The following is a 60,948-nucleotide window of genomic DNA, read 5'->3' on the forward strand; positions in this document are numbered from 1 at the left end:
ACTCTCTGCACTATATATACCTCCTTCTGTAAGTCAAATATGATTTCAAAATAATTTTAAAATCATATTTTGGTGCAAAACAAAAACCAACAAAAAGACACAAGCACATTAGCTTGGTTTCAGGAGATGGGGTGGGCAAGTAGGAAAAGAAAAGCAGGAAAGCTTTCATAAACTATCCACCATTCCAAACCCAGGTGCACCTGCTTCAGTTAAACACAGTTAGCTCTGGGGACTCTCATCCATTTTTGCCTTTGAAATCATGCTACTCATTATCCAGGAACATTTTAAGTGTCAGTAACCACTTCTTCAGAGAGAGGTGCCTATTCCTCATATATCCCAGGATGCCCCATTTTCAGACATTGTCTGGCAGTTTATTCACATAATTCCACTAAAGCCTTTCTGGAAAAAATAACTGCTGGACATTAGAAGCCGATATTGCAAAATGTCAGTGACAGGAAACACAAATTGTATTTCTCCAATCAGGAGAGTGTTTTATTTCCCTTGGTACAGGGATTTGTTCTTCAACTGATTATCAGATCACTGTGATACTTTCTATTTCTCTCATAATGAATTATTTGGGACCATATATTCTTTTGATCTTCATATCTTGGAATTATATTGTCCATTTCCAAGGTCAAAGACCACAGAATAAATCTTATCATGGCAGCACGTGAGTAGGGCACACAAACAATGCTTCTAAATATGGTGGTTGATGACAATGCTTGCTTACTAAGACCTCAATATGAATCTGTAGACAACTGGTTTTTGCCAGGTGAAGTCATGTGAGTGATTCAGTATATGCTGTGTATGGATGGCTGGAAAAGCTCAGTAAATACAAGAAAAAGCAGTATGTAACAGATCTCCCCCCACCATGCAGTGATCTAAGAGATGGACCCAGGCTAAATGGTGACTCTGCACATGTTCTGGCTAAACAAGGAATCTCACAGCAGGAAGAACTGTCCAGCTCTCCCCCACATAGGTCCCTGTTCATAGTTGACAGCACTCTGTGGTGTTAGCACCAGGGTTGTGCCAAAGAACCATGCCTACACAGCCTACCAAGCCGTGAGTCTGCATGCTGCACTCACACAGACATAGACAAAGCCGAGACTATTGCCTTTATGATGGTCCATAAACATGGGGCATATTCTCTATAGCACATTGATAGCTTATATGAGAAAATGAGATCTTGCAGCCTGGAGACCTAGAGCGAGAGATATGACTGACCTCGACATTTTTCACTTCTGATATCAGCACAGAAGTGATTTAGGTGCTGTTATTTGAGTATCTATACTTTAAGAAACCTTCCAAGTCTTCCAAGTTCCATGTACTTTACTCTTTAAGACAAGACTCCTCTTTTAAACTTGACATCTTAAAGGAGGTTTATTCCATTTTTTTAAATTTTAACTGAAGATACTATAGTACAATACTTAAATGACAGATCTTCTGTTTGTCTTTATTTTAATGCATACTTTTTGATCTATTATGATGCATACTGTGAATATTCTGCCCACCAATAAATGACCCAAAAATGGCCAGAGCAACAGACATGAGCCACAGTTACACCTGGACATGAGTTATGAGGACTACCACATGGTGGTCACAATAATTGAGCTCTGAGTTCTCAAGTTTAAAGGAAAACAGGCAATATACACAAAACACTACTGCCATATTGTCATGGACACAAAGGCAGAGTGCTGAGCACTGAGTGCCCAAACAAGTGCTTTAATAGCATGGAAGGTATGATTTCCCACAATATACTAAGCCACTAAATTCACACAGGCCACCACAATTCTAAAAAAAGATGTCATTGCAAACAAACCCCAGTGTTAGACCACAATATAAGACAAACGCTCCAACATGCTGTCTCCACACTCTAGCCTGATTAGGAGTTCTAGTTTAGTGGATGAATGGCTCATATATTTAACATCATTAGTTCATGTTCATGCAATTCAACATTCCTGGAGTCTAAAACTATAGGTGAAATTTCAGTCAAAGTCCTAAATTATGAATTGTATGAGTTTCTTCTTCACTTAATATTTTCCCAAGGAAACAGGAAAACTAATTTCAATATCCAAGTGTCCAAAAGTAGAGTTTGCCAGAGTAGCAAGGGGGCAGAACAAAGCATTTTATGAAGATCACAATGCATCTGCTTCTACACTGACTATGTGTTATCACCATTTGTGTGATTAAAAGGGTGAATGAGAATGAAGAAAAACAGAGATCAAGAATGTTATAGATTAAACAATTTGTAATATAGGTTGCAGGGACCATTGCTTATATTTCTAACTTTAGGACACAATTTTTTTAATATGGATTTTCCTTAGTGTTTAGAAAACTAACACTTCAGGAAAAATTTCAAGTGTCTCTCTACAATTTATATCTTCCTCATCAATAGATTTCTTGAACCATAGTTTATAAAACAATTACAGCACTTCACTAATAAGTTTAAAATTTCTAATAACTAAGTAGAATGTAAATAGAATTGGTAAATTAATGTGAAAATATATACAACAATGTTTACTTAATAACAGACTAAAATATAGCACATTAGCCACCATGATTTTTTTTTTTTTTTCTGAGACGGAGTTCGCTCTTTCGCCCCGGCTGGAGTGAAGTGGCGCGATCTCGGCTCACTGCAACCTCCGCCCCTGGGGTTCAAGCGATTCTCCTGCCTCAGCCACCATGATTTAACACTGAGAAGTAGGCAGTCACAGAGAAAAAGTGTGTAAACAATTCTTTGCTGAACATTTTAACATTTTTTAAAGAGAGATGCATCTTCTATTTGAAAGGGTTTCAACATTATTGCCAGAAAGCAGTCATGATGTGGTTGTCCTTCGGCACACACCCATGAACTTGATCTAAACCTCCCCAAAGACATCTTTGGGTAATTACATCAAGCATCAAAACTTACAGAAGGGTGTCAGGAGACTGGAAAGATAAACTTACATAGAGTAGCATAGGAGTCCCATGAGAAATGCAGCACCATCAGTGCTTATGATTAGCACAGATGATGATATTGTGGGGAAAATCATGGACAAGATGAGTTGAAAGTGATTCAGAGAGTTTGTTCTGAATGAAATAAGTGTTAGCAATACCTTTGTAAATGTACTTTGCATATATGTTCTGTTTCATGTAATGACAGGAATGATATAAGACAAATATAAACGTGTTAGTCGAGAAAAGTTTTTAAAGTAATTATAAAACTCTAATTAGAAATATTTGCTCCATTATTTATTAGTGGTTTTATTATTTTATTCTGATATATAAATCTAAAATATAAATCTCACCATTTATTATAAAAATTAGTCTTAATGATATGTATAGAAGTGATATTATACTACATGCTTTATATATTATTTTATACAAACGCACCTGACACCTCAAGAGGTGAGCACTGTTACCACTGCCACAGGCCAGTTCTGAATCTGACACTAAGCACTACATGAAAGGATTAAAAGTGCTTTGAGTTTCATTCAGTCTGTCTCCAAAGTCGTTCCTCAAGTCAACGGCGTAGAATATGTAGAATATTTTCTTATATAATTAGTGCTTTCTAGGTCTAGTTTCAGGTATCTTACCCTACCACATAGTCCCAAAGGTATTTTCTTATGTGTTCTATATACTGTACTAAATATATATATATAAATTTATAGATATATAAATATATAAATATATTTATAAATATATAAGTAGATATAAAATATTTATAAATATATATAATAAATATATTTTATATGTACAATAATATATATTTTATATATATTATATATACATTTATATATTATTTATATATTTGTATATTATTTATATATATATTAATATATGTATTTATATATATTTATATATGTATTTATATATTTATATATTTATATATTTATATATTCATATATTTATATATTTATATTTTATATATATTTTTATATATTTATATATTTATAGATTTATATATTTTTATATATTTGTATATTTATATATGTATATATATTTTATATTTATATATATTTATATATATTTATATATATTTATATATTGACAGATATATTTATATTTATTGACAGATATATTTATATATATTTATATATTTATATATAAATATATTTATATATTTATTTATATATTTATATAGAAATATATTTTTATATATTCATTTATATATTTATATATAAATATATTTATTTATATATATAAATTTATTTATATATTTATAGATATTTATTTATACATTTATAGATATTTATTTATACATTTATATATAAATATATTTATACATTTATATATAAATATATTTATTTATATATTTATATATAAATATATATATGTGTCTGTTACCCACCTGGTTTTGTGTGTAAAATGAAGTTAAAGGTCATATTTTAATTCCCTTGTGAATATTCAGTTTTTTGAATAGTTTTAGAAAAATTGATCTGTCCCCATTTATTGACTTACAAATGATTTGTTCATATATACATGTCTGTATTTATGCTGTTTTCTTTTTTCATTGTTTTATTCTTCTGTCTCTGTGCAAACGCATCACTTTCTTAGTTGCTAACAGACTTCATTTAATACAATAATTTTGTGACCGTTCTCTTAATGACTGTGCTTTTCCATAATGAAGTGAAAGAAGATTAAAAATCTCCATGCCTTTCACCTACACTAATACTCTCAGCTGGACTTTGAATCAATCAGTGGCTTTAGAGTTTCAGAATATCGTTGTCTCTTATGTCTGTAATGTCTTTGTTAATCTTATAAGATCCGTGAACACCACTCTTCAGTTTATGTATTTCATACCTTCAACAACAGCAAGTGGTGGGAAAACCTGAGGATGCAGCCCCAGGTGCCTCCTGCCTTGCTGTAGATGATGCTGTGGACATGGGTCTCCTCCTCCAGAGGATGCACATCAAAGGCAGGACCAGCAGGGAGCCTCTGAGCTCAGAACCTCTCTGTGGGGTCTGCATGCACAAGGGGAGGAGCTCCCTGTTGGGTGGGGTGGGGAATTCAGTTATTTTGTATGAGCATGAATTTGTTAAATAATCATTCTTCTTTCTGTCCAATGGCACATTTCCCCTTCAGTCCTGGCACTGTAATGTTACATCTTGGTTTTTGTTTTTGTATACAAGTGTGTTTCCCACTTGTGTATTAAACACACAAAAAAACACTTTTCTTGGTCACATAGCCTTCATGTACAACCAAATGTATACTTTTGTATTTTTACAAAACAAACATCCCTGGGTGCTTCCTGCACAGACACAGACAACCCACTAGACAAGGTTTACCTCCTCCAGACCACCCCTGTCCAAGACAGTGCCTGAGTAGATGCAGGAGAGTTGAGCCTGTCTCTGTGGTGTCTTCATGGGAAACACTAACATTTTCTTGCTCTGATTCTGGTGTTGGTTAGGGAATTCGGTTATTTCTTGGAAAGATTGAGTGTGTCAAAGAATCATTCTGTTTGCAGTCTGAAAACAAATGACACAGTATTTGTTTTGAACAAATGAAACAGTGTTTGTTTTGGTGTGCAAAGGCCTTTGATGCTTTCCATGTAAACGTACTTTTTTATCATCACATAAACATCGTGTATGACCAAATTTAAATTTTTGTATTTTGTATTAATGCTTTTTATTTTGTTTAATTATTCATAATCATTTTCCAAAATATCTTTCATTTTTATATTTTATCACTCATTATTAAATTAATGGAAATATAACCCATTGTCTATAATTGTTTTCCACAAATTTCCTCAGAAATACTTCTAGTTGAAGAGGTGCAGAAAGTTTGCTAGGAAACACAAGACAAAATTTGCTAGAGACTCATACTTAAAAAGGGTTTTGTATGTGGCTTAGTTTGTTCTGATTTGCAAGGTTCAAAAGCATTAATTTGAACAGATGGAACAAGGCTCCCTTACAGCACACAGACCAGTTATTTTGTTAATATGCATGAATAAACTTCAGCATATTGTTTTTTTTTACCTGAAATTTGTAGATACTGGCTTGAATTTCTGATTCCTTCTACATAGTATTTGTAAACGTCTGCAAGACATTTCCTTATCCTTATGGCTCATAATATAGGTGTGTATTATTCTCTTACTCTTTGATGAGTAAATACCAAAATGGCTTCTTCAGTTAAAAAAAAAAAAAAGCCACTCGGAAAATTTGTGCATACAACTCCACACAGTAAATGTTTTCCAATTCTCGTCTGTAGAAAAGAAGTGGGAACTTCAATGTATTTTCTTTTATCAGATAATAATCTTTTAAAAGTGATTTATACTTTTATAGATTACCAGAGAATTTTCAGAGTTGCTTTTTGTCCAGTACATGTGTAGGGCTCAGAGACACCATAGACAAAGTTGCCATGTTCTGTGATGCTTCTGTCCAATAGGGTTTCAGAAAACTTGATAAAAATTAAACTATAAGGTGGAAGAGCTGCCCTTGGGAACGGAGAGGACAGGTTTCAGGCCTGGGATGGGATGGACAGGGGAAGCCTCCAGGAGGAGGACCATTAGAGGAGATGCTGGAGAGTGAGGCGCAGTGAGTCCAGGAGACAGGGGAGGGAAAGCGAGGGGGAAAACGTGTGTGCCCCGCACAGGCCAGGCCATGAGAAGAGGGCAGTGGATTGGAAGGACCGCTGGGATGAGTAATTGGTGAGGACGCAGGAGCAGGAAGGGCAGACCACGGAGGGACTGGGCGGGGGGGGGCAGGGAGGGCCGCTCCCTGAGGACTGAGCCCTGTGGGGAGGGATTCGAATGTCTGGGTTTGGTTCCCTGAGATGTTACCCCAGCCCATGAGCTCAGCCTATGGGAAAGACGTTGAGGAGTGAGTGGGCCCTGTCCCCCGGGGAGACTCCTGGGCTTGGCCAGCGTGGCGTGGGTCTGGGAGAAAGGAGGGTGGAGAAGAGCAAAGAGGACCCCTGGCTGTCTGACTGCAGGGCTCATGGGGCAGCCCTTGTTCACCGCCTTTTCTCCATCGCTCAGACCCTCACTTCCCCGCCAGTGCAGGTTTCTGCCCCCTCAGTCCTGTTGCAGGTGTAGGTGGGATCCATGGACGAGAAAACTCAGATCTGCCGGCTCCTCTCCACCTGGCGCCCACACAGGTGAGGCTGGGAGCAGCCTGAAGGGAAGTGCGGGCGCGGGGGTCGCAGCTGCGCAGTGAGGGGACCCGAGGCTGCCGCTCAGGCTGGGCTTGGGGGCGGGAGCCAGGCCCACGTGGGGCGTGAGGGCCGCGGGTGGAGGGCGAGGCTGACAGGGAGTGAGGGAGGAGGGTGGAGAGCGGCGATGGGAGGGCGAGGCTGACAGGGGGAGAGGGCGGTGAGATCTACAGGGGAACTAAGGGCGGATGTCTGTGGGGTCCTCGTTGGGCTTTCCCGGTGGCTTCTCCAGGAACGCGCGTTTGTTCCTGCGGCGGTGCCTGCCTGTGTCGTCGTCCCTGTTTGTTCTTCAGACCTCAGGATTTCTCCGTGTTTCCGAGACCGTAACGTACATTTAAAAAGTTTTCTTTCTGTCACATACGCCCTTTTATATTATGGACGTAACAATGGTTACTTACCCACGTTTCCTATTTGTGAATTATTCATAGATAAAGAATTTACCAAAACTTTTATTTTTAGTTGACACATTGCGTATGTTTATGGATAACAGTGTTTTATTTCGATTCTTGTATTCATTGGGGAAGATTCAGTCAAGCTAACTAACATGTACATCAACTCACCAGCTAATACTTTATGGTGAGAACACTAAAAATCTATAATTTAGCTATTCTAAAATGTACAGCATGACTTCGGAGGAAAGGATACTGCCCGGCCTCAGTAGCCCGAGACTGATCATTTCTGAAGCGTGGGGTCCCCAATTCTGAGGGGTCATGGCTGCATGCCCGTAAGCAAGGGGGGTGTTGGGGGTGCTTTGTTTGCCCTGTTAATTTTGGATGCCTCTGTGTTCTGAGAACTATTAAGATAATATGTGTTTGAAAAATCCAGTTGCTTTAACTTTTCCTTTGTTTTAGTCTGTTAACAACGTTATCGCTTTTCTTTTACTGACTTTAGATTTCATATATTCTTCCCTTTCTAGGTTCCAAAGGTGGCAACACAGGTGACAGATTTTTGGTCTTTTCATTGTTTCCTATGTATGTGTTCAATGGTATTTATTTGCCTATATGTTCTGCTTTCCTTTCATCCTACAAATTTTGATAAATTGTGTTTTTATTTTCATTTAGTTAATTTAAAAAAATTTCTCTGGAGATATCTTCTTTGACCCATATATTATATGGAAGTGTGTTGTTTAATCTCAATGCATTTTGGGATATTACAGTTATCATTCCAGTCATCCTTTGATTTCTATTTTAATTCCACTGTGGTCTTAGAGCTGACATTGTATGATTTACTTTTTAAAAATTGTTAGGGTATTTTTTGTCCCGGAATGTGGCACATTTTGCTGAATATTCCATGTGAGCTTAAGAAGAATGTGTCATCTGGAGTAGTTGAGGGAAGGAGACTGTAGGTGTCAGTTACGTCCAGTTGCTTGTTGGTGCTCTTGAGTTCAGCTTTTCCCTCCTGAATTACTGCCTGCTAGATCTGTCTGTATTTGATATAGGGTGTGAATGTTTCCAACTATAATACTGAATTCATCTTTTTCCTTGTGGTTCTGTTGATTTCTGTCTCATAGTTTACGCTCTGTTATCAATCAGGCTCATAGGCTTTAAGAATTATGACATCTTATTGAAAGAATGGCTCTTCATCTCTACGTATTGCCCTTCTTTGTTCCTGATAACTTTTCTTGCTTTGAAGTCTGCTCTGCCTGTAATTAATTTAGCTCCTGTTGTTTACTTTGATTAGAGTTATCATCGTATATTTTGTTCCATTCATTTACTTTTATTTGTCTTTATATTTAGGTTGGGCTTATAAATAACAGTTGCATCTTGTTTTTTGATTCATTTTGTAAATCTGTGTCTTTTACTTGGTGCAGTTAGACCTTTGACATTCAAAGTGGTAAGTGATACAGTTGGATTAATATTTATCATATTTGTCAATGTTTTTGATTTGTTGTCCTTGTTCGTTCTTCCTATTTTCATCTTCCATTCATTTTCTGCCTTTTGTGGTTCTCATTGAGCATTTTATATTTTTCCATCTCTCAGATTTCTAAAAATATCAGTTATATATAATTTTACCTTTTTATTGGTTTAACATTTTTATATTCTTAGTTTATTATAAGAGAAAACAATTTCTTGAAAATAATAGAAAAATTGTTAAATAAGATAAGCTTGTGCATATAATGTATAAGTATATATGTGTACAGATATATGCACATGTGCATGTGTGTATATGTTTGTGTATATGTATATATATACACACATATATATGAAGTGGATATCAGCAGTAATGCAAAGGACATGAGAAAGGAATTAGGGTTATTTGTTATTATAAGATACAGTAACTGTGAAGCAATATAACTTTATTTGAAAAGTAGCTCCGTTTAGTATTTTTTTGTTTTTTATAGCTTTTATATGATTTTGATTTTTTTTAACTTTATATCTTTAAATTTAGGTTTGTGGTTACATGTATAGTTTTCTATATAGGTAATCTTGTGTAATGGAGGTTTATTGTACAGATCATTTTATCACCCAGGTACTAAGCCTACTAGCCAATATTTACTTTTTCTGCTCCTCTCCCTCCTTCTACCCTTCACTTACAAGTAGGCCCCAGTGTCCTTTGTTCCGTTCTTTGTGTTCATGAGTACTCATCATTTAGCTCCCACTTAAAAGTGAGAATATGTGATAATTTGGTATTCTGCTCCTGTGTCAGTTTGCTAAGGATAATAGCTTCTAGTTCCATTCATGTTCCTGTAAAAGACATGATCTCATCCTTTTTTTCAGCTACATAGTATTCCATGATATATATGTAGCACATTTTCTTTATCCATCCTGTCATTGATGGGCATTGAAGTTGATTCCATGTCTTTTTTCTTGTAAGTAGTGCTCCAATGAACATTCATGTGGATGTGTCTTTTTGGAAGAATGATTTCTATTCCTCTGGGTGTATACCCTGTAATGGGATTGCTGAGTTGAATGATAGTTCTGATTTTAGCTCTTTGAGGAATTGACATATTGCTTTGCACAATGGTTGAATGAACTTACACTCCTACCAACAGTGTGTAAGTGATCCTTTTTATCTGCGACTTCACCAGCATGTGTTATGTTGACTTTTTAATAATAGCCATTCTGACTGGTGTGAGATGGTATCTCATTGTGGTTTTGATTTGCATTTCTCTAATGATCAGTGATATTGAGCTTTTATTCATATGCTTGTTGGCCGCATGAGTGTCCTGTTTTGAAAATTGTCTGTTCTTATCCTTTGCTACTATTTTTTTTTCTTTTCTGAGACCAGGTCTCACTCTGTCACCCACGCTGGAGTGCAATGGCGTGATCTTGGCTCACTGCAACCTCCGCCTCCCGGGTTCAAGCAATTCTCCTGTCTCCCCCTCCCAAGTAGCTGGGACTACAGGTGCATGTCACCACACCTGGCTGATTTTCTGTATTTTTAGTAGAGACAGGGTTTCACCATGTTAGCCAGGATGGTCTCAATCTCCTGACCTCATGATCCGCCCACCTTGGCCTCCCAAAGTGCTGGGATTATGTGCGTGAGCCACCGCGCCCGATACTTTGCCTACTTTTTAATGGGGTTGTTTGTTGTTCTCTCTTAAATTTGTTTAAGTACTTTCTAGATGCTGGATATTATACTTTCATCAGATGCATGGTCTGCAAATATTTTCTCCCATTCTATAGTTTGTCTGTTAACTCTGATGATAATTTCTTTTGCTGTGCAAAGCTCTTAAGTTTAATTGGATCACATTTGCCAATTTTTGTTTTGTTGCCATTGCTTTCAGAGTTTTTATTATGAAATCTTTGCTATTCCTATATCCAGGATGGTATTGCCTAGGTTGTCTTCCAGGGTTTTTATAATTTAGGGTTTTACATTTAAGTCGTTAATCCATCTTGAGTTAATTTGTGTATATTGTGTAAGGAAGGGGTCCAGTTTCAGTCTTCTGCATATGGCTAGCCAGTTCTCCCAGCACCGTTTATTGAATAGAGAGTCTTTTCCCCATTGCTTGTTTTTGTCAGCTTTGTCAAAGATCAGATGGGCATAGGTGTGCGGCCTTATTTCTAGGCTCTCTATTCTGTTCAAGTGGTCTATGTGCCTGCTGTTGTACCAGCATCATGCTGTTTGGTTACTTTATCCCTGTAGTATAATTTGAAGTCAGGTAACATGATGCCTCCAGCTTTGTTCTTTTTGTTTATGATTGCCTCGGCTATTGGGGCTCTTTTTTGGTTCCATATGAGTTTTAACAGTTTTTTTCTAGTTCTGTGAAGAATGTCATTAGTAGTTTGGTAGGAACGGCATTTAATCTGTAAACTTCTTTGGGCAGTATGGTTAGTTTTAAATATAATATTTCCAACTGTAGAACAGCCTATTGCACAAAAAGCCTCTACCTACCTGGCTGTTGGCCATTGGCTAAATAAAGCGCCTTGCCAAGGGGGCTTCTCTGACATGGCTTCATAAAATCCATCGAGAGAGACATTTCTAGCAAGACCAAAATCATCATCATATATAAGAATCCAAGTGACACTTCTATACCTTTACACTATTCTATTGTTTCAAAGCAAGTCTCAATTCCTGCTTAGACTCACTTGGATGGGATTACAGTAGAAGGTTGTGTATATGAGAAGGTGGGGATAAATGGGCAGAGACTTAGAGTCTACGTGACACATGAGGTGTTCTCGTATATGAAACAGTTTCCTGGCCTTCACTTCTTTTTCATGACCTTGACCCTTTTGAAAAGTGCCCGTCAGGTATTTAATAGGATGTCCCACGATGTGGTTTCAGCTGATGTCTTCTCATGATTAAACTAGGAATATTAATGAATTAAACACCTTCACTTAAATCTGAAGACGAAAAGGACCTAAAGAATATAGTATTCAGAAATACTCAAAGAGGAAAAACTTTTTAAAGTATGGAATGACAATTCACAATATAGTTAAGTTTAGTGCTTAAGGAAAACTGAGAAATTAAGGAGATGCACAAAGGAGGTATCAACAATATTGCTAATGATTGTTTTTTTTTAAGCTTGGGAGTGACATTAATAACAGCAACAACAAAAATCAAGTTTTAAAGAAAGGTTTTCCAAGGCCGGGCACAGTGGCTCACGCCTGTAATCCCAGTACTTTAGGAGACTGAGGCAGGCAGATCACCTGAGGTCAGGAGTTTGAGACCAACATGGCAAAACCCTGTCTCTAGTAAAAATACAAAAAATTAGCCTGGCATGATGGTGGACGATTGTAATCCCAACTACTCGGGAGGCTGAGACAGGAGAATCGCTTGACCCCAGGAGGTGGAGGTTGCAGTAAGCCGAGATCACTCCACTGCACTCCAGCCTGGGCAACAGAGGGAGACTCTGTCTCAAAAACACAAAAGCAAAAAACAGAAACAACAACAAAAAACGGTTCTATGGTTTTACATTTACAGAATAGTTGCAAATCTAGTAGAGAGTTTCCATATACTCCATGCACAGTGTCTATTATTAATCTCATAGCGTGCAACATTTGTCAAAATTAACCAACCAATATCATGTATTGTCATTGAGTACTGTACATACTTTATTCTGATTTTTTAGTTTTTGCTTAATGTTAAGTTTATGTTTTAGGATCTCTTCTAGGATATGTCATCGCATTTAGATATTATGGCTTTATAGGCTCCATTGAATGTGATATTTTCTCAGAGTTTCCTTGTTTTTGATGCCATTGACGTTTCTAAATTGGGATTTCTCTGATGTTTCTCTCATGATGAGACTGGACTTCTGGGCTTAAGGGAGGAAGAATATAGATGAAAAGTACCATCACTATCACATAATATCCAGGGCACAAGCTGTCAACAGGCTTTATCACTGCTGATGTTAATTTGATCACCTGGATAAAAATCTTTTAGTTCTAAAAATCTCTTCTGTAAAATTATTCTTTTTCTCCCTTTTCATGTTGTGTTCATAAAAAAAAGTCACTATATACAACACACACTCAATACTGGGAGAATCATACACCACTGCTTTTCCTTTGAAATAAATTTATTAAAATTTCAATAACTTTGGGATTACATGTAGTTTTTGGTTACATGCATGAATTGTATGGTGGTGAAGTCTGGGGCTTTTAGTGTACCTGTCACCCGAATAGTGTACATTTTACCTCACAGATAATTTTTTATCCATCACTCGCCTCCAACCCTCCTCCTTTCTGAATCTTTAATGTCCATGATCCCCCTCTGCATGCTCCTGCATATCCATTGCTTACCCCAAACTTATAAGTGAGAACATGCAGTATTTGGTTTTCTGCTCCTGAGTTACTTCAATTGTGATAATGGCCAAATTGCTTAGAAAAACATTATTTTGTTCTTTTCTATGGCTGAGTAGCATTCTGTAATATACATACATACACACACACACATACACACACACATTTTCTTTATCCGCTAATTGGCTGATGGGCACTTAGATTGATTACATATTTTTGCAATTGTGAATTGTGCTGTGATAAACCTAGAAGTGTAAGTGCCTTTTTGATAGAATGACTGTGTGTGTGTGTGTGTGTGTGTGAGAGAGAGAGAGAGAAAGAGAGGGGGTCTCACTTTGTCCTACAGGCTGGAGTGCACTGGACCAATCTCGTCTCACTGCAACCTCTGCCTCCTGGGTTCAAGGAATTCTTGTGCCTCAGTCCCTGGAAGAGCTGGGACTGCAGGCGTGACACACTTGGCTAATTTTTGTATTTTTAGTAGAGATGGAGTTTTGCCTTGTTGGCCAGGCTGATCTGGAACTCCTGGCCTCAAGTGATCCACCTGCCTCTGCCTCCCAAAATACTGGAATTACAAGTGTGAGCCTCTGCACCTGGCTGCCTAACAGACTGCGTCTTGTTTCTAACCTTTTAAGCAGCTCTAGTTCCTTCCTGGGCATAAGCTAAACTAACTTTGGGAGGAACTTACTTTACAGTTTATAGTTTAAAACAAAGACAATAACAGCCCTTTCTCAACACAAACCTCTTTCTTACCTGGAGACTAGACTGCCTTTGTAGGACTAACAAATTAGCCACATGATTAGAAATTATGGCTTAGGAGTCATGCAGCTGGAGGCTACAAGATTCTGACCCTCCCTAAACTGCTCCAAAGATCAGTGCTTGAGATATTTTGCAGACCCTGCACTTGATGGATCAGCTGGCACAACCCTGGTGGATAAACTGCCTGATCTGATCTTGTGGCCTCCACCCAGGAACTGACTCAGCATAAGAGGACAGCTTGGACTCCCTGTGATTCCACCTCTGATCTGACCAATCAGAACTCCCAACTCACTGGCCTTCCCCCACCCACCAAATTATCCTTAAAAACACTGATACCTGAATGTCCTGGGAGACTTATTTGAGTAATAATAAAACTCTTCCATTTATTAAATAGGGAATCCTTTCCCCATTTCTTGTTTTTGCCAGGTTTGTCAAAGATCAGATAGTTGTAGATATGTGGCATTATTTCTGACGGCTCTGTTCTATTCCATTGATCTATATCTCTGTTTTGGTACCAGTACCATGCTGTTTTGGTTACTGTAGCCTTGTAGTATAGTTTGAAGTCAGGTATTGTGATGCCTTCAGCTTTGTTCTTTTGGCTTAGGATTGACTTGGCGATGCGGGCTCTTTTTTGGTTCCATATGAACTTTAAAGTAGTTTTTTCCAATTCTGTGAAGAAAGTCATTGGTAACTTGATGGGGATGGCATTGAATCTGTAAATTACCTTGGGAAGGATGGCCATTTTCATGATATTGATTCTTCCTACCCATGAACATGGAATGTTCTTCCATTTGTTTGTATCCTCTCTTATTTCCTTGAGCAGTGGTTTGTAGTTCTCCTTGAAGAGGTCCTTCACATCCCTTGTAAGTTGGATTCCTAGGTATTTTATTCCCTTTGAAGCAATTGTGAATGGGAGTTCACTCATGATTTGGCTCTCTGTTTGTCTGTTATTGATGTATAAGTATGCTTGTGATTTTTGTACGTTGATTTTGTATCCTGAGACTTTGCTGAAGTTGCTTATGAGCTTAAGGAGATTTTGGGCTGAGACAATGGGGTTTTCTAGATATAGAGGATGTGGAGAAATAGGAACACTTTTACACTGTTGGTGGGACTGTAAACTAGTTCAACCCTTGTGGAAGTCAGTGTGGCGATTCCTCAGGGATCTAGAACTAGAAATTCCATTTGACCCAGCCATCCCATTACTGGGTATATACCCAAAGGACTATAAATCATGCTGCTATAAAGACACATGCACACGTATGTTTATTGCAGCATTATTCGCAATAGCAAAGACTTGGAACCAACCCAAATGTCCAACAATGATAGACTGGATTAAGAAAATGTGGCACATATACACCATGGAATACTATGCAGCCATAAAAAATGATGAGTTCATGTCCTTTGTAGGGACATGGATGAAACTGGAAATCATCATTCTCAGTAAACTATCGCAAGAACAAAAAACCAAACACCGCATATTCTCACTCATAGGTGGGAATTGAACAATGAGAACACATGGACACAGGAAGGAGAACATCACACTTCGGGGACTGTTGTGGGGTGGGGGGAGAGGGGAGGTATAGCATTGGGAGATATACCTAATGCTAGATGACGAGTTGGTGGGTGCAGCGCACCAGCATGGCACATGTATACATATGTAACTTACCTGCACGTTGCGCACATGTACCATAGAGCCTAAAGTATAATAATAATAATAATAAAAAGAAAAAAAAAAGAAAAAGAAAAAAAAAAAAACTCTTCCAGTGTCCTCCACAGCTGGCTCTCCGTGAATTACTCTTTTTCTATTGCAATTCTCCTGTCTTGATAAATCAACTCTTTTAGGCAGCAGGCAAGGTGAACCCATTTTCAGCATAGACTGTCTTCTTGAGCATACGTTGATTTTGTCCCACCCCAACCCGCAAAGGATGTGGCTAGGAAAAGAAAAAAAAAAGGTCCCAACATCTTTTCTTTTTCCTTCTGGATCTCCTTCCCAGAAGCAGGGCGTCAGTGTCAGGAACATTTTGACCCCAGCTCTTAGTCCCTCTTAGGTCTGTGGAAGCCTCAGAAGGCGTGGCCAGGCCAGGGCATCCTGGCTGAGCACAGGGGGTTGGCACCTCTTCCCTCCCTGGCACTATGGAGACAACTCTGAGTACTGAAAGATGAAACTAACACACCTCAAGGAAGGATACGTACCTCGATGCATGTCACACAGACACACTTCCAGGATCTTTTTAAGATATTACCCATGTTTTGCAAGGAAAATCAACACAGAACTGAAGTGCCATCGGTTATTTTAGGTGGGGCTATCTTATACACGGCAGTCTGGGAGAGAGACTGGAAGGTAAGGGGAGGGGACAGCCAGTCCTTCCAGTTAGCAAAGTTCAGGCTCACCCACTGCTTCTAACTCACTGCTCACTCACTGCTTCTTAGATTAGGATACCCTGGGAATCAGCTACAATAACCTCAGACTAGGAACCATAAAACCCTGAAATGCACATTGGGTGCCAGCGAACAACGAAGCTTGGCTGCCAAGACAAAAAGTTGCTCTTTCTCCTCCTGCTACCTTGGGTGTGCCAGGTTGTAATTTGCACATGTATTGTCTGGCCCTTAGGGGTTGGCAGCTAACGATTGGTTGCAGAAGGAGCCTAGCCTAGGAGTGAGAGAGATGCCAGCACAAGAGAAACCCGCTGACTATGAGCCAGGAAGTGGGCTGTCTCCAGACACCAAACCTGCTATCGCCTTGATGTGGGATCTCCCAGTCTCCAGACTCTTCAGGGCCACTGTCATCTCCAGAAGCAATCACCACATGTTCCCATCACAGCTGGTGGTGGCAACTAACCCATGCAGAGTACTGAAATGAGCCAGGCTCTGTCTGCCCTCTCGTGTGTAGTCACCCAGTTACTCCTGGCAGCAGTCCTTGGTTCTCTGCATTTCCAGAGTGCAAGTCCTCCAGTAACCACTGAAATGCTTTCTCAGGAGTTGTTGTCAACTCCTTAAAAACATTTCTCCCTACTTGGCACAGAGCACAGTGACACCAGAAACAGGCTTCCCTGGACTCCAGCCCTGGCAGTGGCCATGTCACTTCACTCAGGCCCAGGAAGAAGGCAGGCTCGGGTCTCCCGCTGGGCAGCAACACCTAACTTACAAGAGTTCACTCAAGTGAGAAATCCGGGTTAAGTTAGTCAAGTTGGGATTTCTCACTTGAGTGAACTCTTGTATCACCGTGCCCAGTCTGACGGAGTCTGCAGCAGATGCAATAAGGGCTTCGGGGCCGGGAAGTGGAGCTCACCCATGTGCCAAGCCCGAGGTCGGGCACCCCTCCTTCACACCATCCTAGGGGACTTCCTCCCTTCCCCAGCAGAGTGCCAATGAGAAGCAACCTGACAGTGCCAGGAGGGCGAATTTCCCCCAAGTCCTGTGAAATACATTGTCACGACTTGAAACAGGAAGCTGAGTGAGGAGCACAAAATGCTTCCAGAGACTAGGTGATGGGCCACATCCCTGGACGGTGTGTTGAGCCCCTGAACCAAAGTCTCTGCGACCACTACCTTTGCCTGTCTGCCCCAGTTTTCTGAGCATGTGCTTCGCAGACACTTGTGCGACAGGCCGCCAGCCACTCTCACCTGTACTCCTGCAGCCCCAGCAGAGCTGCCACAGGCACCTCTTGCTCACCAGATAGAATTTGCCTTTTATCCTGTGCAGCAGGCTGCAGAACACGCCCCTCTACTCCCTCCCTGTGAGGCTGCAAGGGGTCGGGTCCACCACCGAGGCTGCCTTTATGGAGAACCCTGCACTTGTCCGGAGCCTGAAACCCCTGAATTGGCGGGTCCAGGAAGACCGGAGGTGGCGCCTGATAGAATGACTTCTTTTCATTTGGGTCCCTACCCAGTGGTGAGATTGCTAGATTGAATGGTAGCTCTGCTTTGAAAAGTTCATTGAGAAATCTCCATACTGTTTCCCATACAGGTTATACTAATTTAAATTCCCACCAAGGGTGTCTAAGCATTCTCTTTTCACCGTATCCACACCAATATCTATCATTTATTGACTTTTTCATAATGGTCCTTCTGACTAGGGTAAGATTGGTATCGCATTGTGGTGTTAATTTGCATTCCCTGATGATAAGTGATGTTGAGCATTTTTTTTTCCATATGTTTGCTGGCCATTTGTATATTTTCTTTTGCCTGTTCACATCATCTCCCCAGTTTTTAACGGGGTTATTTATTTTTTTCTTGCTGATTTGTTTGTGTTTCTTGTAGATTCTGGATTAGTCCTTTGTTGGATGGACAGTTTCCAAATATTTTCTCCCATTCTGTAGGTTGGTTCTTTATTCTGTCGATTATTTCTTTTGCTGTGCAGAGGCTTTTAAGTTTCGCTAAGTCCCATTTATTTGTTTTTGTTTGTGTTGTAGTTGCTTTCGGGGTCTTAGATTTGCCTAAGCCAATGTCTTTACGGTTTCGTGTCTTACATTTAAGTCTTTAATCCATCTTGAGTTAATTTTTATATATGGTGACAGATGAGGATCCAGTTTCATTCTTCTGCATGTGGCTATCTTATTTTCCCAGCACCTTTTATTGAATGGGGTGTTCATTCCTCAGTGTATGTTTTTGTCTGCTTTGTTGAAAATCAGTTAATCGTAAGTATTTGGCTTCATTTCTGGGGTCTCTGTTCTGTTCCTCTGGTCTGTATGTCTACATTTATACCAGTATCATGTTAGTGTGCCGGCAGATGTTGTAATGGACTGTGTTGGTTGACCGTGGGCCAGAAGGTGGCCCTTGCAGGAGAGAGCCAGCTGCAGTCATGGTGGTGGGATTTATGCTTAACCTTTGTTACCCAGGGGAAGTAGTCAGCTGATGGGAAGTGACACGGAACTCTGAAAAGTCCCTGTTCCTGTTCTGCTACTAGGACAGGTAGAGGGTCAAAGCCGAGTGTGGGCTGGGTCAGGACAGTCCATACTCTGCCTCTCCAAGTGTGGGTGTAAGCAGAAGCCACAATGGGGGTCAGTGGAGAGTTCCCTGACCACTGGGATAACGTTCCAGGGAGGAGAACACCCTCTGCCACATGAGAGTCTGTAGATGGAGAGAGGGGTAGCAAGTGGAAGGTCAATTCCCATGACCTTAACACAGAAGGTTTTACACACGCAGACTTCTTCTGGCAAACACCCACAACAGCCAGCTAAGTCCCAGGCAGTCTAGGCTCAGAACACAAACCTGCCCCAGGCTGCAAGACTTCCCACTGGAGACTGAAAGTGAAACAGTAGCTCTGAGGCCACACCCCTTGATTTGATATGTGAAGCAGCAGTACCCAGCTCCCATGACCCTGGCACAAGAGTGCTTCCTGCACGCCCCTTGGTTCAGGCCTTAGGGGGTTCATCCTCTGCTCAATATTAGATCAAATACAAATCTTAGTTGGTCAGCTTCTCCCTCAGTTGGGAGCTTCTTCCAGTGCGTGACTGCTGCCTGGGTTACTTCACTGATTTCTGCAAGATCTTCTATGAATTAGGGTCAGGAATATCTTCCTTCTGTCCATGCTGGGATCTGGGAGTGCACACGCAGCACACCCAGGTGCCACTCCTTATTTCATGGTCCCCTCCTCTCTAAGTCAGCTTCAGCGCTGGGCAGGGTTAAGGTGCTTCCCAGTGACCTCGATTGCCTGGTTCCCCAGTGGGAATGTATCACAGAGAGAGTCTCCCCCTTTTGCACTCTGAAGGCTCAGTTGCCCATCTGACACATGGTGAAAGTTGCTGCCTGCTGCTCCTTTCAAAGTATCCAAAGGTTCTTTCACTTTTTCTGTTGAGTTCCTGTGATTGTTGGATACAAATTCACAGTGTGACTCTCTAGACATTATTTTGCTCTTTCTAAGCAGGTGAGGCACACTAACAAAGTCTCCAATGTGCCATCTTGAAAAACAAAAAACAAAACAAAACAAAAAATGCTCCACTTTATGAGCAGAATGTCTACCAAAAGTTATTTGGAACTTTCATCCTGAAAGTGTCTATTATCCTCCAATAGTCATTATATTTATGCAATCATTTTTATCAGTATGCAAACATGGATATTTCTTTTATACTACTTCATTTATTTGTTTAAATTGTTGCAGTGTTGGCTATTTGAAGGTCTTTCAGTTGGATCATTTGTGATTTTGAAACACTACCATAATTAAGCTTTTCTGTTGTTATGTATTTGGTTAGTTGTTTGCACTGTTGTTTGGCATTTTATTTTTTCTGGCACTAATAGAAAAAATATTTTAGTTTTATTTTATTTTTATTTTTATTTTATTTTATTTTATTTTATTTTATTTTTTCTTGGCATTTTATTTTTTCTCACACTACTAGGTGCTTAAGCTAATTGTGTGGATGTCCTCACAAGCCTGGTATTAACCATTTTTTTTTCACAGAGCCCTAGTTCTTCTTATTGGAAAATTGAATTAGAAATGGAGATCTGGGCCCTTGGCATATTCATTGCTCCTGGGGCATCTGTTGATTCGTGATCCTGTGTGCTGACAGAGCAAACACATCTGTGTATACTGATTCACACACACACACACACACAGACACACACACACACAAATATTTTCTCATGTATCTGTATCTTTAAGTTATACATGAATTCCTAGTAATCCTCCAGCACCCCATGATCTAATCCATTACCATGTGAATCAGTGCACCTATTCCCGCTTACTTGTGTGTAGCCTATCACACTAACAGTGATAAAGATGGTTCTGTTATTTAATCACGTAATCCAAAAGACTTGTATAGGTGGTTTCAGAATTAGAAATGTATATGGCCATGAGAAAGAACTTTACCAACTAAAGTTTTTATGGATAAATCTTTACCCTTTAGACTCAGAATATCCACTTACTTGCTATGTTCCTTGGGTCAGCTGCTTTTCCCCCACTCCATTCAGTGATGTTATTTCACTGATGTGTTATTTAATCCTATTATGTGTATAGCCGCATGCTATCTGCTACCTACTGTAGAAGGTTTTTAATTTGTATATTTTAAGTTCACTTTTTGTATTCTAAATTTATTTAGGATTTGTAAAATATAATCACGTATTTATCATTACAGTATGATACCAGAATAATTTCACTGCCTAGAGCAAATCTGCTGTACCTCACCAGTTTGACCTGCTTCTCTCCCAAGCTCCTAGTAAATACCAAACATTTTGTTATCTCTATATTTTTTCACATTGCAGTGTCACATAACCGAAATCACACAAAGTAATTTGCCTTTTTAAATTTACTTTTTTTTGCAATATACCCTTTAGATTTGTGAAGTGTATCTAATGGTTGTTTAGAGTTGCGTTTTCCTAATGACAAAAGACTTAGACCTCATATCATGTGCTTACTAAACATGACTATAGTATCTTTGGATACATGTCTATTCAGATAGTTCACCAATTTGATTGTGATATTTGCCTTTTTATTTTGAGTTGTAAAACATTTTATATGTTGTGGCTAATAGATTCTTTTCTGCTATGTGATTGTGAAGATTTTCTTCAATTCTTTGCATTATCTTTTTACTTTTAATTATGTACTTTGAATCTCAGAAGGTTTTAATTCTTACAAAGTTAAATATATTCATGTTTTTTATTTCCTTTTCTTGGGCTTTAAGTATCATATCTTAGAAATTATAGGGGTTATTGTTTAACCTAAGACCCAAATTATGTATTTCTGTATTATCTTCTAAGGGTTTGGTCTATTTAGATCTTAGATTTGGATATATGATTATTTTTAGCCAATTATGTATATGGTGTGAGTGAGAAGTTCAACTTGCTTGTGGCTATTCAATTGTCCTAGCAACATTTGTTACAAATATATTTTTCCATATTGAATTTGCTTGGCCACCTTATAAAATCATTTGACTATGAAGGTAAAGATTAATTTTTGGACATTCAATTCTACTATATTCCTTTGATCTGTATATCCATTTTTATACTATTATTGAGCCTTTAAATTATGATGATACTTAGTTTTTCATGGATGCCCTTTAAAATAAAGAAACTTTCCTTATAGGGTTAATTTGTTGTATACTGTTATCAAAAATAGATTTTGGATTTGTCAGGTGCCTTTCCTGCATCTTTTGAGATGATCATATGGCTTTTGTTTTTTGTTTTATTCTTATAGGGCATGACACTAATTATTTTGTATGTTGAACCAAATTTGCATTCCTGAGACAAATACCCTTGGTGATGGTGTATAATTCTTTTTACATTTGCTGATTTGTATTGCTAGCATTTTATTGAAGACATTTGCCCCTTATTTATAAAACATATTGGTCTTAATTTTTCTTTCTTGAAATGTCTTGCTTTAGTTTTAATATCAGTGTAAACTAACTAATAGTATACATCAAGAAGTGATCTATTCTCCACTTTTACTGTTGTTTAAGTGTTTATGAAGAGTTTGTGATAGATTGTTATTATTTTCAGGTTTGGAATAGTTCACCAGTGAAGTCATCTCAACCAGCACAGGGCCTTGATTCCCAACAACAATCACATGAACTTGGAAGAGGATCCTTCCCCAGCTGAACCTTCAGTTGAGACCTCGTCCTTGGCCATCATCTACATCTGGATTCATGATACAGAGAAACTGTGAGTAAAAGCCACTTAGTGTGTGAGAATTTATTATTCAGCAATAAATAATACACCTGACAGTCAATGCAATGTGGTCTCCTAGACAGAAAAACAACATTACTTAAAAGCCTTGTAAAATATGGAAAAAGCCTATACTTCAATAAATAGTTTTGTGCCAACTATTTTTTAGGGCTCATGGTTACATAATCTATTACATTGCATGTAATTCAAAGATATCTAAAGCTTTCTGTACTATCTGTGCATATTTCTGTGTCTTTAAAATTATTTCAAAGAAAAATATTTTTGAAAAAAGTATTAAATGTGATAAGAAAATAATTCCAAAGCACAAACAGAATACCTTCGGCTCAGGAGATGAAAGGGCACGTAGAGAGAGAATAGCAAAGCATCTTTCCATGTCGATTTACCGACTCGAACACAGGTACACGTGCTTCAGGAAGATCCCCACAAGTTCCAGAGACTCATCCTCTTTCATCTTCTTCATCATATTCCACATTTTTCAGTCACCAGTTTTAGCATCTGGTGCTAACTATGTAACCAGTTTTTGAAAGACAAATGCCTATTACTCGCATGTCTCAAAAAGCCCCATTTTAAAATATTATTTAGCAGGACTCCAACGAACAGACCAGAATTTATTGAGAGCTTGCACTGAGGAGTGCCTTAATACCAACACGAATATGTTGACAGCACATCCTCCTGTGAGGGAAGCATTCATACAGAATGAGTCGCTGAAACTCAATAACATATGCCTACTGTACAAGAAAGGTAATAATCAGTATAAGGCTCTAAAATTACTCTGGGGACATAGGGGACATATGTCCAAGATTTATCAGATGTGAGCAACCAAGAGAGCATGAACACTGATATTTTACAAGTGCTCCAAATCAGTAGATGGGCATTTGATTTTCCAGTTAGGGCTGCAGTCAGGGTCTCTTGGCTTCAATACTGTACCTGGAGAATTTCAATGACAGATCTTGGTTAAAATAACAGTAATAATAACCCCTCATCTATTGTATACAGCCTGGCACCATTTAACTTAATTCTACTGCATATAAATGGCAACCCTATACTCCATACAAACTAGAATGGCAGTAGAATTTATGTAGTGAAGAAAGTGACAAATTATTTTCCAAATATAAAGCAAACTTAAGGTTTTGTAGGGAAACCAATGGAGGTAAAAATATTTTTAATCCTTATTTTTCTGATAATTTTGTTCTGCTCTTATAAATAGAAAGCTCCACTTTCATTATTTTATAATATATTCAGTTTATCAGCCACATGTTTGAAAATTGTATAGTAAAAGTAGGTTTGTGTCGACTTGGTTGGTTCATTCGACTTACACACATCATTTACTTTATCTCGAATGGTTATTTTTTAAGCCTTGGTTTTGGTACAACATATAAAGGCGTCAGTCTTTGTGCAATATTAAATCTTCATTCAAGTAACTTTTCTTTGTGTCTTTGCCTTTGTTTCTGCATTGCTCCTGTACTTCTGTGAACCATATTTCAGTGAGTAATGATGACAATAGCAGTTCAGCCTTCATGGATGCTGACATGGATGCTGTCTCCCATTCTTACCACTGGATGTGAAGAAATGCTAGATGCAATGCAGCCAATCTGTACTCGACTCTCAGTTCCATCTTCTCAACTCACAGTGTCTTCCAAAGTCCATGCCACACCACAGCCTGGAACGTCTCCCAAAGTGGTAACTTGAGGCAGTGGTAGAGCTCATGTCACAGTATTGTATGTCTCAGGTATCACTGTCCTTCACTGTTTGATATAATCTCTCTTACAAACCATTGTTCCATACACTTTACCCCTTTTGTGTTTGTTTATACATGTGGTATGGCATGTCTAAACCTCACAGTGGGGATATTAGAATAGGGTTCTGCATATCTAGAGGTGCGGATAATTGGGAAGCATCTTAGAACCTACGTGCCACATCAGGTCTTGTCTCATCTGTATCAGTTTCTGGGTCTTCACTTATTTTTTTGACCTTGGTCTTAGTGAAAAGAACTTGTCAGATGTTCCATAGGATGGATCACAATGTGGATTTGTTACATTTTTTCATAATTTGAGTAAGATTAAACATTAATTTATACATGTATTTATCTAATGTTGAAGACAAAAAACTGAACAATATATTAATTAGAAATACAAATTTAGAAAATAATAATGAAGAATGAGGCTGGGCATGGTGGCTCATGCCTGTAATCCAAGCAATTTGGGTAGCTCAGGTGGGTGGATCACTTGAGGCCAGGAGTTTTAGCTCAGCCTAAGTAACATGGCAAAACCCCATCTCTAATAAAAATACAAAAATTAGCCAGGTGTGGTGGTGCATGCCTGAATGTTTCATATATTCTGGATAATAGTCTCCTAACAGTTACATGACTTGAGAATGTCTTCTTCCATTATTTCAGTTGTCTTGATGGTGTACTTTGCATCTTAAAAGGTATTGATCCACATGAAGTTTAATGCATCTGTTTTTTTTTCTGTCACTTGTACTTTTGTGTCACATGTTAGAATCCACTGTTTTATGGAAGGCCATGAAAATCTATTTTTATGTTCTCTTCTGTGGGATTTTTAGTTTTAGCTCTCACATTTATCCACATATTCTATTTTGAGTCAAATACATACATGGTGCAGGAAACAGTTTAACTTGCATGTGGATATCCCTTTCTCCCAGCAACATTTGCTGAAAAACTATTTTTTCATCTTGATTTTCCAACCTTGAAAATAAGTTTGCCCTATATATAAAGATTGATTTTGGGGTGCTCAACTCTATTTTGTTGGCTTATGTGTCTTTCCTCATATTATGTGAGTTTTCCATGGATGCTCTTTGTAGGTTTAGAAAGTTTTCTTCTATGCCTAATTTTCCCAGAGCTCTTATCATGAATGAGTTTGGAATTTGTCAAATGCCTATTCTGTGTGTTTAGAGGTGACCATGAGTCTTTTTAAAAAATTCTATTAGTATAGTTTATAACACCAGTTGTTTTTGTATGTTTAACCAGACTTACATGGTGGAGATAAATAGTTTTCCTTCCAGTGTATACTCCTTTTTGTATCTTACTAGTTAATTTTGATAGTATTTCCTTGATACTTTTTACCTGTTTCATATTGGTCTGTAATTTTCTTTTCTTGAAATGTCTTTGTCTAGCTGTGGTGTCAGGGCACACTGGCTTCATACATTGCATTAGGAAATGTTCTCTGCTTGTCTGTTTTTATTGATTGTTATTAATTCCCAAAACGCTTTGAATAACTCGCCAGTGAAGTGATCTTGACCTGGACGGAGATTGAATCCTCCCGAGAATCTCAGGAGCTTGGAAGGGGATCCTTCCCCAAATGAGCCTTCCCTTGAAATCTCTGCCAGGCATCTGACCCAAAGAAATGGTAAGTAGTATGTAGGGCTGGGTTGGAAAGTCTGAACTATGTAGTAATATGTTATACAACAATCGGTCAGTTATATGCCTGACAGTAAATGTAATGTGGTATCTTGGATTAGATCCTAGAAGAGAAAAATGACATTAGTGGAAAACCTGGTAAAATATGAAGAAAATATTTTTCAGTTAATAGTTTTGTACCACTGTCAATTTCTGACTTTTCATAAATATGCTATGGGGATATAAGGTGTTAACATTTCAGGAAGCTGTAGGATATATGAAACTCTATTATCTTTTCTACCTTCTGTAAAACTAAAACTATGATAAAATAAAAATATTTTTTAAAATGTAATATTCAGGTACCAAAAAATAAAACAACAATAACAAAGACAGATTTCAACCACAATAAAACCACAGATCAGAGGATGAATGGAGATATAGGGAGACTATGGCAAAGTAGCTTGCCTTATTATCCCCCATTCCTACAACAGGACACCTGCTTCAGAAAGACACCATCAAGCTCCAGGGACACTCATCCATTTTCTTCTTTCCTATCACACTTCCCATTACCCAGAGTTATCAATTCCTGTGTTCATAACCACTTTTCCAAGGAAAGACGCCTTTCTCATGTATGTTAGAAGGCCCTGTTTTCAGGCACTTTCTGTCAGTGTCTTTGTAAGATCTCACTATAAAGACATTTTAGAAGACATGACTCCCAGACATTAGAAGAGAAGATTGAGAAACACCAGTGATGGTGAACATAAATATTTCTGCATTAAGAGTGTTTTCTTAGTATAGGGATTCTTTTTTTTCCCCAAGTTTTAAAAGAAAATGATGCCTTAAGCCTTTGAGAAAACACTGATAATTCAGTTTTCTTTCATGCAGACTCCATCACGAATTTATGGGAGCACACATTCTCTTGACACTCCCATCATGGGTCTGTGTTGTCCTGTGGTGTATTAATTGGTTCTCATGATGCTAATGAAGACATACCTAAGACTGGGTAGTTTATAAAGGAAAGAGGTTTAATTGGCTCACAGTTACACATGGCTTGGGAGGCCTCACAATCATGGCAGAAGGCAAATGAGGAGCAAAGTCACATCCTACATAGTGACAGACAAGAGAACTTGTGCAGGGAAACTCCCATTTATAAAACCATCAAACCTTGTGAGACTTGTTTATACCATGAGAATAGTATGGGGAAAACTGCCCCCATGATTCAGTTTTGTCCACCTGGCCCTGCCGTTGACACATGGGGATTATTACAATTCAAGGTGAGATTTGGGTGGAGACACAGCCAAACCATTTCAAGCGACAAGCCCAAAAGCCACAGCATTAGACATTATCATGTAGGAAAGTTAACTGGATATGAAGAAAGTTTATAATCATGGAGTTGTTGGTTAATTCCTGCTCAAAAAGACATGGAAATGAACCTTTAGACATCAGATATGTGAAGGTGAGGCATGTTAGTGATACAGAGCGTGTTGTGCAGAGCTGGAAATAGCCTAATAGAAAAAAGGAAAGAAAGTATAACACACCGCAGCCCACCATGTAGTGCTCTCAGAGATGGATGCAGGCTGAGTGCTGACTCTGCAAATGTGCTGGCTAAACAAAGATCCCCACAGCAGGGAGGACTGTCCCCCTTCCCCAACACAGCTCCCTGTTCACAGCCACACCACTTTACAGAGGAACACCAGGGATGTTCCAGGAACCATGCCCACAAAGCTTAGTAAGCCATGGGACTGCATACTACACTCCCAAGGACATCCGCAAAGTCAAGACTCTTGCTTTTTCAGACCGTGTTCATGGGGTACATTTTCCATACCATGTTCGTAGCTTCAGCGAGAACACAAACTCCTGCATCCTGGAGACCTAGAATGAGAGAAACAGCTGACCTTGTCCATATTTCTCACTTCTCAGAAGATTGTAGCAGTAATTCAGGTGCTATTATTTGGGGCATTTATAATTCAGTAAACCTTCTTACCCCTCTAGTCTTACAATTCACGCCATAGGAAAGGATGGTTTCATTTAAATTGGCAATCTTAAGTCATGGAGGTTTGCTCTTTTTATTTCATTATAACAGGAGTTTCTATAAGGTAAGTGACTTGTACAATCCAGTTTTCCTCTTCATTTCAATGCATACATGTGGTCTATTATGATGTGTACTGTGAAGATCATCCATGAGTAAATTCTTCAGGAAAAAAAATCACCAAGTGGCAGACCATGAAGGAGGCAGAAGTAGATGTGTAGAAGGACAGACTCATCTCTAGGTGGCAAGAGGGTTGATGAACTCTGCGTGCTCAGGGTTAAGACTGGAAAAGTGATAGACATAAAACTCTCCTACCATGATGTCCCAGGCACAGAGGACACAGTGCTGAGCACTAAGCTCCTAAACATTACCATGATAGCTGAGTCTGGATTGGCCACCAGAATTCTCAGAAAGATGCCATTGAAAACACCCCATCATCCCACCACATCCTTAGGCAAGAACCCAATGCTGTCTCCACCCTCTAGTCGGAATACTGAATAAAGTTTAAAGAGTGCATGACTCCTATAGTTGAGATTAGGGCTTCTTGTTCACTGAATTGAGCCCTAGTAGATGCTGAAACTCTCAGTGCAAATATGCTCAACATTCTAAATTATACATTATAAGAGTTTCTTCTTCATTCAGTACACTCTTTGGGGAACATCAAAGCCTGTTTCATTTTCTAAGGGTCAACAAGTGGAACTGACAAGAGTAACAAGTGGTCAGAGCAAAGAATTTCATGAAAACAGCAATGCACAGGCGTCTGCAGTCCCTGCTTACAGTGAGATTCACATGAACATCGTTCATGGGATATGAAGGATAAAAGGAGAGGGAGAAAAAAATATGCAGTTTAATTGGATGAAGAATCAGATTTGGAAAGCAACTTAGAATAATCTCTGCTTATATTTCTAAGATTAAGGCAAAAAGTCCAAGATACAGGATTTTCTGTCTTCAGAGAGCTGCACTCTGCTGCAAACTTTCAAGTAACACTTTACCATTTCTGTCTTCCTTCTCCATGGGACCTTTGAGTCATAATTTATAAAATCATCTCTACGTCTCTTGTATTTTTGTTATGTCTAATAATCTCTTGAGGTCTCTCTAGGGACAGTGACTATAAATTATCACCCTGCCCAACAGGACTCCAGGAAACTGTGTCCTGGATGTTTACAGTGTGCTTTCATGGGATACTTATTGATCCTGGTGGATACCCCAAAGCATAAGTGTACAATCTTTGACCCAGCATCCTTCTCACAGGATATTTGTTTATACTGTCAGACACCCTTGTGGCACTTGTTGGACCTGTGTCCACTCCATTCCCACCAAGGTAGCCACTGTCTAGGGGAGCTCTAAGTTCACCATAAAAGACCATTCCATTTCCAAGGAAAGTGGGCAACACAGTCCATATAGCTTCTTCCTGCTGAGAAGGGGCACAGTTAGCGGATATCAGATTGGAATCTGTTTACCTAGAGTTGGAAATATTTGTAGGTTCCCAGACTTATGTGAGAATGTGTTGGAGCATTATAGAGTGGAGACCCAAAAAATTCTGGGAAGGTTTTTCCTGCATCTCCATACAGATCTTGAAAAGCGACAAAAACTACAGCAAGCAAACAGAACAGGGAGCAGAATACCAATTATACTATATATGATAGTCTTCCATGGACCTGGAAGTCGACTAAACCATGACATTGCAGGATCCTGGGAAAGGAAGTGTAGCTTCCTTTCAGACACGATAGGGCTATTTTATGGGGATCTGCAAGGATGAATCAATCTACTTCTCAAATTTTTGAAAGACAGGCTGTATTCCTTCTAAGGCTTCCTTTATTAATGTATACTGATTTTTTTACTCGCCTCCCCACGGCCGCCCAGGGCACAGTAGCCCCTTCTTTTTTTTCTATCTGCACTCACTGTGTATTTCCTGTTTTTCCTGGGATTCTGTCTGCCTATTCACAATTACACACTCTCTCATAGACTTCTAAGGGAGAATTCTTGTTTCTTCTTAAGGCAAGTGAATAACATCTTAGTTGCAGTGCTTGCTCTAGCAGGACCTGCAGCTGTAGCTGTTTCTCTGTGGAGAAATTACTTGAGTGTTTAATTTGCATAATAGGTCTTTTCCCAGCAAGGGAATTGGGCATTCCGGCATATAGAAATAGCAATGCCATAGGTCCGAACTTTCTAGTTTGCATTCTAAAGGTTGTAGGGAAGCCTTTTGTTGCATTATTCTTGCAACTCCTGTCACAGGTACAAACATTTTGGTGCTTTTTGCTCGTAAAGTGTTAAGAACTGAATAGTTTGCCCAGTATCAACCAGGAAATCAATTAATTTTTTCCTGTCAGTTGTACCCAGGGTTCCTGTGGGGAAATTTTAATTGTGTCCGAGGGATTAAGGGGAGCCCCCAGTCATCCCTGTCCATGGTCAGAGCAGTGACCCTGCTCCATTATTTGACTGTGGGCTTTTTCCTCATCATATTCCTCCTTTTTCTGGCCCCTTGGTCCTTTCTTTTGGGACAGTCATCCTTTCAGTGGCCTTTCTCCTTACACTAGGCACACTGGCTGTGATCCAGAGGCTTGCCTCAATTTTTCTGCTGCAGAGCCTTCTTTGTTCATTCCATATTTATGTTTGAAACTTCTGTTTCTTTGTCTCTGGAGCAGGGAAGGGGTCATTCCTAGTGAGGCTTCTTGTTTTGGTACCCTTTTCCTGAGTCCAAACAGGAAGAATGTTTGCGAATATTCCAGATGGGCCTTATCCCCTTATCAATTGGAGCCCCAATTAGGGTTTGCATCCAGAATGGTCCCTTCAGGTTTGGGGTATTTGGATTTGTTTCATGGAGGCACCAAGACTCTGGATCTTCTTTGGTCTGCAATCAGAAACATATTTAGGAGAGACTACACATCTGCTCAGGTGCACTGGTGGGTGGCACAGATAGACACATAGAGATCGTTGCTTTTCTGGGGATCCATTCTATAAAGTGGGGTGGAGTTTTTCCGTTTCACAAATTTGATGTTGAAATGGGCTGGATGTCCAGTAATGTCTGACAGGTTGCCCACTCACATCCAAGCCACCCATGGCCATCCTTGTAAATGGGAATTCCCTTGCTCCTGCCATGGCAATTCCTTGCTAAATTGTGTACCCTGTCAAGCACTGGAGGGAGAGGCCGTCTCTGTTCTCTCATTATACTGAGGTGGCAGAGAAGCTCCCTCTTATTGGTCTGATGCCTCACTTGGTATCATCAAGGCAATCCGGGCCAATGCAGAGGCCAGTGCTAAGGGCCCCGTATGGCGGTACAGTAGTGGGAGCTGTTAGGGGTGGAGGAGAGGCCACATGCGTTCTGACTGTGGTGGTTGGAGCTGCTAAAACAGCTGGGTGTAGGACATTTAAAAGTCCTAATTCTTCTTCATTGCTTTCTGTCTGAGTTTGGCTCTCTGGCTTGTGAAGAGCCTTTTTTCCATTCTGTCCTTTGGTACAGCTAGCAGCTGGCATCTTCCCTCATGGTATGAATCCTGATTTTCGAAAAGCATGAAGGCTTGAACATATGGTATTTTTTCTAATTTTCCAGACCTCTGACAAAATGAGTCTAACTGCATTAAAGACTAGTATTGGTTACGTCCATTCAGAGGTCAAAATTTATAACCTACTTGTCCACAGTCCAAACAGCACTGCAACAATAGACCGTTTTTCTCTTAGTCATAGGCTGTTAGCCATAGGCTCTACACTTAGCTAGGGTATGCCCCAGGGGCCTCCCAGAGGGGATAGAGACCTTGTTTCCCCTCCTGACTTGGTTTCTATATCCATACTGCTCATCCCTTTTGAAACAGTGATGACAACTTTTATTTGTTATCTCTCTTCTGGTCTGCACTGCTCATATCCTTCAACCAGACCTCTATGGGCTGGAAAGACTTTTCTAGCTTCATATAAGCAGTGCAATAACACCACTCATGGTCCTAAAAGGAACACTTGTGCAAATCTCACCACACAGCTGGGACAGCCAAAGAGGTCAGAGAATAAACTCCTTGGGCAGGCTAGTGATTAGCACCAGCTAGCACAGCACTGCTCCACCATCACCCCGCCCCCCCACCGGACCAGGCCACCAGCACATCAACTTCATCCATAGTCCATGTTCTGCTGTTCTTAGTACCCTAGTAGAGGGTAACCGAATGGCAACAAATTAAATGGTCAATTAGGCACACAAAAAGGGCAGAGGGGTTGGAGTCAGGACTGCCTAAATACTTATCCCATATCCTGTTAAGCTTTTTTTCACATAAACAACATTAAGCACCATAAGCATGGTGGCAAGCCCTTTAGATAACCTATGGAATAGCTCACATCCTTCCTTTCCCCATGAAAACTAGCACAGTTTTGAGAAGTACTCCAGTGCCCTAAAAAGAGTGACCCTGCAAGGGCAGTGGAGGCTGTTTCCCTCCAGGACTGGATCCCAGATGGAGTGGGGCTTATGCAGATCACCTTGCAGAGTAAAGGAGGAGGAGGAGAGAGAGACAGAGATGAGGGCCCAAATGTAGATATTGTTTACCTTTACAGGTACAGATTCAGACAGCACAGTCCCAGACAGATCCCCACTAAAGGGCTGGGTAAAAGTCCTGAAGCCTCATCTCAATTTCAGATGCCCTCCCGCCAATCAGCTGACTCCAGGTGGAGCAAAGCCCAGGTCTTGACATAGATACAGACTCCATACACGCCCAGATGATGTCACAAGTGGCTATATGTAAACAGAGCAGAGCTCAGGTGACATCACAGAACAGGCAGAGGCAGTTCAGGGGGGATTCTGGTTGCCTTACCCAGCTCTGAAGTCTGTCAGCCTCTTCAGATGTCACTTGCCCTGTGGTAAGGAAGTGTAGTCGGCAGCTGGTGCAGAGGCAAGAAGAGAAAGGAAGTTCCCCAAGATGGAAACATCTCAGCAGGTAAAGAGAAATTCCCTAGAGCCCCAATCATGGGCTCAGCTAGTTGGAAGCAGGTGGCATTCCTGGGTAGTTTCTTTCCCTTCCAGTGGACAGAATGGTTAAGCCTTGGTGTGCTTGTGTGTCTCATTGCCCCATTCATTGGAAACCAGACTGATGGTTTCAGGAACTCTGAGTGTGTTGTTCCCCTCTATGTGATCTCATCATTTAGCTCCCACTTATAAGTGAGAACATGGAGGTATTTGGTTTTCTGTTCCTGTGTTAGCTTGCTGAGAATAATGGACTGCAGCTCCATTCATGTCCCTGCAAAGGACATCATCTGGTTCTTCTTTATAGCTGCGTTGTATTCCACAGTGTATATGTGCCGCATTTTCTTTATACAGTCTATCGTTGATGGACAATTTAGATTGATTCCATGTTTTTACTATTGTGAATAGTGCTGCAGTGAACATATGTGTTCATGTGTCTTTATAAGAGAATGATTTATATTCCTTTGGATATATACTTAGAAATGGGATTGTTGGGTCAAATGGAAGTTCTGTCTCTAGGTCTTTTAGGAATCACCACACTGTCTTCCACAATGGTTAAACTAATTTACACTCCCACCGACAGTGTATAAGTGTTCCTTTTTCTTCACAATCTTCCCAGCCTCTGTTATTTGTTTGACTATTTGTTATTTGTTATATTTGACTTTTTAATATAGCCATTCTGACTGGAGTTAAATGGTATTTCATGTTGGTTTTGATTGGCATTGCTCTAATAATGAGTGATGTTGAGAAGATTCAAATAAATGCTATCAGAACAACAAGGGTGATATTACCACCGACCCCACAGAAATATAAACAACCAGCAGAGAATATAATGAACACCTCCATGGACATAAACTAGAAAATCTAGAAAGAATGAAAAATTCCTGCACAAATACACCCTCCCAAGACTGAACCAGGGAGGAACTGAATCCCTGAACAGACCAAGAGTGGCTCTGAAATTGAGGCCGTAATACATAGTCTCAGTGACAAATTTTTAAAATGCCACTTAGAAAATGTACACATAATTTTGCTCTATTCAGCAAATATATTTGTAACAATCACTTTTAGGAAGAGTGTTAAAATATTTTATTATTTGTTCTCATTTAGCTTAATATTTAAAAAATATTTTTCTGCTGGCAACTATTTATATGTCCATTTTCATTGACATACTCAATAATTTACCCACCTTTCTATTAAATAATATTGGATCAACTGATGTGTATTATTTTATACTGAACTTTGGCACTCTTGACATAATTCATTTGTGAATAGTCATCCAAATGTCTTGGCCAGTGAAGATGAGATTCATCCTCTAAGGTTGAGCAGGAATATGGTCACCTGAAAGCAGCAAGCAATACAAAAGCAAGAACATGGTAGAAGAAATTCAGGAGTCCCACAAGCAGATGAGGATTCATTTAGGGCCTGAGAAGGTGCAGGGACCCCTCATAGGGGCCTGTGTCCCACCCAAAACATAGAAATAAAGGAAAATCTTGAGTCCCTTCACAGAAATTCCGGGCACCTCTCTACCTCTGAGAAGTACATGAGCCACTTGATTGACAAGCAAGAAGTTAAAACAGTAGCAAGGAATTGAGAGTCATGAGAATATGGGGTTCCCTATAGAAACTAAAACTCAAAGCTTAACATATGTCCCTGAGTTGTTTTTCAGAAAGCTGGCCCTCTACTAAATGGATCCACTGGCACATAGAGCTCAGATAAAGGGGATCTATGAAATGAACTCTGCCATTCTTTATTCTGAATTTCTTCCTGAGGGGCCTACAGGAAGTTATGTCTATGAGCCAGAAGTACCATTATTTTCTGCTGATCCCAAATTTTCTGACAAATTTTACTTTCTTGAATAATCACAAATCAGAAAATCTTTGAATCCCTCTATGACCTGTAAGCTTCCACTTCAAGATACTTCATCCTTTTAGGCTAAAACCAATGTGTAACATCAATATATTAGTTTATGACTGTGTGTCACCCCGCCTCTGTGTCTTTAAAATCCCCTATCTGTAAGCTGTCTGGTAGTTTTGGTCTTTTTTTTATTTTATCATTTTATTTTATTTTTGGGATGGAGTTTTGCTCTTGTAGCCCAGGCTGGAGTGCAGTGACTCCATCTCAGCTCACTGCAACTTCTGCTTCCCGAGTTCAAGCGATTCTCCTGCCTCAGCCTCCCTCCTGAGTAGCCAGGATTACAGGCAGGTGCCACCATGCCCAGCTAATTTTTGTATTTTTAGTAGAGATGGGGTTTCCCCATGTTGGCCAGGTTGGTCTCAAACTCCTAACCTCAAGTGATCCGCCTTCCTTGGCCTCCCATAGTGCCGGGATTACAGGTGTTCGCCACCATGCTTGGCCTGTCTGCGTGACTTCTTAAATGTTCTTTGATATTCTCCTGCAAACCTCATGATGTTCTCGTGTTTCTCAGATTGTAACGTGTTACATGAATTTATTCTTTCTATTCCATGCCCCCTTTTATTGATGCATTCTGTCCTTTAGTGCATTTAGAACATTGACATTCAAAGTGATGATTGATACAGTTGGATTAAAAATCTACGAAATTTGTTACTATCTTTCAGTTGTTGATTTGTCTTTGTTCCTATTTTTGTATTTCACTCATTTTCTACCTTTTGTTGTTTTGAGCACTTTATATCAATTCCTCTCATTTCTTAGCGTATCTCTTTTTTTTTTTTTTTACCTTTTTAGTGGCTAATCTAGGTAATTTATTCTTAATTAATCTCACAACAGCTTGTTAAAAACAATGGTAGTATGAATATATTTGAGTAGATATGGTTAAATATATATCATTGTGTGTGTATATATATATACATACAAATATTTATCTGCATTTATGCTTATATAAGTAAGATGAATAACTGAAATAAGTGATAGAAGGAAAGAATGTGGGTTATTCTTTTATTGTAATGTGTTCACACTACATCTTAAGTGATATATTGTTACTTGAATGGGGGCTTGGATTAGTCAGAAATTTATGTTGCAAACTGTAGGGCAGCCTCAGTTCCTTGCTGGCTGTTGACCAGAGACTGCATTCAGTTTCTTCCCATGTGGACTTCTCTCATGTGGCAGAATGCTCTATCAAAGCCATCAAGGCAAAGAGCTTGCTAGCAAGACAAAAAAAAAAAAAATCACAACTTTACATAACATGATCAGTCGTGTGACATCTAATATTCTTGTATTATTGTGTTGTATGAAAGCAAGTCACATTTCATGCCCATACACACCGGGAGAGAATTACAATACAAGGTCATGCATCCTGGCAGGTGGGGATCACTGGGCATCATCTTAAGGTCTACCAGGTACATCAGGTCCTGTCTGATGTGCAACAGTTTCCCAGTCTTTGTTTATCTTGAAGAATCTTCGCCCTTATGAAAAGAACTGGTCAGGTATTTTATAGGAAGCATCACCATGTGGATTCATCTGATGATTTCTCATTATTTCAACAGAATTATAGACTTATTTTGAATACCTTTATTTTAATTTGAAGACAATAAAAACTGAACAATATATTATTTAGAAATATAAACCTAGACATAAAAATAATATGAAAAGGAAATGACAAAGAGGAAACTGAAAATAATAGTAACCTTCATGGGGGTAAAAAATGCCATGAAATTGGGGAGATGCACATTTGGAGCATCAACAATATTGATAATATTCAGTTTGTTAAGGTCAGCAGTGAATTTTTAAAAAAAGAAAAAAACTTTTCTATTTTACATTAGCTTTGGACTTACAGAACAGTTGCATAGTCAGCATGGAGAGTTAATATGCAACCAACACAGAGTTTCCATTATTATTAACCTCTTATATTAGCATGGGTATTTGTCACAATTAACACACCAACATTATGCATTCTCATTCACTGATATCCACATATTAATCAGATTTGTTTTTTTTCCTACTTAATGTTTGTTTTCTGTTCTAGGATCTCTTCCAGGATAACACATTTAAATATCATGTCTCCTTAAGCTTTTTTTGTCTCTGCAGTTTCTCTGAATTTCCATGTTTTTCGTGGCATTGACATCCTCCATTTAGGATTTGTATGATTGTTTTTAGTAACAATTAGACTGAAGTTGCAGATGTGAAAGAAGAAGAGACAGGGGTGAGTGTAATACTCATTATACCATGGGCATATATTCTCAAAATGCTTTTTATCACTATTGATACTAATTTGAGCACCTGGATGAGGCAGTGTGGGTCCAGTTTCTCCACTGTCAAATTAATTTTCCCCCTTTCCAAGTCGTACTTTTTGAAAAAAAAGTCAGTATGCACAGCGCGTACTTAACAGTGGGGAATTATTCTTCACCTCCTTAGGGCAGAACTTCTATAGTATCGTTTGTATTTCATTACCATAGGCAATGTGTCTGTTCTCCAGCATTTATCTTACATTTATTTCATCAATTATTTATATTATATGGAATATTGGCAAATAATAAATATTTATTTCCACTGTGATTAGACTAGTTTATTGTATTGTTCAAATTGCTCTACTGCTGGTCATTAGAAGGCCTTTCAGTCCGCTGCTTTACCACTTTGAAATACCCATATTATTGCTATTTGATTTGGTTTGTGTAGTGTGTTGGTTGGTTGTGTTGTTTAACTTTTTCTTACTTTCTGGCTCTGCAAGGTACTTAAGCTTAATAGTGTTGATTCCCTTCCCAACCATGCCATTCACCATTTTCCCTCAAATTCCTAGTTCCTTTTTTGGTGAATGGCATTAGAAACAAAGGTCTCAGCAATGATGTTCTCATTTCTGCTAGGCATCTGTTGATTCTATGCTTTGTCATCTCACAGAGCAAAGGATTATATGTATATATGTAACTCACACTCATATATGTATATGCATTTCCACAACATTTCTCCATTTATGACTATGTAAAGTTCAGCATGAATTCTTATTAATGTTTCCAGCACCCATGATCTAATTCAAGACCACATGAATCAATTTCCCCATTCCCACTCCTTGTATGTAACCTCCCACGCTAACAGTGAGATAGTTGGCCTCCTTTATATAATCAATGAGTCCAAAATACAGGCAGAGTAGTTTTAGAAATGCTAATTCATACCCCCATGGGAAAGAATGTTTCTAACTAAAGAAGAGAATTTATGTATAGATAGTTTGACCTTTAAACTAGGACTCTCTCCTTATTTTTATATTCCTTAGGTTGGTCCACTTTGCCCCCAAATGTCTATTTCTTTTTGACAGTATTTTTAATGGAATTGTTTTTTATGTTTTATTTTAGATTAATTGACACTGTATAGAAATACAATTGATTTTTATTGCCCTAGTATACTAAAATGTTACTGAACTCATTTTTTGGTTCTAATCTTATTTTAGTGATTTCCTTAGGATTTTCTATACACAGGATTGTGTCATTTATGAATAGAGATAGCTTAACTTCATCCTTTTCTTTCTAGAAGTCTTATAGTTATGTTTCTTGCCTAATTACCCTGGCTACATGTTCCAATACAATACTGAATAAAAGTAGCAAGAGCGTACATCCTTATCATGTTGCTAATTTTTTGAAGAAATTACTGATACATTCATAATATGGTGTGTTGTTGTGTGAGTTTTTCATAGATGCCTTTTATCACTTAAGAAAATTTCCTTCTATGCCTAAATTGCTCGGTCTTGTTATCATGAATGTGTTTTGGATTTTTCAACTGCTTATTCTGTATCTTTAGAGATAATTATGAAGCTTTTGTCCTTCATTCTATTAATATAGTGTATTACTCTAACAGTTTTTGTATGTTTAACAAAACATATTTCAGGGACAAATGACTTTGCTCATAATGTCTATTTTTATTAGGTTACAGGTTTATTTTGATAGTATTTCCTTCAGAAATTTTGCCTCTGTTTCATGGGGCATATTTGTCTGTAATTTTCCTTTCTTGAAATCTCTTTGTCCAGTTGTGCTATCAGGGAAAACAGGCCTCATGCGGCGTACTGGGAAGTGTTCTCTACTCCTCTGTTTTATTTTTTTTCTTGAAAGATTAGGTAATAAAGGATTGTTATTAATTCTCAAAGGGGTTAGAATAATTCACCAGTGAAGTCATCTCAACCTAGAAAAAAATTGAATCCTATCAACACTAACATGAGCTGGGAAAGGGATCCTTCCCCAGGGGAGGCTTCGCTTGAAACCTCAGCCTGGGTCCTCTGACCCAGAGAAAATGTTAAGTAATATTTATGTGTGGGTTTGAACATCTAAGCTGTTCGGTTATATGTTATACAGCGACCTATAGGTAATATACCTGACAGTAAATGTAATTAGATTCTAGAACAGAAAATGACATCGGTAGAAAACCTGGCAAAATATTAAGAAAGTCTGTATTTCAGTTAATGCTTCAAAACTATTAACTGTATTTCAGTTTATAGTTTTGTACCACTGTCAATTTCTGAGTTTTCATAAATACATTCTGGTTACATAAGTTGTTAACATTTCAGAAAGCTGTAGATTATGTAAAACTGCATTATCTTTGCAACTTTCTGTAAAACTAAAATTATTTTCTAATAAAAATATTCTTAAAATGCATTATTTCGGAACAAAAAAAATACCAACGCAGATGGACGTAAACAACAAGAAACCTTGGATGAGAGGATGAGTGGAGATGCAGGGAGTGAAAGGCAAAGTACTTGCCTTATTATCCCCATTCCTACACAGGGCACCTGCTTCAGGCTTCAGGCACCTCATCAAGGTCCAGGGACTCTCATCCATTTTCTTCTTTCCCATCATATGCTCCATTACCCAGTCACCAGTTCATATAAGAGTAACCACTTTTTCAAAGAAAGATGCCTGCCCCACATATGTTAGAAGGCCCTACTTTCAGGCACTTTGTGGTAGTGTCTTTGTAGGATCTCACTAAAGACATTTTGGAAGACATGACTTCCAGACAAGATTGAGGAATACCGGTGATGAGGAACATAAATAATATTTCTACTTTAGGAGTGTTTTCTTAGTTCAGAGATTCTTTTGTTCAAGTTTTGAAGTTTTTTAAAGCCTTTGAGAATACCCTATGATAATTAAGTTCCCTTTATTATGCAGACTCCATCATGAATTCATGGCACCACACAGTCCCCTGATGCTATAACGTCATGGATTTCTTTTGTCCAGTGAGAGGCCCAAAAGCTGCAGCATAGACAACATCATAGTGTAGAAGGTTAACTAGGTATGAAAATAAAAGCTTCTAATCATGGGGTTGTAGGCTAATCCCTGCTTACAGAGACCTGAAATGAACCTTTAGACACCAGGCATATGAAAGTGAGGCATGTTAGTGATACAGAGTGTGTTGTGCAGAGGTGGAAATAGCCTATTAGAAAAAAGGAAAGAACAGCACAGTACAACATATCCCAGCCCACCATGCAGTGATCTAAGAGATGGACACGGGCTGAGTGCTGACTCAGCATCTGTGGTGGTTAAACAAAGATCCCCACAGCAGGGAGGACTGTCCCCTCATCCCCCACACAGCTCCCCATTCACAGGCCACACCACTTTATGGGAGAGCACCAGGGTTGTTCCAGGAACGATGCCCACAAAGCTTACTAAGCCATGGGACTGTATGCTACACTCCCAAGGACATCCACAAAGTTAGGACTCTTTTTGCTTTTTCAGACCGTGATCATGGGCTACATTCTCCGTACCAACTTCATAACTCCAGTGAGAAAATAAATTCCTGCGTCCAGGAGAGGTGGAGTAAGCGATACAGCTCACCTTGACCACATTTCTTACTTCTGAGAAGATTGTAGCAGTAATTCAGGGGCTATTATTTGGGACATTTCTAATTCAGGAAACTTTCTTACCCCGTGAGCTTACAATTCACCCCATAGGAATGAGAGCCTCATTCAAATTGATAATCTTAAGCGGGGCATGGTGGCTCACACCTGTAATCCCAGCACTTTGGGAGGCCGAGGGTGGCGGATCACAAGGTCAGGAGATTGAAACCATCCTAGCTAACATGGTGAAACCCTGTCTCTAATAAAATACAAAAAATTAGCCGGGCATGCTGGTGGGCGCCTGTAGTCCCAGCTACTTGGGAGGCTGAGGTAGGAGAATGGCGTGAACCCAGGAGGCAGAGCTTGCAGTGAGCCGAGATCATGCCACTGCACTGCAGCCTGGGGGACAGAGTGAGACTGTCTCAAAAAAAAAAAAAAAAATTGACAATCTTAGTACATGGAAGTTTGCTCTTTTCATTTCATTATAAGAGGAGTTTCTTTAAGGTAAGTGACTTGTCAAATCCCATTTTTCTCTTCATTTCTATGCATACATATGGTCTGTTATGATGTGTACTGTGAAGATCATTCATGACCAAACTATTCAGGAAAAAAAAAAAAATCACCAAGTGGCAGGCCATGAAGGAGATGGAAGTTGATGTGTCTAAGGAGAGACTCATCTCTAGTTAGCAAGAGGGTCAATGAGTTCTGAGTGACCAGGATTAAGATAGGAAAGGTGATAGACACAAAACTGTGCTACCATGATATCCCTGGCACAGAGAACAAACACAGTGCTGAGCACTGAGCTCCCAAACATTACCACCATAGCATGGAAGTTATGATTTCTCACAATACAGTAAACCACCTGTGACCACATTGTACTGAGGCTGGATTGGCCACCAGAATTCTCAGAAAGATGCTATTGAAAACATCTCATTGTCTGACCACACCATGAAGCCTGAACTCAACCCTGTCTCCACCCTCTACCCTGAATAGAGAATAAAGTTTAAAAGGTGCAGGACTCCTATATTTGAAATTGGGGCTTTCTGTTCACTGAAATGAGCCCTCATAGAAGCTGAAACTTTCAGTGCAAATATGCTCAACATTCTAAATTGTAAATTATATGAGTTTCTTCTTCATGCACTACAGTCTTCAGGGAACACCAAGGCTTGTTTCATTTTCCAGGTATCTACAAGTGGAGTTGAAAAGAGTAACAAGTGGTCAGAGCAAAGCATTTCATGATAACTCTAATGTGCCTGCATCAGCAGCGACTGCTTACAGTGAGATTCACATGACCATTGTTTATGAGATAGGAAGAATAAAAGGAGAGGGAGAGAAAGATAAATAGTTGATCTAAATGAAGAATTGGATTTGGAAAGCAACTTAGAATATTCTCACTCTCTTGCCCAGGCTGGAGTACAGTGTCATGAGCTTGGCTCACTATAGCCTCCATCTTCTGGGCTTAAGGATCCTTCCCTCTCAACCTCCAGGGTAGCTGAGAGTACAGGTATGTGGTACCATGCTGGAGTAATTTATTGTTGTTGTTGTTTGTTAGTTTTTTTGGTAGAGGCAAGGTTTCACCATGTTGCCCAGGCAAGGGTCAAACTCCTGGGCTCAAGTGATATTTATTTTGTTATAGAGATAGGTCTTAATATGGTGGCCAGGCTAGTCTGGGATTACAGGCATGAACCACTGTGCCTGGCCAAAAAGTGCCATTCTCATCGTATCATAACAAGAGTACAAACTGTCGACAAGAGTAGACATTCATTATTGGCAGAATGTCTACAAATTTCTTTAAACCTTCACCATAAACATGTGCCTATTCTCTTCCAATTATTTTGTGTGTATTAATTTATTCATTTATACATGCATCTTTTATTTATATCATTATCTAAATATGTGTATTTATTTTACAATGCATATGTGCATTTTTTTTTTTTGAGACAGAGCCTTTCTCTGTTGCCCAGGCTGGAGTACAATGGTGTGTTCTCAGCTCATTGCAACCTCTGCCCCCTGGGTTCAAGCAATTCTCATGCCTCAGCCTCCCAAGTGGCTGGGATTACAGGCATGAGACACTACATCTGGCTAAGTTTTGTATTTTTAGTAGAGACGGGGTTTCACCATGTTGGCCAGGTTGGTCTCAAACTCCATACCTCAGATGATCCACCCTCCTTGGACTCTCAAAGTGCTGGGATTACAGGCATGAGCCACCATGCTTGGCCACTATTTTTTTTTTAATTGCACAAATTGTTCCAGTGTTGGCTATTGGAAGGTTTTTAAGTTGTCTCTTGTATCATTTTGAAATACCTCCATAATTAAAGTTTGATGTTGTGTGGTTGGTTGGTTTTGTTGTTGTTTGGCATTTTCGTTTGTTCAGTCACTACTATATGCTCCACTCTGTGTATTTCATTGTGCTCCAGGCTAATTTGGTAATTTTATAACTTCTACTAATGTTTCCAACACCATATGACCTAATTCAGCACTACATAAATGGATCCACTCATTCTCATTTGTATGCAATCTAGCACTCCCTGTGAGCAAGTTGATGTTAATTTAATCATACTACCTGAACAAGGTATATTGCTATGTAATAAATACAAGTTGAAAAAGTCAAAATACTGTGTAATTCCATTTATATGACTCTCTAGATAAGGAAAAAGTGTAGTGATAGTAAAGAGTTCGATGGTAACAAGGGGCTTGGGAGAGAAAAAGGTGAAATCAGTGAACTACCGAAGATTTCTTTTGGGCAGTGAAATTACTCTCTTTGATACTGTAATGGTGAATACATAATAATGTTTTCCAAATCCTGAAGAACTTTGTAACACAAAGAGTGTACCTAAATTATGCAAATTAAAAACCTTATTTAGTAGGTAACAAGTTTGCTTTTTCATAGTATTTTACCTTTTCCAACTTATATTTTTTAGCAATATGGTTTTTAGATTTGCCTTCACCTAATTTTTGTAGGACAGGTGAGTCACACAATTGGGGCTTATCCTGAGAGGATTATTAGCTTTGTCCAGGAAAGAATTTAAGGGCAAGTGAGTGATGTTATACTCCAATATTTTATTGAATGGTAGTGCTCTTAGCAGAGCAGGGCTAACTCTTAAGAAGTGTGTTCAGAGTTGGCAACATATAGGCCTCTTGGCAACTGTATTTATATGCAATCAAACCCACTTTTAATTATATGCAAATTGAGGGGCAGGTCAAGGCAAATTGAGGCAGGAAAAGGGCAGTGACTTCTAGGTTGTAGCTATGGAAAGGGGCAGTGACTTCTAGGTTGTCTCTATGGAAAGGGGCAGTGACTTCTAGGTTGTCTCCATGGAAAGGGGCAGTGACTTCTAGGTTGTCTCTATGGAAAGGGGCAGTGACTTCTAGGTTGTCTCCATGGAAAGGGGCAGTAACTTCTGCGTTGTGGCCATGGAATTTGTAAACAGTTATGTGGTTGGTAGGAGTGTCTTATGTGAATGACAAATGAAGACTGCCAGGGATCACATTTGCCACAATGTACAGGCTTCTGCCAGTTTTTTCACTTTATCGTGTCTGGAGCAGATCTTACTTTGGTCATCAAGGTTGTGAAACCAGAAAACAAGTCCTTCCGGTCTCCTACCTCATAATGACAAAAGACATTGATCATATTTTCATGTGATTTTGTATATGACTATGGCTTTCCTTTGAGAATTGGCTATTTAAGATTTTGCCATTTTTGATTGGGATATTTGCCTTTTTAATTTTGAGTTGTAAGACACTGTGTATTCTGGATAACAGACCATTATCACCTATAAAATTTGCAATTTTCAAATATATTCTGTCATTCTTTGGGTGCCTCCCATTCTGTAGGTTGCCTATTCACTCTGATGGTAGTTTCTTTTGCTGTGCAAAAGCTCTTTAGTTTAATTAGATCCCATTTGTCAATTTTGGCTTTTGTTGCCATTGCTTTTGGTGTTTCAGACATGAAGTCCTTGCCCATGCCTGTGTCCTGAATGGTAATGCCTAGGTTTTCTTCTAGGGTTTTTATGGTTTTAGGTCTAACGTTTAAGTCTTTAATCTATTTTGAATTGATTTATGTATAAGGTATAAGGAAGGGATCCAGTTTCAGCTTTCTACATATGGCTAGCCAGTTTACCCAGCACCATTTATTAAATAGGGAATCCTTTCCCCATTGCTTGTTTTTCTCAGGTTTGTCAAAGATCAGATACTTGTAGATATGCGGCATTATTTCTGAGGGCTCTGTTCTGTTCCATTGATCTATATCTCTGTTTTGGTACCATTACCATGCTGTTTTGGTTACTGTAGCCTTGTAGTATAGTTTGAAGTCAGGTAGTGTGATGCCTCCAGCTTTGTTCTTTTGGCTTAGGATTGATTTGGCGATGCGGGCTCTTTTTTGGTTCCATATGAACTTTAAAGTAGTTTTTTCCAATTCTGTGAAGAAAGTCATTGGTAGCTTGATGGGGATGGCATTGAATCTGTAAATTACCTTGGGCAGTATGGCCGTTTTCACGATATTGATTCTTCCTACCCATGAGCATGGAGTGTTCTTCCATTTGTTTGTATCCTCTTTTATTTCCTTGAGCAGTGGTTTGTAGTTCTCCTTGAAGAGGTCCTTCACGTCCCTTGTAAGTTGGATTCCTAGGTATTTTATTCTCTTTGAAGCAATTGTGAATGGGAGTTCACTCATGATTTGGCTCTCTGTTTGTCTGTTGTTGGTGTATAAGAATGCTTGTGACTTTTGTACATTGATTTTGTATCCTGAGACTTTGCTGAAGTTGCTTATGAGCTTAAGGAGATTTTGGGCTGAGACAATGGGGTTTTCTAGATATACAATCATGTCATCTGCAAACAGGGACAATTTGATTTCCTCTTTTCCTAATTGAATACCCATTATTTCCTTCTCCTGCCTAATTGCCCTGGCCAGAACTTCCAACACTATGTTGAATAGGAGTGGTGAGAGAGGGCATCCCTGTCTTGTGCCAGTTTTCAAAGGGAATGCTTCCAGTTTTTGCCCATTCAGTATGATATTGGCTGTGGGTTTGTCATAGATAGCTCTTATTATTTTGAGATACCTCCCATCAATACCTAATTTATTGAGAGTTTTTAGCATGAAGCGATGTTGAATTTTGTCAAAGGCCTTTTCTGCATCTATTGAGATAATCATGTGGTTTTTGTCTTTGGTTCTGTTTATATGCTAGATTACATTTATTGATTTGCATATATTGAATCAGCCTTGCATCCCAGGGATGAAGCCTGCTTGATCATGGTGGATAAGCTTTTTGATGTGCTGCTGGATTCTGTTTGCCAGTATTTTATTGAGGATTTTTGCATCAATGTTCATCAAGGATATTGGTCTAAAATTCTCTTTTTTGGTTGTGTCTCTGCCCGGCTTTTGTATCAGGATAATGCTGGCCTCATAAAATGAGTTAGGGAGGATTCCCTCTTTTTCTATTGATTGGAATAGTTTCAGAAGGAATGGTACCAGTTCCTCCTTGTACCTCTGGTAGAATTCGGCTGTGAATCCATCTGGTCCTGGACTCTTTTTAGTTGGTAAGCTATTGATTATTGCCACAATTTCAGCTCCTGTTATTGGTCTATTCAGAGATTCAACTTCTTCCTGGTTTAGTCTTGGGAGAGTGTATGTGTCGAGGAATTTATCCATTTCTTCTAGATTTTCTAGTTTATTTGCATAGAGGTATTTGTAGTATTCTCTGATGGTAGTTTGTATTTCTGTGGGATCGGTGGTGATATCCCCTTTATCATTTTTTATTGCATCTATTTGATTCTTCTCTCTTTTTTTCTTTATTAGTCTTGCTAGCGGTCTATCAATTTTGTTGATCCTTTGAAAAAACCAGCTCCTGTATTCATTAATTTTTTGAAGGGTTTTTTGTGTCTCTATTTCCTTCAGTTCTGCTCTGATTTTAGTTATTTCTTGCCTTCTGCTAGCTTTTGAATGTGTTTGCCCTTGCTTTTCTATTTCTTTTAATTGTGATGTTAGGGTGTCAATTTTGGATCTTTCCTGCTTTCTCCTGTGGGCATTTAGTGCTATAAATTTCCCTCTACACACTGCTTTAAATGCATCCCAGAGATTCTGGTATGTTGTGTCTTGGTTCTCGTTGGTTTCAAAGAACATCTTTATTTCTGCCTTCATTTCGTTATGTACCCAGTAGTCATTCAGGAGCAGGTTGTTCAGTTTCCATGTAGTTGAGCGTTTTTGAGTGAGATTCTTAATCCTGAGTTCTAGCTTGGTTGCACTGTGATCTGAGAGATAGTTTGTTATAATTTCTGTTCTTTTACATTTGCTGAAGAGAGCTTTACTTCCAAATATGTGGTCAATTTTAGAATAGGTGTGGTGTGGTGCTGAAAAAAATGTATATTCTGTTGATTTGGGGTAGAGAGTTCTGTAGATGTCTGTTAGGTCTGCTTGGTGCAGAGCTGAGTTCAATTCCTGGGTATCCTTGTTGACTTTCTGTCTCGTTGATCTGGCTAATGTTGACAGTGGGGTGTTAAAGTGTCCCATTATTAAGGTGTGGGAGTCTAAGTCTCTTTGTAGGTCACTCAGGACTTGTTTATGAATCTGGGTGCTCCTGTATTGGGTGCATATATGTTTAGGATAGTAAGCTCTTCTTGTTGAATTTATCCTTTTACCATTATGTAGTGGCCTTCTTTCTCTCTTTTGATCTTTGTTGGTTTAAAGTCTCTTTTATCAGAGACTAGGATTGCGACCCCTGCCTTTTTTTGCTTTCCTTTTGCTTGGTAGATCTTCCTCCATCCTTTTATTTTGAGCCTATGTGTGTCTCTGCACGTGAGATGGGTTTCCTGAATACAGCACACTGATGGGTCTTGACTCTTTATCCAATTTGCCAGTCTGTGTCTTTTAATTGGAGCATTTAGTCCATTTACATTTAAAGTTAACATTGTTATGTGTGAATTTGATCCTGTCATTATGATGTTAGCTGGTTGTTTTGCTCGTTAGTTGATGCAGTCTCTTCCTAGTCTCGATGGTCTTTACATTTTGGCATGATTTTGCAGCGGCTGGTACCGGTTGTTCCTTTCCATGTTTAGTGCTTCCTTCAGGAGCTCTTTTAGGGCAGGCCTGGTGGTGACAAAATCTCTCAGCATTTGCTTGTCTGTAAAGTATTTTATTTCTCCTTCACTTATGAAGCTTAGTTTGGCTGGATATGAAATTCTGGGTTGAAAATTCTTTTTTTTAAGAATGTTGAATATTGGCCCCCACTCTCTTCTGGCTTGTAGAGTTTCTGCTGAGAGATCCACTGTTAGTCTGATGGGCTTCCCTTTGAGGGTAACCCGACCTTTCTCTCTGGCTGCCCTTAACATTTTTTCCTTCATTTCAACTTTGGTGAATCTGACAGTTATGTGTGTTGGAGTTGCTCTTCTTGAGGAGTATCTTTGTGGTGTTCTCTGTATTTCCTGAATCTGAATGTTGGCCTGCCTTGCTAGATTGGGGAAGGTCTCCTGGATAATATCCTGCAGAGTGTTTTCCAATTTGGTTCCGTTCTTCCCGTCACTTTCAGGTACACCAATCAGACGTAGATTTGGTCTTTTCACATAGTCCCATATTTCTTGGAGGCTTTGCTCGTTTCTTTTTATTCTTTTTTCTCTAAACTTCCCTTCTCACTTCATTTCATTCATTTCATCTTCCATCGCTGATACCGTTTCTTCCAGTTGATGGCATCAGCTCCTGAGGCTTCTGCATTCTTCACGTAGTTCTCGAGCCTTGGTTTTCAGCTCCATCAGCTCCTTTCAGCACTTCTCTGTATTGGTTATTCTAGTGATACATTCTTCTAAATTTTTTTCAAAGTTTTCAACTTCTTTGCCTTTGGTTTGAATATCCTCCCATACCTCGGAGTAATTTGATCATCTGAAGCCTTCTTCTCTCAGCTCGTCAAAGTCATTCTCCGTCCAGCTTTGTTCTGTTGCTGGTGAGGAACTGCGTTCCTTTGGAAGAGGGGAGGCGCTCTGCTTTTTAGAGTTTCCAGTTTTTCTGCTCTGTTTTTTCCCCATCTTTGTGGTTTTATCTACTTTTGGTCTTTGATGATGATGATGTACAGATGGGTTTTTGGTGTGGATGTCCTTTCTGTTTGTTAGTTTTCCTTCTAACAGACAGGACCCTCAGCTGCAGGTCTGTTGGAGTACTCGGCCGTGTGAGGTGTCAGTCTGCCCCTGCTGAGGGGTGCCTCCCAGTTAGGCTGCTCGGGGGTCAGGGGTCAGGGACCCACTTGAGGAGGCAGTCTGCCCGTTCTCAGATCTCCAGCTGCGTGCTGGGAGAACCACTGCTCTCTTCAAAGCTGTCAGACAGGGACATTTATGTCTGCAGAGGTTACTGATGTCTTTTTGTTTGTCTGTGTCCTGCCCCCAGAGGTGGAGCCTACAGAGGCAGGCAGGCCTCCTTGAGCTGTGGTGGGCTCCACCCAGTTCGAGCTGCTTTGTTTACCTAAGGAAGCCTGGGCAATGGTGGGAACTCCTCCCCCAGCCTCGCTGCCACCTTGCAGTTTGATCTCAGACTGCCGTGCTAGCAATCAGCGAGACTCTGTGGGCGTAGGACCCTCTGAGCCAGGTGCGGGATACAATCTCCTGGTGCGCCGTTTTTTAAGCCTGACAGAAAAGCGCAGTATTCGGGTGGGAGTGACCCGATTTTCCAGGTGCCCTCCATCACCCCTTTCTTTGACTAGGAAAGGGAACTCCCTGAACACTTGTGCTTCCCGAGTGAGGCAATGCCACACCCTTCTTCGGCTCGCGCATGGTGTGTACACTGACTGACCTGCGCCCACTGTCTGGCACTCCCTAGTGAGATGAACCCGGTATCTCAGATGGAAATGCAGAAATCACCCATCTTCTGGGTCGCTCATGCTGGGAGCTGTAGAAGGGAGCTGTTCCTATTCGGCCATCTTGGCTCCTCCCTCCACATTCTTATTATTAAGAGAGTCTATTCAAGAATTTTCTCTCTAGAGATTGTTCTTTTTCTTCTTTTTTAAGAAATAATTTTGTTCTGTCACGCCAACTGGGGTACAGTGGCACAAACACAGAACACATTCTGTGTGTGAGCTGCTGGACTCAAGTGATCCTCCCCACTCAGCCTCCTGAGTAGCTGGGACTACAGGTGCAAGCCACCATGCCCGGCTAATTTTTAATTTTTTTAGTGGAGAGGAGGTCTCTCTTTGTTGCCCAGGCTGATCTAGAACTCCTGGCCTTAAGCAATCCACCCTCCTTAGTCTCCCAAAGCATAGGGATTGCAAGCGTGATCCATTATGCCTGGTCCAGGGCCTGTTCTTTTAACCACTGAGCTGCTCTATAATGAGGTGAATAAAGTTCAGACCTGCATGCCTTGCACCTACACCAATCCTGTCAGCTGTACCTTGAATAAGGCTGTGGATATACAACTTTAGAACGTTGCTATTGACTCTTAAATGTCTATGTCCTTGTGAATCTTAGGCAGTCTCCGAACACCACTACCCACTTTATGTATTTAGTGTCTTTAACAACAGCCAAGGTTGTTGAAAACCTGGAGAGGCAGCCCTGGCTACCTCCTGCCCTGCTGTAGATGATCCTGTGAACAGGGTCCCCCTCCAGACCACCCCCAGCAAAGGCAGGTTCACAGGGTAGCCTCTGAGCTCAGAGCCTCTCTGGGGGCTCTTTTTGCACAAGGACAGCAGCTCCCTGCCTAGGTTGTGGGTTGAGGTAGGGAATTCAAGTCTTTTAAAAAAGGCTGAGTTTGTTCAAAAATGATTCTGTTTGCTGACCAATGACCCCTTAAGACTTTAGATTTTACATTGTGATATTTCTCCTTGATTTTGATTTAATTTGTTGTGCAAATGTCTTAAACACTTGTGTATAAATATTCTCTTTTTTTTTTGGTCATGTGAACATCATCTAAAACCAAATATTTGTTTTTGTATCATAGATTTAAGGCCTTCGTTTCTCTATTTTAAAAATGCATTCATAATTATTTTTCAATGAACCATATCAATTATTTTCATCTTTACTCCTATTTCTCTTTCATAAATTGAAAGTTAATATCACTTTTATTAGAAGCAACAGACATTACACATTCTGTTTTATGATTTTCCAGAAATTTCCTCTTAAATAGCTCTGGTTAAAAAGAAGAACAGAAACTATTCTGTAAGCCACAAGACAAAATTGTCCCACATTAAAAAGATCTTATGCTTAAAAAGATCTGTCAAACTTTCTATTCTATGGCTTAGTTTACTGTACATGTGAAAGATTAACAAGGTATTGATTTGTGTGGCAGGAAAGTTAGACTTCACATCTGAATGCAAGGAGCAACCTGTTCTTAACCGTGCAGGTTTGAACTTCATGATGTTGTTTCATTTTCTCCTTGTACAAAAGATTTAGACATTGACTGGATTCTATAATTCCTTCCAACTCACCTCCGTGTACGTGTACATGACAGTTCTCTGTACAGATCACCCATTCTATTAGATATGAATTATTTTCTTATTTTTGATGAGTGATTTTTAAACTCATTTTTAGTTCTCAGTGATACAAAAAATACCAGTTAGAAAGTGTGTACATCATGTGCTGTATTCAGAAAATATTTTTGTGCCATTAGCTTATAAAAAGGAATTTCAATCTTTTGTTTATTATCATTTTCATCCGGTTTAATAGTCTCAAAAGGTTTTCATGCTTGTGAATTTTTTAGTTTTACTTTTGTTGTCTTAGTCAAAACTTAGGCAAAGATTGGAGACGTTTGTTCAAGATGTGTGAGACATGAGCAATCAACAGAGCAAAACACTGGTATTTTATGGGAATATGTAATAACAGATGGGCACTTGCCCTGCTAGGTATGACAGCAGTCAGGATCTGTGGGCTTCAGTGCTGTAAACAGAATTGACAGATCCTGCTTTAAGGAAAAATATGCCCCTCATCTCTCATATGACACCTTAGCACCATTTTGTTACCAACCCAGGTTTGTCCACGGCCACTTACAAAACCAAATAACAGAAGTGTAGTAAAAAGAATGTCACTGGCTGGGCATGGTGGCTCACATCTGTAATCCCAGCACTTTGGGAGGCCGAGGCAGGATGATCACCTGAGGTCAGGAGTTCGAGACCAGCCTGGCCAATATGGTAAAACCCTGTCTCTACTACAAATACAAAAAGTTAGCCAAGCAGAATGGCATGTGCCTGTAATCCCAGCTACTGGGGACAGATGGAGACTCCGTCTCCAAAAAAAAAAAAAAGAAAGTCACTTTATTTCCAGAGGTTAGCAATGTGGAAGGGCTGGATTCGTATCTAAAGGAACCGTATAAGTTTTCTGGGCTGAAAACAGGGTTTTAAGAAGAAATATTGGCAAGCAGGGCATGCAGAAGAGGTGTGGAGGTGTAGGATCTACATGACTTGCTGGATGACTTATCTCTAGTCTTGGGTCATTCGTTAGCCTGCCCAGCATCACTGGGGACAGAGTCAGGTTGTGGATTAACTGATGTCTTGAGACAGTCTCGCTATGGAGGAGAATTCTGATAAATGCTTATTTCGGTTCAAGATTTGGTAATTTGTAAGTAAACATATACTTAGATAAGCTGACAGTGCTTGCTGGTGGTTTGGCTGGTGGAAAGGAAGGAGGTAAAAGTTTGAATTTGCATTTCTAAGGAGCTAAGTAAGACATGAACACACAGGAAAAAAGAAAAAGTAAATATTTTTTAAGGAAAATGAAGTACTTGGTTACAACACCCCACTGTCAAATTCCACTTTATTTTTATTCAGTTGGAGCATCATATTCATTTGGTCTGCTTCCTACTGACAGGGGGCATAGTTATAGAGCATTAGAATGGAATCTGTTTACCTGGAGTTGGAAATATTCTTGAGTTTTCAGCAGGAACTTACTGTGCATGTATGGTGTAAGGATCCACGAATTTCTGAGAATGATTTCCTGCATCTCCATGTAGAGTGTACAACAGCAATAAAGTTCATAGCAGCTGAAGAGGGCATTAAACTGTATTAATAATATCTATAAAAGTATTTTATGCACCAGGAACCTGACTAAATTATGATGCCGTAGAGTCCTGAGAGAGGGCATCTATAGCAGAAATATGGGTATCTACATGCATAGCTTGGGTTATATTGTGAGAATAATCTGGTGTGTGTGTGTGTGTGTCTGTGTCTGTGTGTGTGTGTGTATGTGTGTAAAATGGTCAGCCTTAATGAATGCACAAGTGCCACCCTGGGCTGCAGTGAAGATATCTAAAGCCATATGATTTAAAGACATCATGAGATTAGACATAGCATTAGTTTGCTTGTGCATGTCTTTTAGGGCTGAGGACATGTTTCTGGAGTTATCCAGGAAGTACACACAGCATTTAGTCTTAATTATAGTGCAAAGCCTCAAATGTCAGTTGTACCCAGAGCTCCTGTGGAGATATGAGGACAAGTTGGTTAATTATGCATATTTAACAGGCTACAGGAGGAGTTGTAAATATTCATGAAGGTGGTCCTGACCCATGTGTATTAACAAATATCCATGGAACATATGACTCATTGATTTTGGGGCAGAGACTTAACTTTTAAATGTATTATAATTATGCCCTATATTTCAAAAGTTCTTTTGAGGACAAAGACATACAAGTGTGCATTTACTGTAAACCGGCCAAAACTAGTTTATGGTGAGTGATCTTTTATCAGGAGAAAACTACTGAAATTTGTCTCTTGTCTACTTCAATCTGTAGTTATGGCTGGTGGAACAGTGGCTAGGGTCAGTCAATCAGCTTATCTTGAGGGTAGTGCTTGCTTGGCTGCTAGAGAAACACAGAAACCTTGTGGCAGTTGTAAACATAGTCTGCTTTTTTTAAAGTGTAGGAATGTGAGACTTAACTCTTGCCTGGCATGTTCTTAAGTCCTGTTCATAATTTGGTATTTTATTGTTATAAAGAGTCTGTTTTACAGTTTTTATTGTAACATTAATGCTGATCAGTTGTGCCTAAATTCTCATAATGGGAGGAAGGTATAGTGAAGCCTGTTCAACACCCCTCTTGTAGTCATGTCGTGAATTAGTTTTTCAGGTTGCTTTGGCTAACATGGGGGTAAGGAGTGTCCATTAAGTTGTTGGGGGCTTAGGACTTTATTTTATAGTTTATATTCTCCTTTTTTGTCAAGGTATGCCAGAGGCACTATCGGTAGCCACACTTTTATTTTCTCTCATGTCAATGCCAGAGCGGCGTGCTACCTGACCTGTGTCCACCATGTTCCTTGGTGCGACCATTATGGCCAAGGGACTTAGAATCAAAAGTCTTATGTCCAATTAAATGTTGTAGGCCAGATTGGAATGAAGATGGGCAGGCAGTCATTAATCCTTAAAACCCCTTTTAAACAATGTAAGAGCCAAAAACTAAAAGTCAAAAAGTAAGGTTATATAACTGGATTGTCTCTGAATTTTATGCATTGAGCTGTTGTAATCTTGGCTTATAGGAACTATAGCTATACAAAACATAAGTAATTTATTTAGCTGTTTAGGCATCCATGTGCCCATCCTTTATTTGGGGGGTCGGAATTAATTTTATTCCACAAGAACTGGCCCTTACAATCTCATGCATTGGTATCTTCCATGATAGTCCCTGTGTCCGGAGGAATTGAACAGTTTTAAATTCTGGATATATTAATAAAACAAAATATTCACGATTAACAACATTTTAAGCAAAAATGCCATAAGCCTTGTCTTGTTCTAAGAGTGACAGGACTGAGACGGGCGGATCACGAGGTCAGGAGATCGAGACCATCCTGGCCAATATGGTAAAACCCTGTCTCTACTAAAATACTAAAAAATAGTTGAGCGTGGTGGTGCGCACCTGTAGTCCCAGCTACTCAGGAGGCCGAGGCAGGGGAATTGTTTGAACCCGGGAGGCAGAGATTGCACTGAGCCAAGATCATGCCACTGCACTCCAGCCTGGGCAACAGAGCGAGACTCTGTCTCAAAAAAAAAAAAAAAAGAATGAGTGACAGGAAAGGAAGCCTGTAGGTAGATAAACATTTAAATTATTTAGTATTAAGGCACAGAATAAATTATATTTCATATATTTCTATTTCAGATAGAAGCAAAATTATTAAATAAAGTATAATACAGGCCTGTCCCTGTGTTGCATGAAAGCAATGTACTTTGATTATTGCCTTTGCTTGAGTCTAAAGATGAGGCTTTGGTTAAGTTGAGTTTGATGTTAGATGCTGGCAGGAGTCTGTGTCTTCTTTAGAGGAGCTACATGTATCCAGGAGTCAATCCCTTGTACCTTAACACCATGAAGATTAGTTAATAGCACCTGATAAGAACTTTTTCAGGGTATTGGAGGTGGTGATACACTTCACAGTGATTAATGGTTTTTAGCTTTGATAAGCCCCAGCAGTAAGTCAGAGACGTAATTTAGGATTCAATTTGGAAATATCTGTAAAAGATGTTAGAAAGCTTAAAATATTTGATCAAAACTAAACCACAGGTCCTTGTAAAACAGTAGTTATTCATTTAACCAAAGTGATCATTGAAAGACTTTAAAGGCAATAGAAAAAGTTACACGGGTATAAAATCCTTACTCCTCTCAAATTTCAGGGGTTTTTTAAAAGCAATTAAACACTTCATAAAGGCAGCATAGGAACTATCTTGATAAAATGTAAAATCTTGTTTCTTAAGCCAGTTATCAAAAAGTCAAAGGAAAACCTTTTTTAGTGTGACTGCCTCTCCTTAGAAGAAAGCCCATTTAGATAATCTGGAAGTACAACTTAAGATAAAAAGTGCTTCAATTTAATCAAACATGGGAAGAGTATGTACAAGGTTTTCAGTAGAACTGGGGAATACACGACTCTTAGTAGCTGCATAAGTTTCCTGATTACAGTGAAAATTTAGACACACCAAAAACAACAAACAAACAAACAAACAAAAAAACCAAGCGTATAGAATCAGGTTATCCTGGAGGAAAACATTTCTTTCATAGACCTCTAAGATAAAATATTTCAGCATCAGCCACAACAACATTTAGAACTAAGGAGAAAAGTTACAGGAACTAACAAGAAGCTGAAGGATAGAGTTATCATCCCAGGCCACATCAAAGGGAGAAAAAGCTGATAGCAGCAAGATAACAATTGAACATTTGGGATATGAATCTCAGAAGTTTTCAAAAGAAGTAGCTTATAGAATAGAAAATCAAAATGTATTGTAATTTTATTAAGAATAAATTGATACCTTAAGAAAATCTTGATTTAACCTAGGGGACCATTCTTTAGAAAGACTATTATTAACAATTCCTTTTTAATTATGGCTAACTTAATTGCATACAAATTTCTTCTATACTGGCTCAATTGTGAGAATTGAGTAAGGTTCTATGGGTCTCTGGTTTTTAGGATTTGAGGCAGAATCTTGTTCATTTGATCTAAAGATTTTCTGCTTCTTCAAATCAAGTAAGCATTTAGTAGGCTACCTGTGTACTTGAATTCCAAGAAAACTACTATAAACTAGCCAGCAACGTAAATCTGTAGGAATCAGATGAACCTGATTGTTGCTTTGCCTTTGCTGTCCATTGACATAACTATGCCAACCTTGCCTTTGAAGATTGAGTGTTGCTACTGGCTCCCAAGATTCCCTGAAACCCAGTTATTCCCATTGCACTTTGATTTTCCAGTTGGTGTACTGTGGTTTCTATATTAAGGTCTGGTCCACAGAGAAGAGAGATCAGGGAGCTCTTGAGTTGTGCCCAGCCTCCCCTCACAAATCTACCTAACAAAGTCCTGATAAACATATGTTTTCTGGAGTCTATCAATATGGGTAAGTTGCATTTATTTATTTATTTAATTATTTCGAGACAGAGTCTCACTTTTTTTGCCCAGGCTGGAGTGCAGTGGCATGATCTCAGCTCACTGCAACCTCTGCCTCCTGGATTCAAACCATCCTCCTGTCTCAGCCTCCTGAGTAGCTGGGGCAACAGGTGTGTGCTACCATGTCTGGCTAATTTTTGTAGTTTTTTGTAGAGATGGGGTTTCACCATGTTGGCAAGGCTGGTCTTAAACTCCTGACCTCAAGTGATGGACCTGTCTCGCCTTCCCAAAGTGCTGGGATTACAGGCATGAGCCACCATGCCCTGCTGTAAGTTGCTTTTAAATGGCAAATCCATTCTAGCATTCCTATCTCCCCAGGCCTATGAATTCCTTCATCCAACATAATACAGGGAAGATGGGGGAATCACCGACTTGCTCATGGTCATACATCTGTTGAAGTATACTTCAGCCAACCAGTCATAAAACTACTGATACCATCCTTAAATACCCAAGCTGCAAAATTAAACCAGAATATCTGCTTAAGGGCCCTGTGTCATTAAATTTGGCCTGATTCAAGTTTATATTCCTTCTACTGTTATCAACACTTTTTTTTTTTCTTGTTTTGGTTTCTTACGGATGAGGTCTTCTTTCGGCCAGGCTGGAGTGCAGTGGTACGGTCGTCACTCACTGCAGCTTCAAACACCTGGGTTCCAGCATTCATCCCAATTCAGCCTCGCGTGTAGCCGGGACTACAGGTACAAGCCACCACACCCAGCTATCCACACCCATAATCTTTATTTCCACATAGGGTCTTCAGAATTCTGTTTGCATTAGTTAGAAAACTCAGGTAGCTTTTTTGACATATATCACACCTCCTCATGGGAAATACTGTCCATCAGCTTTAGGGGCCTGTTGTAACTTTAGTCTCACCATGAGTCTAGAAGAAACACAGCTGTCAGGGGTGGGTCTTGAAGATAATCAGCAATGTATTGTTTGACAGCTGCTTCAGGGGAAGCCATTATTGTTTCCTTAGGCATTGTAGATGTAAGCTACTCAGACACATACGGAAAGGCCTACATCACTTTGAGTGGGAAGGCCATTGCCAAGGGGGTGGCTGTAAGGCGGCCACTTCTGCTGGCAATAAAAACTCATTAGAATTTAGGAGATCAATGTCCCCAGCCACATCAGTCTTCCCATCCATCCTCATCCCAAGTTACAGGATGCTATTCTTTCTCAACTTCCACTTCAACAGTAGACACCCTGCCAGACTGAGGAGTTCAATGTTTCTTGTAATTCAGCCAGTAGCATGATAAGAGCTTGTGTATGACTTTTAACAAATACTTGCCTGTGGCTACAAGAGAGTTTTCTGGCTCAGAGCACAGGTAGAAACTCTTAGGCTGTTTATGTGGAGCTGGTTCTGCAAAATTGAATCCCTAAGCTCATTATTGTCTTTCCTCAAATTTCCCAGTGAATTAGAAGCAACAAACCCATCATCATTATGTTCCATGGTTTTACACAAATGTCTGTATCACATACAGAGTGAACAAGTACCTTACCTCTTATCAGTGTTTAATTAAGAGTATCAAATTCAGATATTTTGGGGATCTCTAAAAACAGTTCATGTCATTGACTGTCATTGCTCTTTCTACTGTTAGAAATACAGGTCTTAGAATTTGGGTCCAATCAGATTAGAAAGCCTATTCTGGAAACCCCAAATTTTATTAAGGACATTCATCCTTAAAATTCTCTTCCTATAGCATCGTTCTTACTACCCAGATCTATACTAGTCAGGGTTATCTAGAGGAACATAACCAATAGGATAGATACATAGGAGCTAGCGATAGATAGATAGATAGATAGATAGATAGATAGATAGATAGATAGATAGAGATTTTTAGGGGAACTGAATCACATGATTATGGAGGCTGAGCATTTCCACCACATGCCATGTAAACCTGGATATCCTAGGATGCTTGTTGGGTATAAGTCCAAAATGCTCAAACCAGAGAAAACCTTGGTTAAACCCTCAGTATCTGAGGCTGAATGCCATCAGAAAGTCTTTCAACTGAGTCCCGTGTCATTTTGAAATACCACCATATTTAAGATTTGACATTGTTATGTGGCTGATTCATTGGTTGCATTGTTGCTGAGCATTTTGTCTTGTTTGATTACCACTAGATACTCCAGGCTAATTGTATTTAGTCCCTGTTCGAGTCTATTATTGACCTTTTTCTCACAGATCCCTACCTTTTTTGTTGGAGAATGAAATTAAAAATGAAGATTTGGGCACTCACTGCTTGTACACATTGTTACTGGGGAATGTGTTATTGAAGGCCTTGTTAGCTAACAGAGCAAAGAGTAAATATACACATATGTTTACAAATTTCTACAAGTCTCCATATGTATCCACATTAAATTAAACATGAATTCCTACAGCGTCCTCAGTCCCACACGATCTTATTCAGCACCATGTGAATCTGTCTACCCATCTCACTTATCTGTATGTAGCCTACCACTGTAATATTTAACCACCTGAAAATGCACGCATAGTGGTTTCAGAATAAGAAAATACAACCCCATGGGAAACACCCTTACCACCTGTTTATGTATACCAACTGCTAATGTATAAATCCTTTAGCCTTTAGACAGAATCTGCACTTATTATGTCAGTTGCTTAGGTCAGCTTCTTTTTCCCCTTCCTTCAGTGGATTATTTCATAAATTTGTATAAAGTATTTTCTCTGCATTTCTTCCTGGACTGTTCCTATCTACTAAATAAGTTTTCTTGTTAATTTACATACTTTGAGGTTCACTCTTTGTGTTATAAAGTTTTGTGGGAATTGAAAACCTGTATCTTTTATCCACATTACAGTAGCATACATAATAATATACAAAAAGAAATTTTCTATCTTTACAGATTTGTCTTTCCTTTTGGCTGAGACCCTGGTAACCAGTAAACTCTTTACTGTCTCTATCCTTGTGCCTTTTCTAGAGTGTCATATATTTTTTAAAACAAAAAGTATTTTGCTTTTTCCAGATTGCTTTTTGGACTTAGTAATATGCCTTTTGGATCAGTAAAGGATATCTTATGGTTGGGATTTGCATTTCCCTAATGACAGAGGCATTGAGTATCTTTCCATATGCTCATTAAACATTACTATAGCTTCTTTGGATACATGACTGTTCAAATTTTCTGTTTTTGATTGGAGCATTTGTCTTTGGATTTTTGCATTGTAAGATGTTGTAATATATTGTGGATTATAAATTCTTATTGGCTATTTGACATACAAAGACTTTTCTCGCATTTTTAAATTGTTTTTATTCTTTTATTATGTACTTTAAATTATATTTTACTAGTGATGTTTCAATATATCTATTTTCTCCTTCCTCTTGTGCATTAGTTTTCATATCTTAGAAACCATTGTTTAACCTTTGTTAAACAATTTGTTTTTGTTTTTAGTTTTGTCTATTTAGGTGTATGATTGTATTAGTCTGTTCCCACACTGCTATAAAGAACTACCTGAGACTGGGTAATTAATAAAGGAAAGTGGTTTAATATATCCACAGTTCTACAGGCTGTACAGGAGGCACGACTGGGGAGACTTACAATCATGGTGGAAGGCAAAGGGGAAACAAGCACATCTTATGTGGCTGGAGAAGGAGGAATAGATAGAAGAAGGAAGTGCCACACACTTTTAAACAACCATATTTTGTGATAACTCACTATATAAGAACAGCAAGGGGGAATCCACCCCCATGAGTCAGTCGCCTCCCACCAGGCCCCTCCTCCAACATTGGAGTTTACAATTTGCCATGAGATTGGGAGGGGACACAAATCTAAACCATATCATCCTGCCCCTGGCCCCTCCTAAATATCATGTTTTTCTCATATTGCAAAATACAATCATTCCTTCTCAATAGTCACCGAACCCTTAACTCATTTCAGCTTTAGCCCTTGTTCGCTGCCTTTTCTCCATCGCTCAGACCCTCACTTCCCAGCCAGTGCAGGTTTCTGTCCCCTCAGTCCTTTTGCAGGTGTAGGTGGGATCCATGGACGAGAAAACTCAGATCTGCTGGCTCCTCTCCACCTGGCGCCCACACAGGTGAGGCTGGGAGCAGCCTGAAGGGAAGTGCGAGTGCGGGGGTCGCAGCTGCACAGTGAGGGGACCGGAGGCTGCCAAGCAGCATGGCTGGGCTTGGGGAGGGGAGCCAGGCCCACGTGGGGCGTGAGGGCCGAGGGTGGAGGGCGAGGCTGACAGGGAGTGAGGGAGGAGGGTGGAGGGCGGCGATGGGAGGGCGAGGCTGACTGGGAGAGGGCGGTGAGATCTACAGGGGAACTAAGGGCTGATGTCTGCGGGGTCTGCGTTGTGCTTTCCGGGTGGCTTTTTCGTGAACGCGCGCTTGTTCCTGTGGCGGTGCCTGCCTGTGTCTTCGTCCCTGTTTGTTCTTCTTCAAACCTCAGGATTTCTC

The 60,948-nt window shown here is 39.4% G+C and overlaps 1 long non-coding RNA gene across 1 annotated transcript; it reads left to right on the forward strand.

Moving 5' to 3' along the window:
* Positions 1 to 32,807: 32,807 nt before the first annotated feature.
* Positions 32,808 to 41,151, forward strand: LOC134738263 (uncharacterized). The gene is made up of 3 exons (XR_010123921.1): positions 32,808 to 32,975; positions 40,060 to 40,183; positions 40,627 to 41,151. It is a non-coding gene; the product is annotated as an uncharacterized LOC134738263 (long non-coding RNA).
* Positions 41,152 to 60,948: the final 19,797 nt, after the last annotated feature.

This window comes from Pongo pygmaeus, chromosome 16, assembly GCF_028885625.2.
Source record: "Pongo pygmaeus isolate AG05252 chromosome 16, NHGRI_mPonPyg2-v2.0_pri, whole genome shotgun sequence".
In the NCBI taxonomy this organism is placed as follows: domain Eukaryota; kingdom Metazoa; phylum Chordata; class Mammalia; order Primates; family Hominidae; genus Pongo; species Pongo pygmaeus.